This window comes from Ambystoma mexicanum, chromosome 13 (assembly GCF_040938575.1).
Source record: "Ambystoma mexicanum isolate Mex_15411 chromosome 13, UKY_AmexF1_1, whole genome shotgun sequence".
Classification (NCBI taxonomy): domain Eukaryota; kingdom Metazoa; phylum Chordata; class Amphibia; order Caudata; family Ambystomatidae; genus Ambystoma; species Ambystoma mexicanum.
In genome coordinates, this window is record NC_090938.1 from 277,499,927 (window position 1) to 277,572,015 (window position 72,089).

Below are 72,089 nucleotides of genomic sequence, written 5' to 3' on the forward strand. Positions count from 1 at the left end.
ATGGACAGGACATATGCTAGTGACAAAGTTCTATCTATAGATACTTACTAGATATGTTTTTAAACGGAACCGTCAGGATTCTGGTCCATCAAGATTTCTGGTCCTGGTCAGGGATTCTGGTCAGGACAGACTACTGGGCACCTCACATTGGACTGGGTCTGTTCACAGCACGGCAAAGGACTGGATCGGATCTGCAATGGTTCTGGTCACAGCACAGCACCGGACTGGATTGGATCTTTTGGTTCTGATGATAATTATATTCAGCAGGCAAGCAGTACAGCACAGCCCGGCTGTCTTTTGGTTCCCCTCTGGGGTTGGTTCTGGTTCTGGAAATTTAAGGCCTAGCTGAAAATGGTTCAGCTACGCAATGGGCCTTTCTGCTTTGCCAAGTTTCTGGAGTCTGGAGCAAGTGAGATGAATAGTTCTGCAGCAGGGTGCTCCACCAGCATTCCGATAGTGGGTTAATATGTCTGTCCTTTTGAGTGCTGAACTGTCTCTATTTATGCTTATGACAAAGGGGTGTGTGTGCTGGTTTAGCCTAAACTCGCTCCTTGGACAGGGATTGGTCAAGGTCTCCTTTCTTCCTTGATAGGAGAAAAACAGCGTGTCATCTTTATGGTGTGGGTTTATGAGGCCTAGAGTCCACCCCTAGCCTCTTGAACACAAAATCTACTTTTGGTACAATACATATTTCCACATGTGCATCATCTATAAAATCATATGTACAGATTACATATATTGTGTTACATATATTGTGTAGCAGATACTCCTCCAAGCCCCGTCGCTGTAGGATCTTGTGTCTGTTTTTCACAGAATTTTGCCCTTTTCATCCGGAACACAATGTCCAATTTCAGAGCAAATTTTTACATTTGTGCACGCTGAATGTGGGCATACGTGTATAAAGTTTCATACTTCTATCAGAAATACATTTTGTGTAATTACACTTTTTCCGCCGTTTCTTCCCAGAACATGTCACAGAGTTTGGGCGCCTTTTCACCTGTGCATCCTGAAATTACATTAACAATGCTGTTATTTCTATATTTTGCACAATTTTACATAGTAAGTTATCAGTCTTTTTAAAATGTGTCTTTTGTCCTTGTTAAGCAACACATGGTTGTTTATCTCCACCCCTTTGGTCTCTCCCAGGGACCCAGCAACCTCTCCTCCCTGTTTCTCCTTGGCAGAGGCCATTTACAACACTTCACACCTCGCATTTCCTTGAGCTGGAGGATGTCCATTGTCTTCTTCCCCTTGCAGACTAAATTCTTTCCCCACCCCATAGGTGTTTTTTCCTGCTGGAGAGAAGCTTTAGGGAGAGGCCTTGCCTCTGTGAGGAAAGCTGTTATTCCAGTGTCGGTGGCTTTTAGCCAGGCTTAAATTTAAATGTTACTTCTGTTGCATTTTTCCTTGGTTTAAAACAAACTTGTGATTTCAAACTTGCAGCTAGAACACTTATTCCAGATTCTAAACCATGTGCTCAAACAATTACAACATAGATTACTCTCAGTAACAGGCCACTTAGCATTCAAACATTTGTTTTCAGTTTATACATGTTTTAAAGTTTATCATGCAGGCTTCTGACAACTGTCCTTCAGGCGGCAGAGGGTACTGCGCCTAGATTTTGACAAATTCCACAGGCAGACAACTTTTGCTGTGGATGTTTCTTTGATACTTTCAGCTTTTCAAGACATTGTTCACAATGATTTCCTGAACTAAGTGAATTGTAGCACACAGCAAGAATTCTGGATGTTTAAGGATGTAGTTTCCGCAAACAAAGAAAAACATTTAAAGCAAGATTTTTGGATTTCCTTTTGCAGAGCACTGCTTTTCCCTCTGTACTCCATTTTCACATGTTGTGGAGCCCAGTGACATGTTTCAGGAGTGAGATCTCTGTTCCACCACTGACAACATGCGTGGTAGATTGGGCAGCCATCTGTTTGTGCTTTGCAGAGTGCGATTTTCAGAGGTTTTGGCGCCACAAGTGTTTTGCGGCCATTTTGAGGTTTCTGGCACCATCAGAACACAGGGATGCTGCATGGCAGAGTAAAAGTGGGTTGAATCATCCCACAACCTACGGGTGAGACACAGTATTCCCCTTGTGTTAATCCATCTTTCCTCTCTTATTACATAGGACACTCAACCTCTCTACATCCCCCTTTACATGAACACCTTTTCACGCCTCGAAAGACAACAGACTAACATTAGGGCCCGTTACCTGACATGTCCTAACACAAGGGTCAGGCAAAGTCAGGAAATTGACCTGAATCACACACACCTGACCGCACTTTCCCTTCCCCACAGGGATAAAAGGTGGAGCATAAGAGCACAATACAAGCAAGGCAGACCGCACGACAAGACAGCTATCCAGGCACAGCAGTTCAAGAGGAGGAGAAAGACAGCGCAAAACTGAGAGGGTGACAAGGGGAGAAACAACCTTTCCCTTTTCGACCAAGGCCCGTAAGAACTCTGTGGAACAAATTGTAAGACCGCGAACAATAGCCCAAGTGTGTTGCAGCAGATGTCCATGGTACACAGAGCGTGCCTACGCTGATAAGCAGGACAGAAAGAGACACTGGCTACCGTGGTACCAGCCTTGACTCCAGATACGAAAAAAGCCAAGCGGTTCATCACAACCGGTGTGTCGTGGGGAGGACCGATAAAGAAACCAAACTGTGTTGAACAAAAGTAGCAAACGACTTTTTGCAGAAAGTTGATGTAAAAGGGGAAAGCCAGCTTCAGATGAGCAAGACACCACGTGGGTGCTCACTCGAGAAACTCGATTACCCGATGGTTGAAACTATTAATACCAGAAGGCCTTGGGAAAGGCGAGAGAAGGGTCAAAGTGGTCATACAGGGGGGTCTAGTAAAATCCTCTGTACAGTCAAAAGTATTTGATCGGCAGATGATCGTGAATAAGGGCGGTGAATCCCACATCGTAAGAAAGTAAAACAAACTGTGAGATTGGCAAGAGTGAACCCGAAGGAGGGATGCTGATGAAACAGGGACAAGTCTAAAGTCCCAAAGGGAGCAGTGTGTTGACTAGAGTGAACCCTTCAGAGGGTGGTCCACATTGAATTAATACTAGTGAAACACTGAACGATCAGATCTTTGGAAGCAGGAGAGACAGCCTCTGATGATCCTGATAGTGAAAGGAACTATTTGAGGGGTCTGCACCATAAAGAGGGGGACCCAGGAGTGAAAGCATCACCCAACGTGCAGAAAGGAACCTTTGTTGTTATTTTGGAATGCATCAGGCCCTCGAAGTCAAGAGTCTTTTTTATAGAGAGGGAGACTTGGCCATCGAAGATCCTGATAGTTGAGAATGGTACTGTTGTCTTGTGCTGGGAAAGCTTGAGAGTGTGCTGTGCTCCGAGTCCCACCTTATCCCATGCTCAAAAAATGGGATGGGAGACCATGACTACTGCACCCTGACATATTGTTTGTGAACACTTCTTTATTTCTTATGAGCCCTATCCCAAACTCTTTTGTATTTTAGCATAAGGATTGGCGATAGGTTTTTCATAGTATAGGCCTTTTTTATTTGACAAGACGCCACTAGGACTGCCTTATTTTGATTTGATGGTCATAGCTTGCTCTGATCTTAGATTGAGGTTTAGAGTAGTCATTTTTCGACCCTACCTATACAGATTAATAAACACCCGTGAACTGTGATAACTAGTCTCTGTCTATTCTTGATACCATGCCTTCCTTACACAACTCACCTGGCATGGATCACTTGACTCTGCACAAAATTGTTACTACAGGAGAATCCATGGCCTCTCACTCCTGCACGTACAATTTCGGATGCTAATAACTCGGCACAGATCCTTGGTGAAGAATTTCATATGTACTTGACAGAACATACAAAAGCTCCTACATATATATCTCGTCAGGTGTACCCACGCCCATGCCAGTTGGCTACAGAGACATCACCCACAGATACACGAGGAGAAGGTACTTTTTCACCAGCTGCGCCTCTCTAGCCAGGTGACAGGATCTTCGTCAGGAACTTTGTCAGGAAGTGGAAAGTGCCTCGCTCACTACAGTGAAAGTGACTTACAGAACACAATGAATTTATCTTTCCGAAGTCTGCAAAGACAACAGCACCAGCTCCCTTGAGAAGAGCAGAGGAGCACAACTTGATGGGAAATATAGCCCAGCTTTCACTGACTTTTATTTCTGCAATACAGTTTTACAGGAGGCCTGTGGAGGAGGTGCACAATTAATGTTGCAGTAGTAGTGGTAATAATAGAAAGCAGAAAAATAGTGTGCTATTGTTTGTTCTGGCTTTTTTATTTGTTATTTTGTCTCCTTCTTTTCTCTTGTTTCTGTTATATAAAGGTTCAGGAAGCACTATCAAAAATGATGACAACAATATAAGAACCAAAAGCAGTATATTTAGTGCAAATGTGTTTCACAGCGGCATTGGGGGAAGCAGGACACGGCATCTGGCAATGTGTGATATGATGATTTGTGGTATGTGGGATGAGAGAGGGATAATGACACTTGTTACGTGTGCTCTCTCATCCCACACATTACGGGGATGCCCAAACTCTTTCCAACCCAGTAGGTGACATTGGGGGAGCAGGGGTAAATAATGCACTTGTCATTGTGCAAAACGCGAGGTCTTTTTCAGGGACAGATAGTGGCTGTTCACTGGACAAATGAAGGGGAGAATGTGTATGCAAACAAATGTATACAGCTAGGGAGAGTATCCGGAAAAGAGGATACAAAGTACATAATACTAGAATATATAACAGACAGTATTAGGAAAGGAGAGCAGATGCTCACAACTCATAGCAGAGTGCACTGCAGAAATTCATCAGGGAATGATATTCCTTGGTGTCACACAAGCCCATTAATGAGGAAACAGGGATTAGTGTTTCATGATGGCAAATGGGAGGGGGGATTGGTACACTGTTGAGCAGAGGGATTAGTGGGATTTCAAGGGGAGCTAGTAGCAAAAATAAACAATAGTTGTAGGGCAGTATGGAAAAAATATGTCCATGCTTTAACATGGATAGATGAGCGACAGTGACCGGTCCACATAAAGCCTCTTACACGATTTTCCTTATCTTTCAGGTCCACAAGGTCACAATATCTAGGTGCTAATGCTGGCTGCACCAAGGGAGGAATCTATAAAAATGTTTGCACGCAGTAAGCAGCGTCAACATCTCTCTTCATACAGTTTCATTCCACTGTGCTGTTTCAACCATGCTCTCCCAGCTGCATCTGTGCCTGTAATAAACTGCGTTACTGCTTGCTTGGTGTACGGTCCTTTTAGTATTACTTTGGTGTTCCAGTCATTACCTGGCTGTGGAGGACTCCTGATACACAATTTAAACAACAGCCGAAAAATATAATTAAGAACATTTATATGGTTAAACCAAGGCTGCAATAAAATATGGCACATCAGTCTGGGGTTTCCATAATGTCCAGCCCATAAAAAGGGATGAAAATGTCTTCCTAAAATCACTATTAGAATTAACAAAGTCAGCATCTGATTTTACTTTACATAAAGAGCTTGGCCTTATCTTTGCTCAACACGAGCTAGCCCTCAAGCCTATATTACATTAGCCACGAATATGAGCTAATCCTCAAGCAACACTCGCACAATATCTAATTGCGTATCTAGTCTGGAAAAATGCTCAGAAAACATAAACGGGGTAATTCATAGAATTCAGCACACAAGTGGCGCACACGGCTGGCGCACAGTGTGCACGTGCGGCAGTCTGCGCCAGCCACGTGCGCCAAAATCAATTTCCGCGCACAGCGTATTCATGGATTTAAACATCCATAACCAGCCGTGGTGCAGAGTGGCGCAGAGACCCTGCAGTAGTGCCAGTTACGCCCCCAACCGCTCCCTGTGCGCCATGAACAGCACACAAATCCCGTACATGGTGCACAGGCCAGTGGACCAGCATACAGCCCCCCAACCATGAATACGCCTGTAAAACTCCCCACGCGCCCCTCCGAATACATGTACCCCGCTACGTGGGGTGAATCACATGCGATTGGCCCTGTGCGAGTGGGGTACGTGTATTACGGGGGTGCGCGGGGAGAATCACACGCGATTGGCCCTGTGCGAGTGGGTATGTGTATTTCGGGGGTGCGCGGGAAGTTTTACCAGCGATTGGCCCTGTGCAAGCAGGGTACGTGTATTTCGGGGGTGCCCCAACAAATTGCTAGTGTGTGTCCTCCCAGGTGTGCCCTCTCCCCCTTCCCCAGGACCTGCAGGCAGACCACAACACAAGGGAACACACTGCACCCCTGGCCATGCCCCACAGGCAGCCCATCCACCCTGGCGAAGCCCCCCAGCCAGCCCACATGTCACCACGCACAAGTGACCACTGACACATGTCCCCCAGCACCCCCATCCACCCAGCATTGAGGGTCAGGCCCCGACTCATGTCCCCCAGCACCCCCATCCACCCAGCGTTGACGGGCACCTGCCAGCAGGCCTCGAATCATGTTCCCCAGAACCCCCATCCACCCAGCATTGAGGGTCAGGCTCTGACTCATGTCCCCCAGCACCCCATCCACCCAGCATTGACGGGCACCTGCCAGCAGGCCCTGACTCGTGTCCCCCAGCACCCCCATCCACCCAGCATTGACGGGCACCTGTCAGCAGGCCCCAATTCATGTCCCCCAGCACCCCCATCCACCCAGCATTGACGGCACCTGCCAGCAGGCCCTGACTCATGTTCCCCAGCACCCCCATCCACCCAGCATTGAGGGTCAGGCCCTGACTCATGTCCCCCAGCACCCCCATCCACCCAGCATTGAGGGTCAGGCCCCAACTCATGTCCCCCAGCACCCCCACCCCCCCAGCAGTGAGGGGCACCTGCCAGCAGGCCCCGACTCATGTCCCCCTGCACCCCCACCCCCCCCAGCAGTGAGGGGCACCTGCCAGCAGGCCCCTACTCATGTCCCCCTGCACCCCCACACCCACGGCAGTGAGGGGCACCTGCCAGCAGGCCCTGACTCATGTCCCCCTACACCCGCACACCCCCAGTAGTGAGGGGCACCTGCCAGCAGGCCCGACTCACGACCCCCTGCAACACAACATGAAGCTGCACAATCATGGGCCTCATGTGCACCAAAATACCACAGCACGCCACCCCAGTCTTGACATGCAATGATTTTCCCTAATCCACCACACACTGACATGCCTATGTCATGACACAAATCAAAAGTCAACCATGTACATCAACACATGTCCATCACACACACACACACTGGTTGCCATAGATTGTGTAAACCCACATTTTGACATGCATGAACCCATTGAGCGAATCCTACACATGGAAGTAAAATATCAAAATGTATTATGAACAAAATCAATGTAATGAAATGAAAGCATAAAAAAAATTACAAACATGAAATGAAATGCATATCCAAAAATATGAAAAAGGAAATGTAGAACCAATCCAAAGAAATCCTAAAGAAAAATGGTCCAACAAATCGAAAGGAAACGTAAAATTAAAATCCATTGCTCCATGGTGAAATCCAAAGAAAATGCACACATAAATCCAATGTCCAACTATGTACAAGTAATTTTCAAAGGGTCCATGAGCCCAACGAAAGAAATGAAACCTATCAAAGAAACTACCTAAGAAATAACTATATACAAAAGTGTGGGGCATAGTCCAATCACCACAAAATAAAGGAAAACGAAAATGAAACCTAACACTAAAAACTATTTACAATGGTGGTGGGCTTGTCTGACGGCTCACTTTCCGATGTCCTGGGCCAGGGCATCATCGAACTCCTGCTCAATGTCCTGGAGGCGGTCCTCTTCCATGGCCCCGAGGGTTCGCTGGGACAATGCCATGTTGGACTCCAACTCCCTGCGAATAGCCTCAAGGCACTCGGCCCGCCTCAGTGCCCTCCGCATGGAGTTCTCTGCCCTGACCATTGTGAGCCATGCCTCTTCCGCCCGCCGCCGCTCCGCACCTATGGCCTGGCCCAACCGCTGCCACATGGAAGACACTCCCAATCCTGGGTCCTCCTGCCCTCTGGCCGATGCCTGCCCCTCGGATGTTGATGGCCCCGAGCCATCGTCGCTCCCACCTTGATGGTGCTGCCGCTGTGCCTGTACCCTGCCTTCTGCTGCCTGCATGTCCTCCTCCGGCTGGGGTGCAGTTCTTGTGGTGGCCACCCCTGCTGGACGTCCGACTCCCGACTGTGGCAGGGATGTGTCCTCCACCAGCCTGGCCGCTGGGTCAGAGGCAGCTCCACAGGGTAACCAGGTGATACATGGGTGGGATGATGGCATGGAGGATGACTGGCGCATAGGGGTTTCAGGTGAGGAGGGGGTCGGAACAAGGTCCAGCACACGGAGGAATCCAGCACTGGTGACCCGTCCCAGCAGGTCAACGCGGTCAAAGAGGCATCCGAGATGATGTGCACTGTCTTCACGAAAACACTGTAGGTCAGCTCGCATGCCCCGTTGACGCAAGGCTATCCCAGCCAGGGCAGGCTCAACCCAGTCCAGAATTGCCACGTCCACAGGGAGAGGAAGGCCAGTTGTGTGCTCATCCTCTCCCTGAAAACGGGTCTGGACGTAGGCATCCATGCTGGTGCAGGATGATGCAGTCACAGGATCAGGGACAGGATTACACACAGGCACCTCCGTGGCAGCCTGTGCTGCCTCCTGTCCCTGCTCCTGCATTGCACCACTAGCACCAGTGGAATCCCCACCTCCAGACCCCATGTGTGTCCCTTCCACGGCCTCCTCGTCCACCAAACCCCCCACCAACCTGGATGACTCAGTGCCATCTTCCTCCGTTGGACCCTGTGGGGTCTCAGCTGCCCCTTCTGCTGCCGAGGAGTCCACCTCTGACCTCCGCCTCTTGGACCTACCCTCGGCAGCTGCGGCCTGGGACGCGGCACCAGACTCCTCACTCCCCGATGAGATGACAACCTGGGAGGGGAGCCGGGCCTTGCGTCTCTGGCTGGTGGTGCGATCCCTGCCGCTTTCCTCCAGAGCACCCTCTCCGCCCTCTTCATCAGTTGACGCTGCATACAGGGATAGATAGAACACAGGCATCAGCGCACTGTACAATGGACTGATACACACATGACAGTGTACATGAGTGGCAGTGTCAAACTTCAGACACAGCATCGCACTCCCCAACACACATGTCATTTTAACTCTCACACGTGAGCAAATCAATAGGAATGTTGCACCAGGCAGCACCATCCATACACAAACAAAAGCACGAGCAGCCGAAGGTGAGCCTGGCGTCACATGCAACACGGGGAGTGCATAACACATGCACACACTCTACCGGACTAACATGCATCTGTACATCTGCACCACTGCAGTGATAATGTCTCCATCCATGTCACAACTGGCAATCAGCCACCTACATGTCAGTGTCACACACATCCATGTTGCATCACAGTTGCACACTTGTCAAATACACACACATGCACATGTACATAGTGCAGATACATGCAGCAGGAATCAGCATCCATGTGTGACACCACAACCATGCCACAGTACATGCACATCATAATATTCACATGTGTGCACCCACACATTCATTTGCCCAGCATGTTTGCCAACACATACACCATTGATGTGTCTCACACATGAGAGGAATCACATGTGGCAGGTTCACGTCCCTGTACATACGCATCCATACACGGCCCTACATAGACACATGTTCAACCTGCACACTCCTGGCACACCACAACACGCACAGCATCCAATCAGTAGGCATGTACACTTACCGCTCGACTCCAGACGGGTCTGCCTCTCAAGGACCTGGACATGGAGCGCTAGATGGCCAACTTTGAGGAGAAACAAATCCCAGTAGATAGAGTAGAAATCAAAATAGGATGACACAGACTCACCCATGTGGTTATAGACACAGCATCTCAGGGTACGTCTGTTTTACTTGTACATTATTTTCTTCTGAGGCTTTCAGCTCTAATAGAGTGTATAAACCAGTTCAAATTGACCCAAACTTGCAGCCCAACAAACTAAAAGGAGGCAGGAACTATGTTAGTTTGAATGGCACCTGTCATTGACCGAGTGAAGAATATTTTTCAGAACAGTCAAGTTCCAGACATCACTATCATAGCTGTGAAAGAGCAAGATGATTATGAAAAGAACCTTTGAGAATACATCTTCCTAGAAATAACAATTGGTTCTTCGCCTTGTAGTTAAAATCGCTGATATTTTAACTGCAACAGATATCCAGGTCCAACACCCCAAACATGAGAGGAAGTACAGATTGAGCAACTTCCTATAGCATGGAGAATTTGGTAATTTTCTGCGTCGCATCTTTGTCACCAGCAGTGACATTCTTGCTATGTGCTCACTAGGGTTGGTTCAGACACGGGTTGGCGAGAAGTCTATGATGAAATGTAGGGCCTCATTACGGGTCCGGCAGTAACCATGCTGGTGCTACTGGCGGGTTGCCGCTGAACCCATAAAAAATTACAAGCACCTGACTTCCCGGTACCACTGGGCTATTCCAAGTCTGGTCGCCAGGAAGTCAGGTGCCAGCAATTTCGTTACTCCCCATTAGGAGTGATTACACAGAAGCACCGGCACTGTTGTTAACAGTGCTGGTGCTTCCGTGATGGCTTTGCCTGCCGTAACCGCTGTGCCCAGCAGGGTCAGACCTGTGAGACACATCGGCTCCGGCAGGCAAACCTGTCATTTGCCGTTCCGGAAACAACAGTGCCGGTAAGGTTACCGGCACCGTTGTTTCCAGACGGGCAGACTTAGAATGGGGCCCATAGTATTTACCACACGCAGAGTGCAGGCCAATATGATATTGGGCATCTTGTTAGCGAGTAGCAGCAGAGTAGACATGGGGGTATGTTTGTAGGTAGGGAAAGCTGTAAGTTGCACCTTCTGCAGTCAAAAAGCTATTTAGTTAGTTGCCACAAGGTGTAGGTGACGATTGATTAGTGAACGCATTAGGGAATGAATAGGGATATGTTGTAGCAGGCCAGGGGGTGTATCAGTTAGCGGTATGCCAGGTGGCATAGGGTACATTAGGAGTTGCAGTGTTTGGTTATTTAGATGACAAGGCTGCAGATGGTAGCTGGGTTGTTGTCAGTTAATCAGACTTCATTTCTGATCCCCCCCATTTGGTGCACAGATATGGCAAGCATCTGTGGAGGCGGTGTGAAGTGCCATGCAGTGATTGTCTCTGAGAGTATGGTTCAGCAGTTTCCCAGGGTGTGAACAAAGAGCAGTATAAGTTGTGTCCCAGACACTAGCTCAGCATCTCAGAGGTGACAGACATGGTGGAATGAGAACACAATAAGGTGGAGTGGCAGACAAGAGGATGTGATCAGGTTGGGGTTATACTACTTTATGGAAGAGTGATCATTTCACTGGAACTGCAACTGACAGGGTGAATAAAGCTCATAAATTCGAGAAATTGGTCTCCAAAGAGTGGTGTATTAGTGGCGTTTTTTATATGGCCACAGGCTCTCATAGGAGGAAGGATGTGATGTGTCCCGAGATGCAATGTGTTTTCAAACAGGAGTCGCATGCATGAGCTGCCAAGTGTACAGCCAAAAGGATAAGAAACATCAGGGGGTGCCAAACTTTCTGGCTGCATTGGAATGAGATGACATATATGTTTTTGTTGACACAATGTCTACACCTCACAGGGGATTGTCAGGTCCGACGGGCGAAACACACCATCAGATACTCGAGGAAGGTTCTACCAACGAGGAAAGGGCCAAATGCATCAAATGTATCCCAAGTCACCAGCCAATGGGAATGAAGAATTCTAGCTGACCAAGCTATTAGGTTACTGGTAGAGGGATAGTACCTGTTTGGTTATGGGGGCAGAAGTGGACCAATGTATGGTTTTCTTTAGGGGACTAATGATGCTAGCCAATGGGATTGGAGGGATTTAAATGTGTATTGTAACTGTTTCGATTTCATGCTTGGGGTTTTTCCCTTTATATAGTACCAATTTTTATAGGCATATTGAATGAAGGTTGCTTTCTTCCATGTCAAAATTGCATGTAATAAAACTTGTTTTTTTCTTGCAATTCATGCGCTCTTTATTGCTCCTTGGATTGTTTTGTTTGTTTGGGTTTTGGGGTTACCCTTCATGATGGTGACCCCGACGTGATTCCAGGCCACCTGAGGATATGGGAGCTCCCCTGCCACATAGCCTGTGCTGCGTCACCTATCTCCAGAGACCAGTACCTGTGCACACAATGAAGAGGCAGGCAGGTGCCTAGGTTGTGTGTTGTAAAGAGCCATGTGGTGTTTTATTGTTAGGTAGAAGAGAAAAGGAGTGCTCCAGCAGAGGAGAGAAGTGACATTACAGAAGTAAAAATTACAGAGATAAAGTGAAGTGGAGATCCCCTTGAAAAGAGGCATGGCTGCGCTGCAGCGAAAAAGATGAAAGTCCTGTAGTCGAGAGGACTGGGAATGCATCTGACCCGATGTGAGGGGGTGAGAGGAGGAAATATAAACCAAGAAAAAGTACTGATGATGGTGCAGGGGTCCAAGCAACCCAAGAGCCCTGACACTACAGAGCCCTTCAAAGCACTGCCCATTGTCCAGATAATTGAACTGCAGGTAGAAGTACGCCATGAGGAAAAGGATCTATGGATACAGAGAGAGTGCTCTCTCTCCCCCACTGACTTTGTGTAGAGACAGAAGAGCACAGGGAAACCGGCCATGGCCAAGACATTACTTAATGTAGCATTAGAGCAATTGCATAATCTGGCCCATGTTCTAAGGAACACGTAGCCACAGAGATGAATGAAAGGTGGTTTGTGCCAAAGCTTTATGAATTAGAGGCTGAATTCACAGGAAATAGCATGACCTGCCCGGAATTCTTGGCAGGACACACATTGAAATTGATGTGCCTCTTATAGGTACATGCTTGTTGTAGCATGTCCTTTCTCACAGTGGCTTGAGGTAGAACCATGTGCCCACAATGATGCAAAATTGACAGCAACATGTTTGGTATGGGAGGTATTTCCAGGGTTGGGCATATGTGATGAATTGAGGCCAGACAATGGGCAACACTCACTTTACCAATGATCTCTTCAAGAAGGTTACTGCCCGCCTGGGGAAAAAGCACCGCCTATGCTCAGTTTACCACCCTGAAACCAACGGTTTAGTAGAGAGATTAAATAGCTTACTTAAAGAAGACGTGGCCAAGCTAACAGTGACACTTGGAAAGTATTGGCTCCATTGCTTACTGCTTGCTTTATTTGCACTTCGCAACTTTGAGAAACCTGAAGGTGACTCCCGAACTAGACCCCAGGGATCTGTCATCCAGGAGGTCAGGACATGGCCATCACTATTGGAACCAGTTCCTGGGGGTGGACCTGGGGAGTCCTCAGCGGTGGAATGTGAACACCTACGGGTGAGACACGGTATTCCCCTTCTGTTAACCCCTTTTCCCCATCTTATTACATAGGACACTCAAACTCTCTACACCCCCACCCCGTTTATAAACACAAACACCTTTGCACACCTCGAAAGATGACAGACTAATGTTAGAACTTGTTACCTAATGTGACCCAACACAAGGGTCAGGCAAAGTCAGGCAATTGACCTGAATCGCACACACCTGGTGGCCCTTTCCCTTCCCCAAAGGGATAAAATGTGGAGCATAAGAGCACAATACGAGCAAGGCAGACTGCACAACGAGACAGCCATCCAGGCATGGCTATTCAAGAGGAGGAGAAAGACAGCGTCAACTGAGATGCTGATTAGGAGAGAAGCGACCTTGCCCTTTCTGACCAAGGCCCATGAGACCTCAGTGGAACAAATTGTAAGACTGCAAACCATTGCCCAAGTGTGTTGCAGCAGATATTGATGGTACACGGAGTGTGCCTACGCTGATAAGCAGACAGAGGGAGACACCTGCTACCGTGGTACCGACCTTGACTCCCGATACGAAGAAAGCCAAGAAGTTCATCACAGCCGGTGAGTCAAGGGGAGGACCAATAAAGAAACCGAGTTGTGATGAACAAAAGTAGCAAATGGCTGATTTGAGAATGGTCAAAGAACTGTTGATGTAAAAGGGGAAAGCCAGCTGCAGATGAGCCAGGCACCAAGTGGGTGCTCACTCGAGAAACTCTGGGCAATTACCCACTTGTTGAAACTACTATTACCAGAAGGCCTTGAGAATGAACCCGAAGGAGGGATGCCGATGAAATGGGGCAAAGTCTAACGTTTCAAAGGGAACAGTGTTTTGACTAGAGTGAACCCGGCAGAGTTTGGTCCACATTGAATTAATAGTAAACAAACACTGAGGGGAAAATATTCTGCTTAATAAGAACGAAGGAAAGCACTGTGGGGCAAGAGTGACCACAACGGAGGGGTGTCCAACTGTGTGTTGTTTAAAAAGACATTGAGACTTTTGAAGTACAACAGGTGAAGGTATTTTCAAAAGACCAGGGGAAGTGAATTGTTCCCCTTGGCACTCAGGCCCGAGACCGGCAGAGGGAGATCCTGAAAGAAAGGCCTGAGCCTGATCAAGGGAGGCCAGAAAAATCAGGGGAAGTGGTTTGTCCACCTTGGCACTCAGAAAACAGAAGAGTGACGAAAGAAAGCCAGAGTGACCTGACGGGAGGGAGGCTGATATTAGAGAGGGGTCTGCACCCAGAAGAGGGGGACCCAAGGATGAAGAATCATCACGCCAAGTGCATTCTGAAATAACTTTTTTTGTTGTTGATTATTTAAACTATCAGATCTTTGGAAGCAGGAGAGACAACCTGCAAAGATCCTGATATAGATAGGAACCGTTTGAGGGGTCTGCACCGGAAGAGGGGGACCCAGGGGTGAAAGCAGAAAGGAACAGTTGTTGTATTTTTGGAACACATCAGGCCCTCGAATGTAAGAGACTTTAAAGCAAGAGTCTTGGCCATCGAAGATCCTGGTAGCTGAGAACAGAACTGTCATCTCGTTCTCAGAAAGCTCTAGAGTGTGCTGTGCTCCAGAGCCCTGCCTTGTCCCGTGCTCGAAAGACGGGAAGGGAGACCATGACTACTGCATTCTGATATATTGTTTGTGAACACATCTTTATTTCTTATGAGCCCTGTCTCACACTCTTTTGTATTTTAGCGTAAGGATTGGCAATAGGTTTTTCTTAGTATATGCCTTTTCTGTTAGATAAGACGCCATTAGAACTGCCTTATTTTGATTTGACCATCGTAGTTTGCTCCCATCTTAGATTTACGTTTAGATCAGGCGTTTTTCCACCCTGCATATGCAGTTTAATAAACACCCTTGAACTGTGATCACTTGTGTCTGTCTATTCTTGATACCATGCCTTCCTTACATATGGTGTCAGCTGTGGGATGTGATTCAACTGATAAAAATTGAAACCCATGCTAATAATTGTCGTACCACCAACAGGGGAATATAGGATTTTTGGACTCCTAAACTCTGAATGTGTATCCACACTAAAAGAGGTGTTGTTCTCACAATTGCATATCGCGACTGGTCAACAAGATCTATTCTTTAGGACCCAAGTATTTCTAGACAGCATTCCTCATTCACACTTCAGCATACAGCAATGGGATCGATTAATATTGAAGGTTCAACCCATTTTTCTTTTGTCAGACCTAGCACCCTGAACCCTCCTCTCTGTGAACCTTTTCTTTTGGTACATCATCACCATCCATATTGGGCCCATCAGGGTTGGAGATTAACTTATCAAAGTCCATTCCTTTGGCAGGTTCAGAATCAGAATTGTCTGAAGATTTTGAAACTCAATCCAAAAGGATTGAGACTTTTTTTATTTCGGATTCGAACCATCCACTGAAAGGACCATTACACCCACAGGAGAAATGGCAGATCTAATCAATGTCATTGCCTAGTTAGTGCCCCATCAGATGCAAGCAGAGGTTACACTCCAAGAACGATGGGTCGAATGGAAGTGTTTAGCTGCTTCTGAGTGGTTTTGCACAGTTTCAATGGCCGTATCCAGGGTAGGTCGATTTAACTGTTTTAGACGATTGGCATTAAAACAGACTTCCTTTTGCCAAACTACCTGGGTCATTTTGATTATTGATGTATGAATACAATCTGCATCCACATCCATCTCCAGGGTAATTGCTATTCATCAAAGGGGCTGGGATATCCAGTTCACGTGGATATCTCTCATCCCTGTTCTCTTCCAGGTCCAAACAAAATTGGAGCCTGGTCAAAGAAAAGCGGATCGAGTGGAACGGGAACACCTTGTAAGTGATTTCAATCCGGCACACACCTAAGTCAACGCCTAGCGTGTAATGCACAACTGAAATCCTTATATATTTGTGTCTAAAAGTTATTTTATTCTGAACGATGTACCATTCATGTAACACCCCTCTCCTGGAACCCCTCGGTCACACTGAGCCAGGAATCAGGCTGGTTTGCAAAAGTTAAAATATTTATTTATGTATTTACAAATGTATCACAATATGTTTAATAGGTACACAATGATCACCAATGGGGTGATGTAATACTAAATAATCTCTTTAATACACAAGGAGTAATAGTGAGCAAAACAATTCAGCACAGAAATAATACTTTTGTGGGTGTGTTCAGATCAACTAGCAGTGTGGTTACTAGTTCCCCCTGCACACCCCTCAACTGCCAAACAGGCAATGTAAAGAGATAAGAGGAGAGAGAGCAGGTATTCAGGAATGGTGGCAGAATTCAAACAAAATATCAATCCCGATTTCCCCCCAGCACCACAAGAGAAAAACAGAATTGATTGGCAAGCAGTCAGAATGGTTTTAAAGTTATCTTGAGAATGGATCGGGTAAAAACACTAAATATGGTTTAAATTGCAGAAATTGTTTAAATTCTTATGGGAGCTGCTTTGGGTAGTTGCACACAAACACTAGCAATTATTTGATACTAAGGAACAATGTGAAATCTTAAAATTAAGGTCGGAAGCAATCAAAAACTGTTGTACACGTGTCAGAATTTCCCTAAAACGAAATTCACGGCAAACTTTCCAGTGTGCGATAATCACGATTACGGGTGAACCATATGGATTTGAGATGCGGTTTCAGATGCAAATTAAAGCTGTTGATGTTAGCTAAATTCATTTTGTTTCTAGTACAAAAATTCAGGAAGTTATGGATGTTTTAGTGAAGGTTGTTTTTCGAGACAGGTGCAAGAATGGGAAACAGGAATGCACTTTTAAAAGACAAACAGGATTTCTTACACAAGATTATGACTATAGAAAAAGAGAATGCCACACATTAATCTCCACAATTCCTGGCCAGGGAACCCTTCACCTGGTGGATACTCAATTTCTTTCTGGGGTTCACATTAGTTACTCACAACACTAATGACTTATGATTTTAGAATACAAATAAGAGAAACTCAGCGCAAGAAAAGTTTTGACAGTTAAAAAATACTCCTAACAATATCAGATTCGGAAGGCAAGATTGGTTGGGTTTACGATAGGGATTGGCTATGGACAGGACATATGCTAGTGACAAAGTTCTATCTATAGATACTTACTAGATATGTTTTTAAACGGAACCGTCAGGATTCTGGTCCATCAAGATTTCTGGTCCTGGTCAGGGATTCTGGTCAGGACAGACTACTGGGCACCTCACATTGGACTGGGTCTGTTCACAGCACGGCAAAGGACTGGATCGGATCTGCAATGGTTCTGGTCACAGCACAGCACCGGACTGGATTGGATCTTTTGGTTCTGATGATAATTATATTCAGCAGGCAAGCAGTACAGCACAGCCCGGCTGTCTTTTGGTTCCCCTCTGGGGTTGGTTCTGGTTCTGGAAATTTAAGGCCTAGCTGAAAATGGTTCAGCTACGCAATGGGCCTTTCTGCTTTGCCAAGTTTCTGGAGTCTGGAGCAAGTGAGATGAATAGTTCTGCAGCAGGGTGCTCCACCAGCATTCCGATAGTGGGTTAATATGTCTGTCCTTTTGAGTGCTGAACTGTCTCTATTTATGCTTATGACAAAGGGGTGTGTGTGCTGGTTTAGCCTAAACTCGCTCCTTGGACAGGGATTGGTCAAGGTCTCCTTTCTTCCTTGATAGGAGAAAAACAGCGTGTCATCTTTATGGTGTGGGTTTATGAGGCCTAGAGTCCACCCCTAGCCTCTTGAACACAAAATCTACTTTTGGTACAATACATATTTCCACATGTGCATCATCTATAAAATCATATGTACAGATTACATATATTGTGTTACATATATTGTGTAGCAGATACTCCTCCAAGCCCCGTCGCTGTAGGATCTTGTGTCTGTTTTTCACAGAATTTTGCCCTTTTCATCCGGAACACAATGTCCAATTTCAGAGCAAATTTTTACATTTGTGCACGCTGAATGTGGGCATACGTGTATAAAGTTTCATACTTCTATCAGAAATACATTTTGTGTAATTACACTTTTTCCGCCGTTTCTTCCCAGAACATGTCACAGAGTTTGGGCGCCTTTTCACCTGTGCATCCTGAAATTACATTAACAATGCTGTTATTTCTATATTTTGCACAATTTTACATAGTAAGTTATCAGTCTTTTTAAAATGTGTCTTTTGTCCTTGTTAAGCAACACATGGTTGTTTATCTCCACCCCTTTGGTCTCTCCCAGGGACCCAGCAACCTCTCCTCCCTTTTTCTCCTTGGCAGAGGCCATTTACAACACTTCACACCTCGCATTTCCTTGAGCTGGAGGATGTCCATTGTCTTCTTCCCCTTGCAGACTAAATTCTTTCCCCACCCCATAGGTGTTTTTTCCTGCTGGAGAGAAGCTTTAGGGAGAGGCCTTGCCTCTGTGAGGAAAGCTGTTATTCCAGTGTCGGTGGCTTTTAGCCAGGCTTAAATTTAAATGTTACTTCTGTTGCATTTTTCCTTGGTTTAAAACAAACTTGTGATTTCAAACTTGCAGCTAGAACACTTATTCCAGATTCTAAACCATGTGCTCAAACAATTACAACATAGATTACTCTCAGTAACAGGCCACTTAGCATTCAAACATTTGTTTTCAGTTTATACATGTTTTAAAGTTTATCATGCAGGCTTCTGACAACTGTCCTTCAGGCGGCAGAGGGTACTGCGCCTAGATTTTGACAAATTCCACAGGCAGACAACTTTTGCTGTGGATGTTTCTTTGATACTTTCAGCTTTTCAAGACATTGTTCACAATGATTTCCTGAACTAAGTGAATTGTAGCACACAGAAAGAATTCTGGATGTTTAAGGATGTAGTTTCCGCAAACAAAGAAAAACATTTAAAGCAAGATTTTTGGATTTCCTTTTGCAGAGCACTGCTTTTCCCTCTGTACTCCATTTTCACATGTTGTGGAGCCCAGTGACATGTTTCAGGAGTGAGATCTCTGTTCCACCACTGACAACATGCGTGGTAGATTGGGCAGCCATCTGTTTGTGCTTTGCAGAGTGCGATTTTCAGAGGTTTTGGCGCCACAAGTGTTTTGCGGCCATTTTGAGGTTTCTGGCACCATCAGAACACAGGGATGCTGCATGGCAGAGTAAAAGTGGGTTGAATCATCCCACAACCTACGGGTGAGACACAGTATTCCCCTTGTGTTAATCCATCTTTCCTCTCTTATTACATAGGACACTCAACCTCTCTACATCCCCCTTTACATGAACACCTTTTCACGCCTCGAAAGACAACAGACTAACATTAGGGCCCGTTACCTGACATGTCCTAACACAAGGGTCAGGCAAAGTCAGGAAATTGACCTGAATCACACACACCTGACCGCACTTTCCCTTCCCCACAGGGATAAAAGGTGGAGCATAAGAGCACAATACAAGCAAGGCAGACCGCACGACAAGACAGCTATCCAGGCACAGCAGTTCAAGAGGAGGAGAAAGACAGCGCAAAACTGAGAGGGTGACAAGGGGAGAAACAACCTTTCCCTTTTCGACCAAGGCCCGTAAGAACTCTGTGGAACAAATTGTAAGACCGCGAACAATAGCCCAAGTGTGTTGCAGCAGATGTCCATGGTACACAGAGCGTGCCTACGCTGATAAGCAGGACAGAAAGAGACACTGGCTACCGTGGTACCAGCCTTGACTCCAGATACGAAAAAAGCCAAGCGGTTCATCACAACCGGTGTGTCGTGGGGAGGACCGATAAAGAAACCAAACTGTGTTGAACAAAAGTAGCAAACGACTTTTTGCAGAAAGTTGATGTAAAAGGGGAAAGCCAGCTTCAGATGAGCAAGACACCACGTGGGTGCTCACTCGAGAAACTCGATTACCCGATGGTTGAAACTATTAATACCAGAAGGCCTTGGGAAAGGCGAGAGAAGGGTCAAAGTGGTCATACAGGGGGGTCTAGTAAAATCCTCTGTACAGTCAAAAGTATTTGATCGGCAGATGATCGTGAATAAGGGCGGTGAATCCCACATCGTAAGAAAGTAAAACAAACTGTGAGATTGGCAAGAGTGAACCCGAAGGAGGGATGCTGATGAAACAGGGACAAGTCTAAAGTCCCAAAGGGAGCAGTGTGTTGACTAGAGTGAACCCTTCAGAGGGTGGTCCACATTGAATTAATACTAGTGAAACACTGAACGATCAGATCTTTGGAAGCAGGAGAGACAGCCTCTGATGATCCTGATAGTGAAAGGAACTATTTGAGGGGTCTGCACCATAAAGAGGGGGACCCAGGAGTGAAAGCATCACCCAACGTGCAGAAAGGAACCTTTGTTGTTATTTTGGAATGCATCAGGCCCTCGAAGTCAAGAGTCTTTTTTATAGAGAGGGAGACTTGGCCATCGAAGATCCTGATAGTTGAGAATGGTACTGTTGTCTTGTGCTGGGAAAGCTTGAGAGTGTGCTGTGCTCCGAGTCCCACCTTATCCCATGCTCAAAAAATGGGATGGGAGACCATGACTACTGCACCCTGACATATTGTTTGTGAACACTTCTTTATTTCTTATGAGCCCTATCCCAAACTCTTTTGTATTTTAGCATAAGGATTGGCGATAGGTTTTTCATAGTATAGGCCTTTTTTATTTGACAAGACGCCACTAGGACTGCCTTATTTTGATTTGATGGTCATAGCTTGCTCTGATCTTAGATTGAGGTTTAGAGTAGTCATTTTTCGACCCTACCTATACAGATTAATAAACACCCGTGAACTGTGATAACTAGTCTCTGTCTATTCTTGATACCATGCCTTCCTTACACAACTCACCTGGCATGGATCACTTGACTCTGCACAAAATTGTTACTACAGGAGAATCCATGGCCTCTCACTCCTGCACGTACAATTTCGGATGCTAATAACTCGGCACAGATCCTTGGTGAAGAATTTCATATGTACTTGACAGAACATACAAAAGCTCCTACATATATATCTCGTCAGGTGTACCCACGCCCATGCCAGTTGGCTACAGAGACATCACCCACAGATACACGAGGAGAAGGTACTTTTTCACCAGCTGCGCCTCTCTAGCCAGGTGACAGGATCTTCGTCAGGAACTTTGTCAGGAAGTGGAAAGTGCCTCGCTCACTACAGTGAAAGTGACTTACAGAACACAATGAATTTATCTTTCCGAAGTCTGCAAAGACAACAGCACCAGCTCCCTTGAGAAGAGCAGAGGAGCACAACTTGATGGGAAATATAGCCCAGCTTTCACTGACTTTTATTTCTGCAATACAGTTTTACAGGAGGCCTGTGGAGGAGGTGCACAATTAATGTTGCAGTAGTAGTGGTAATAATAGAAAGCAGAAAAATAGTGTGCTATTGTTTGTTCTGGCTTTTTTATTTGTTATTTTGTCTCCTTCTTTTCTCTTGTTTCTGTTATATAAAGGTTCAGGAAGCACTATCAAAAATGATGACAACAATATAAGAACCAAAAGCAGTATATTTAGTGCAAATGTGTTTCACAGCGGCATTGGGGGAAGCAGGACACGGCATCTGGCAATGTGTGATATGATGATTTGTGGTATGTGGGATGAGAGAGGGATAATGACACTTGTTACGTGTGCTCTCTCATCCCACACATTACGGGGATGCCCAAACTCTTTCCAACCCAGTAGGTGACATTGGGGGAGCAGGGGTAAATAATGCACTTGTCATTGTGCAAAACGCGAGGTCTTTTTCAGGGACAGATAGTGGCTGTTCACTGGACAAATGAAGGGGAGAATGTGTATGCAAACAAATGTATACAGCTAGGGAGAGTATCCGGAAAAGAGGATACAAAGTACATAATACTAGAATATATAACAGACAGTATTAGGAAAGGAGAGCAGATGCTCACAACTCATAGCAGAGTGCACTGCAGAAATTCATCAGGGAATGATATTCCTTGGTGTCACACAAGCCCATTAATGAGGAAACAGGGATTAGTGTTTCATGATGGCAAATGGGAGGGGGGATTGGTACACTGTTGAGCAGAGGGATTAGTGGGATTTCAAGGGGAGCTAGTAGCAAAAATAAACAATAGTTGTAGGGCAGTATGGAAAAAATATGTCCATGCTTTAACATGGATAGATGAGCGACAGTGACCGGTCCACATAAAGCCTCTTACACGATTTTCCTTATCTTTCAGGTCCACAAGGTCACAATATCTAGGTGCTAATGCTGGCTGCACCAAGGGAGGAATCTATAAAAATGTTTGCACGCAGTAAGCAGCGTCAACATCTCTCTTCATACAGTTTCATTCCACTGTGCTGTTTCAACCATGCTCTCCCAGCTGCATCTGTGCCTGTAATAAACTGCGTTACTGCTTGCTTGGTGTACGGTCCTTTTAGTATTACTTTGGTGTTCCAGTCATTACCTGGCTGTGGAGGACTCCTGATACACAATGTAAACAACAGCCGAAAAATATAATTAAGAACATTTATATGGTTAAACCAAGGCTGCAATAAAATATGGCACATCAGTCTGGGGTTTCCATAATGTCCAGCCCATAAAAAGGGATGAAAATGTCTTCCTAAAATCACTATTAGAATTAACAAAGTCAGCATCTGATTTTACTTTACATAAAGAGCTTGGCCTTATCTTTGCTCAACACGAGCTAGCCCTCAAGCCTATATTACATTAGCCACGAATATGAGCTAATCCTCAAGCAACACTCGCACAATATCTAATTGCGTATCTAGTCTGGAAAAATGCTCAGAAAACATAAACGGGGTAATTCATAGAATTCAGCACACAAGTGGCGCACACGGCTGGCGCACAGTGTGCACGTGCGGCAGTCTGCGCCAGCCACGTGCGCCAAAATCAATTTCCGCGCACAGCGTATTCATGGATTTAAACATCCATAACCAGCCGTGGTGCAGAGTGGCGCAGAGACCCTGCAGTAGTGCCAGTTACGCCCCCAACCGCTCCCTGTGCGCCATGAACAGCACACAAATCCCGTACATGGTGCACAGGCCAGTGGACCAGCATACAGCCCCCCAACCATGAATACGCCTGTAAAACTCCCCACGCGCCCCTCCGAATACATGTACCCCGCTACGTGGGGTGAATCACATGCGATTGGCCCTGTGCGAGTGGGGTACGTGTATTACGGGGGTGCGCGGGGAGAATCACACGCGATTGGCCCTGTGCGAGTGGGTATGTGTATTTCGGGGGTGCGCGGGAAGTTTTACCAGCGATTGGCCCTGTGCAAGCAGGGTACGTGTATTTCGGGGGTGCCCCAACAAATTGCTAGTGTGTGTCCTCCCAGGTGTGCCCTCTCCCCCTTCCCCAGGACCTGCAGGCAGACCACAACACAAGGGAACACACTGCACCCCTGGCCATGCCCCACAGGCAGCCCATCCACCCTGGCGAAGCCCCCCAGCCAGCCCACATGTCACCACGCACAAGTGACCACTGACACATGTCCCCCAGCACCCCCATCCACCCAGCATTGAGGGTCAGGCCCCGACTCATGTCCCCCAGCACCCCCATCCACCCAGCGTTGACGGGCACCTGCCAGCAGGCCTCGAATCATGTTCCCCAGAACCCCCATCCACCCAGCATTGAGGGTCAGGCTCTGACTCATGTCCCCCAGCACCCCATCCACCCAGCATTGACGGGCACCTGCCAGCAGGCCCTGACTCGTGTCCCCCAGCACCCCCATCCACCCAGCATTGACGGGCACCTGTCAGCAGGCCCCAATTCATGTCCCCCAGCACCCCCATCCACCCAGCATTGACGGCACCTACCAGCAGGCCCTGACTCATGTTCCCCAGCACCCCCATCCACCCAGCATTGAGGGTCAGGCCCTGACTCATGTCCCCCAGCACCCCCATCCACCCAGCATTGAGGGTCAGGCCCCAACTCATGTCCCCCAGCACCCCCATCCCCCCAGCAGTGAGGGGCACCTGCCAGCAGGCCCCGACTCATGTCCCCCTGCACCCCCACCCCCCCCAGCAGTGAGGGGCACCTGCCAGCAGGCCCCTACTCATGTCCCCCTGCACCCCCACACCCACGGCAGTGAGGGGCACCTGCCAGCAGGCCCTGACTCATGTCCCCCTACACCCGCACACCCCCAGTAGTGAGGGGCACCTGCCAGCAGGCCCGACTCACGACCCCCTGCAACACAACATGAAGCTGCACAATCATGGGCCTCATGTGCACCAAAATACCACAGCACGCCACCCCAGTCTTGACATGCAATGATTTTCCCTAATCCACCACACACTGACATGCCTATGTCATGACACAAATCAAAAGTCAACCATGTACATCAACACATGTCCATCACACACACACACACTGGTTGCCATAGATTGTGTAAACCCACATTTTGACATGCATGAACCCATTGAGCGAATCCTACACATGGAAGTAAAATATCAAAATGTATTATGAACAAAATCAATGTAATGAAATGAAAGCATAAAAAAAATTACAAACATGAAATGAAATGCATATCCAAAAATATGAAAAAGGAAATGTAGAACCAATCCAAAGAAATCCTAAAGAAAAATGGTCCAACAAATCGAAAGGAAACGTAAAATTAAAATCCATTGCTCCATGGTGAAATCCAAAGAAAATGCACACATAAATCCAATGTCCAACTATGTACAAGTAATTTTCAAAGGGTCCATGAGCCCAACGAAAGAAATGAAACCTATCAAAGAAACTACCTAAGAAATAACTATATACAAAAGTGTGGGGCATAGTCCAATCACCACAAAATAAAGGAAAACGAAAATGAAACCTAACACTAAAAACTATTTACAATGGTGGTGGGCTTGTCTGACGGCTCACTTTCCGATGTCCTGGGCCAGGGCATCATCGAACTCCTGCTCAATGTCCTGGAGGCGGTCCTCTTCCATGGCCCCGAGGGTTCGCAGGGACAATGCCATGTTGGACTCCAACTCCCTGCGAATAGCCTCGAGGCACTCGGCCCGCCTCAGTGCCCTCCGCATGGAGTTCTCTGCCCTGACCATTGTGAGCCATGCCTCTTCCGCCCGCCGCCGCTCCGCACCTATGGCCTGGCCCAACCGCTGCCACATGGAAGACACTCCCAATCCTGGGTCCTCCTGCCCTCTGGCCGATGCCTGCCCCTCGGATGTTGATGGCCCCGAGCCATCGTCGCTCCCACCTTGATGGTGCTGCCGCTGTGCCTGTACCCTGCCTTCTGCTGCCTGCATGTCCTCCTCCGGCTGGGGTGCAGTTCTTGTGGTGGCCACCCCTGCTGGACGTCCGACTCCCGACTGTGGCAGGGATGTGTCCTCCACCAGCCTGGCCGCTGGGTCAGAGGCAGCTCCACAGGGTAACCAGGTGATACATGGGTGGGATGATGGCATGGAGGACGACTGGCGCATAGGGGTTTCAGGTGAGGAGGGGGTCGGAACAAGGTCCAGCACACGGAGGAATCCAGCACTGGTGACCCGTCCCTGCAGGTCAACGCGGTCAAAGAGGCATCCGAGATGATGTGCACTGTCTTCACGAAAACACTGTAGGTCAGCTCGCATGCCCCGTTGACGCAAGGCTATCCCAGCCAGGGCAGGCTCAACCCAGTCCAGAATTGCCACGTCCACAGGGAGAGGAAGGCCAGTTGTGTGCTCATCCTCTCCCTGAAAACGGGTCTGGACGTAGGCATCCATGCTGGTGCAGGATGATGCAGTCACAGGATCAGGGACAGGATTACACACAGGCACCTCCGTGGCAGCCTGTGCTGCCTCCTGTCCCTGCTCCTGCATTGCACCACTAGCACCAGTGGAATCCCCACCTCCAGACCCCATGTGTGTCCCTTCCACGGCCTCCTCGTCCACCAAACCCCCCACCAACCTGGATGACTCAGTGCCATCTTCCTCTGTTGGACCCTGTGGGGTCTCAGCTGCCCCTTCTGCTGCCGAGGAGTCCACCTCTGACCTCCGCCTCTTGGACCTACCCTCGGCAGCTGCGGCCTGGGACGCGGCACCAGACTCCTCACTCCCCGATGAGATGACAACCTGGGAGGGGAGCCGGGCCTTGCGTCTCTGGCTGGTGGTGCGATCCCTGCCGCTTTCCTCCAGAGCACCCTCTCCGCCCTCTTCATCAGTTGACGCTGCATACAGGGATAGATAGAACACAGGCATCAGCGCACTGTACAATGGACTGATACACACATGACAGTGTACATGAGTGGCAGTGTCAAACTTCAGACACAGCATCGCACTCCCCAACACACATGTCATTTTAACTCTCACACGTGAGCAAATCAATAGGAATGTTGCACCAGGCAGCACCATCCATACACAAACAAAAGCACGAGCAGCCGAAGGTGAGCCTGGCGTCACATGCAACACGGGGAGTGCATAACACATGCACACACTCTACCGGACTAACATGCATCTGTACATCTGCACCACTGCAGTGATAATGTCTCCATCCATGTCACAACTGGCAATCAGCCACCTACATGTCAGTGTCACACACATCCATGTTGCATCACAGTTGCACACTTGTCAAATACACACACATGCACATGTACATAGTGCAGATACATGCAGCAGGAATCAGCATCCATGTGTGACACCACAACCATGCCACAGTACATGCACATCATAATATTCACATGTGTGCACCCACACATGCATTTGCCCAGCATGTTTGCCAACACATACACCATTGATGTGTCTCACACATGAGAGGAATCACATGTGGCAGGTTCACGTCCCTGTACATACGCATCCATACACGGCCCTACATAGACACATGTTCAACCTGCACACTCCTGGCACACCACAACACGCACAGCATCCAATCAGTAGGCATGTACACTTACCGCTCGACTCCAGACGGGTCTGCCTCTCAAGGACCTGGACATGGAGCGCTAGATGTATATGTTCCAGGACCCTCATTTGGATGGTGGATAGGCGGACCCGGCACCCCTTGGCATCCGCTGCCTTCAAGAGGCACCAGGCCTTGTTGAGGGTCCTGGACCTGAAGTCCTCCCAGCGCTTCCAGACGTGTGGACTGTCGCACACTGCCACCCCCTCCTCGTTGATGGCAGTCACGATGTCCATCCAGATCCTCTTCCGTCCTTCATTGTTGGCACTTGAACTTCCAAAGAGGGCATCATACTGCCCCAGGACGTGCTCCACCAGGACACCAACTTCACTGGCCCTTAAGCTGGTGGCCCTCTGCCTCTCTGCCTGGGGGTTGCCAGTGGTGCCAGATGGTGTAGTATCCAACATGGCAACTCCAGAGGCAGGTGTGGGTGGGCAACTGGGTCCTGGGGCTGGGCTGTGGAGCGATGGTATCCCAGTCGGGAGTCTTCAGTTCCAGCAGGGGTGGTCACAGCAACTGCACCCCTGGCTGATGTGCAGGCACCAAATAGCAGGGCAAGTGGGCGGCAGGCAGGCAGCAGCAGATGGCAGGTTGGAGCGTGCTCGGAGCTCTGGGGGCAGGAATATGGCCTTCTGGGCAGGAGCCTGGTCTTCCGTGTGTTGTTGCATGGCCAGCTTGATACGGAGTGATTTGGCACGTAAAAAAAGTGCACGTCAGCGTGAAATTCGAGGAAAAGCCCTCAGCGCGTAAGCGCATCTGTGACGTTACACGTGCGAGCGTTCCCCACAACACGGGTGCATAGTGAATCAGCATGTGAGAAAACTGCACGTCACCGTGCTAGTGGAGGAAAGGGCCTTAGCGCGTAAGCGCGTAAGTGAAGTTGCACGTGTGGGCTGGCTTAAAAGGTATGAATATGACGTTATTTTCTTGTATGTGCTTTTTGAGGAGAGCGAGCAGGTGATTCTGCTACTTCTTATCGGTTGACACGCGATTACTTCACGTTTCCAGTTCATACTCCCTGTTTCCTCAGACTGCGTTTTCTTCTTTTGGCGGGGGTGTTGCCAACGCGCACACATGCGTCTTTTTCATGTTCTTTTTCAAGGCAGACAGTTAGTCGCGCACGTATTTTCCAACTGTGGTTGCCCCCGTGTGTCGCGTTCCCCTTCAGAGGTCATTGTAGGCTGTGTGTAACACGCGTACGCTTATTTTTGTGTTTCTGGCTGCCACAGCGTAGTGCGGGTTCATTTTTCCACGCACGTGGTCTACCAGGGGTTGCGTGCACGTGTACTTTTGTTTTTGGGGTGCCTGTGCGTTGTGTGACCCGTCATCTTCCCCCAGGAGTCACAGACAGCCTTGCTAGAGCACTAGGGTACGAATTCCATCTAGTACCCTACCCCTTTCACCTCAATTGCCCAGGACAATTGTTTACTGCAACTCCCATACGCACAACAATATCAGTGCCATGGTTGGGAGGCGATCAACAGTAAGGGAGGCAAAGGTGGCCAAGCTCAAAGAAATGGGAGTGATGGGCGCGGTAGGGGACGTGGCCAGGATTTACAAGGTTCCCCTAGAGCCCAGTGTGTGGAGGACCAATCGGGGCCACCCATGCCCCCCCCCCCCCAATGGTTGTGGGAAATGTAGCTGGCACCATCCCAGCTCAGCCCTTGTTGAACCGGCCCATTTTGTCAACTGAACCGGCACAGGATGACTCCCAGTCTGACTTCCAGGTCACCAAGTCTAAGCCACGTGTGGCAGTGAAAGTTGCTGTCACCAGGCCACGTGGATCTGGGGCAGCAATATCATCTGCTGCCCCAAGTAGCCAGGGTGAGGAGGCTGCAGGGGCAGCTGCAGCTCAAACCACCCCAGCTCCGAGTCTCCCAGCTGGGACAGTGTCGAACCAGGTCCATCACACCGACGTTGGCCCTGCCAACATCACCCTGCAGCCAATGCCTGCACCAAGACCTTTGGTCATTGTGCCTTTACAGGCTTCAAGTACCCAGTCCACCTGCGCTTCTGCCCCTACTGACCAGAGCGGCGTAAGCCACTCAGGATCCGCACCACCTTCCAAGAAGAAGGGTGCTCTTGCACTACAAGCTGGAACCCCAGACACGGCTACACACTCCGGAACGTCAAGGAAGCCTAGCTTCAATGATGCCGAACTTAATGCACTTGTGGCCTATGTGTTGGCACATAGCTGCGAAATGGTGGTGACTGCAGGCTGCAAGACTATGCCTGCTCAACGTAGGGCCCACTGGCAGACCATCGCGGACCACATTAGTGTCCTTGGATTTGTGAGGCGCACAGCTGATGATTGCTACAAGTGGTGGAATGACCTTAAATGCAGAGCAAAGAACAAGCTAGCTTCCAATCATGCCTCTACTCTGGTGACTGGCGGTGGGTCTCCACCAGAGGACGACCAACTCACTGAACATGAGTCTGTTGCTGGAACCTTCGTCACAGAGGAACAGATCCAAGGCATGGGAGACCTACCAGATTATGAAGCATTGTCCGATGAGTGCCCATGCATGTGTGTGTAATTCATGTGTATGTTGCTTGGGTGATGTGTTCTGATTGAGTGCCAGGTAAGGGTGTGTATTCATGAGTGGCATGGGTCACCCATGTGCTTCCTCCAACCATTCACCGGCCTTGGATTTGGGTATGACAGTATCCCTTCTAACCACAGTAGCCAATTAGCACCACATTACTGCAGTTGCCCTTGAACTGTCATCTTGCAACAACATTGTTAAAAATTTTCAGTGTTCATTCAGCATGATTTTTTCAATCCTCCCATTTTTACAACACATTTTTCTGCCCTAATGCCACATATGTGACATGCTTCTGTCATAGATTACACCCCACAATGGCCCACATTTATTACCTTGTTATGTGAATGATTTCACCATTCAGGCTGATTGAGTAATGGCCTGCTCCCATTAATTTTTGGGCCCTGTATGAATGTGGGACATGACTGTTGTCTCCTGTCATGTTGAAGTGAACAACCATAGATGTATCCATCTGCCTGCCATCACTGGATAATTGAACACTGGGTGTGTTGCAGTGTGTGGCATATGAGTATTTTGTCACACTTTTTTGCATTTTTCATCTCATCATGTCCATCTCACATGGATTTGTGACAGTACTCATTCACTAACATATGGCTGTAGTTGTCAAATGTACCATGGCTATGCTACGTGCCATCTGTGTGCTGGCATGTGTCATGTATGTGTATTGGACAAGCCACTCACAGGCTAATGTGTGATGCCAGTGCTATCCAACATGCAGCAAATGTGTTGCTTTTCCATCTTGGAGTCCTCAGTGTCTGCTTTTTGCCTCCCCTTCCAACTCATTGACAGTGCATGCATGTCAGGGTTATAGTCATGTGGGACATGTGTAATTCATGTACTGGATCTCTGGCTTGTCAGGCCTATGTGTGTGCTATGGTGCTCATGCCTGTTTCCATTTGTTGTCTTTCATGTTTTTGCAGGTGATGAGGCACTTGATGCTGTTGAGATGGAGGAGATGGTGCAGACCCAGGGTGAATCTCAGCCACAACCAGGCACCAGTGGAGGATGTGGGGTTGGTGGTGGGTGAAAACCCAATCCTCCTGCAGACCATACTATCCACAGGTGTCTCTGGGTACACCTCCGCAGACCTCTATGATTCAGGTGCTGAATCGGACAGAGAGACATATGTGCCATTGCAGGTGCGTGTTTCTGGCAGGGATGTTGTTCTGTCCAACCCACCTGCACCGTGGGTAGACCCCTCTATGGGGATGTCAGTGTTGGTAACTCTGCCTTTGGCGGTTACGGATGCAGGGTCACACTCCACAAAATTTGCTCCTGTTCCTGGGCCAGCAGATCAAATGGGGAATGCAGTCCTGCAGCCTCAGGCAGTGCCAGCACAGCAAGGTGCAGATCGCCTTGCCCCAAACAGGTGTGGTGCCCACCGACGCGGTGGCCGTGCGCTACCAGGCAATACCGTATGGGAAAACTCCATGTACGGTATAGCAGCACAACAGGGAGCATTGTGTGAAATGATGGCTCAGGCTTTGGATAGGGTTGCCAGTTCCATTCTCCCCCCTGAAAGGCAGATGGAGATCCAGCAGCAGGCAACAGACTCCATTTGCCACTCACACAGGGAGGACATGTTGGCGTCCAACAGGGACCGACGGGCGGCACTGGAGACTCAGCGCGAAGCCATATCTGTAGAGTCACAGGCCCATAGGGAAGCCCTGAGGTTAGAACACCAGTTCCTCAGGGATACTCTGGGTGAACTTGAGGCTTCCCGAAATTTTAGGTCAGAACAGCAGCTGGAGCAGCTCACACATTCACTCTCAGCAGAGCTCCAGGCAACCCGTGCAGAGATACGGGACTCACGTGAGGCCATACACCTGGTCATCAGGCATCCCAAAAATGCTGGTCCTGGGTGAAAAAATGCGGGCCTGGCTATCCTCCACTTCCTGCGGTGTCCCACGACCACTGCTGCGAGGAACGGTATATTCATCGTAGCGTCTGAGCTTGTTTGTTGTTTGCGCGCACTTTTATGCTGCGCTGGGCCGCGAACGCCTGCTTCCTGCTGGCATACGTGTTTCTGGATTAGTACATCTTTTGTGGCGCACACCTTTCCCCTGTTCGATTCCATGAATACGTGTTGTAGGCGCGCGTGTGGGCGTTGCTTGCATTTACCTCCTGTACTTCCCTGTAATGCCCACATTTTCACACGTTGTTCCCCATTCCGCGTGTTCCGCCCACTTTTGTTGTCTGCGCTGCGCTATGTGTGCTTTTGCTGTGCGCATAGCGCACGCCATTTGATGACGTGGGCGCCCGCGTGCACCACCCACGACTTTAGCACACATCCAAGGATTTACATGCGCACTGACTTCCATGAATCGATGTGCGTGGCTTTGGTATGCTTGCGCTGCAATTTTCACACTTGCGCTGCGATTTTCACACGTGCGCTGCCATTTTTGGCACACATTAATTCCATGAATCGGCCTGAAAATCACTAACACTTATCAAAAGTATGTTTCATCAAATCCATGCAGATTATTGTTACGATTCCACGGTAGGGTTCACCTCCTTAGAATGTCAAAAGAGATATTATATCATGCCTCCTATTGCAATAAATATATGTATGTTGGCCTACGCAAAGCTGCTCGAAAGTCGCTTGCAAGAGAATCCGTGTTGCAAGGTCCTGACCTTAAATCAATGTAAGCCGCCATTTTAGGCCAATCTGCCATTTTAGGATTCGCTTTGTAAAAGTCACCCTGTGAGTTAAAATGGTGGACGATGTCATTCGAAAATACAACATGGCCGTCTTGACCTCTGTACATAGCTAATATGTAACTTGCCTGCAGGCCACTTGTTGAGGTCGTGAACTGAGACCTTGTCCTTCGTTAACCTGTGTGTAAAAGGATTACTCGTGCAACTAAACTAATCCACGAGCATATGTTGAAATAATGTATTCAAATACTGAACCTAGAACACTTGTTTTACTACATTGTATTAATGTTTGAGAAGGCCTGCATGGAAAAATCTTAGAATACACAGTTATTGCATAGGCTTGTTGATACATGTATTAAAGGCAAACCAGTTATATGCGGTTGTTCGAGACTTGGCACAAACCCTAGATCGGTGATGTATTACATGAAATATTAACCCGAAGTGGGGCTGGACATCGTGCCCACCAAGTGTATAAAAAGCGAATGCATTCTAATGCACAACGTCTCTCACTGAACACTCTGAACCACGCTGGAGTTCGTATTGTTGTACTGAGGGCCGATAGCTATCTGATTTTGCTCTATTTTAGTAACTGGATTCAGTATAAAATAAAGTACTTTGTATGTTCCTTTGTAACACGTGTTCGGTGTATTTCCTTTTGGGGTACTCAGCCTCGATATTTTGATTCTGTTTTCACAGTTGGCGCCCGAATAGGGACCCTCAAGATTGATGCCGGATTGTTGAAGGTTGACACACGCTATCGGACCGGGATCGGACGGTGTGACAAAAAAGGGGCCCCACTGAACGAGACGCGACACCTCAGCAGCGCTGCACGACCCGAACCCTGGACGATTAGCTTGTGGCCTGAGACGGCATCTTGACGAGGGTCCACTTATCCAGGCGGGAAGATTTGCCGAAATCACCATACACGAGGTAAGATTAGTTAGGTAAGATTCTTTGAAATCCGATCGGACCTCCTTAGGTTTGTTCAGGTGAGTCGTGACCCGACTCTTAATTCAACCCTCAAAATTTGAATTTGGCACAGACACAATTATTGACCAGGTAACACCAATAATTTGATATGCCTGGGAAATTGTCTACCTTCTTCAGGGCATTGTTCCTCAGCGATAGACAATCTTTGGAATTTAGCCGTCCGGCACCACAGGAGGGGTCGCCTGCATGTACTATGTACTGTAAGCAAGAAATTAGAAGTATAGTATTTAATGACATTTGGCACAGACAATCCAGACATGCCTCCGAACTTCAGTTGCCAATCAATGGTAGTTTCTAAATCCCTCGTATTGAGTATTTAGAGTCAATTCTATTAAAGAAAAAGGCTAGACATGCAGCAGTTGATGTTTTGCAGAATTGGAAAAAAGAAGCGTTGCAACAATTTAAAGGTAGAGAGAAGCATGCGCGCCGTCATAAGACGAACGCCGAAAAAGCATTATTGTATGACCCAAGATAAACATTCTGAATCGACTAGAAATATGGACAGGGCTTTCTCACTTGGAATTCAAAAAATATATCCGTCCAAAGATCTCCATGCTTCTGATGAATTAATAGATACATTATTAAATGAACGAAGGCCTGGTGCTTCTGTGCCACCTCCGTATGTTCCTCTTCCTGCTGCTTTGCCTCTTCCTCCTGTTATTCCTGATCCACCTGCTGTTTTTCCTGTTGTTCTTGCTCCTCCTAATGTTCCCTATCCTCCAGCTCCTCCACCTCTTCTTATCGCACCAGTTACAGTACCTCCATTGAATTTGCCTGCTCCCTCTCTTCCAAGTGGTCCTGAGCCGCTTCTAATCGATCGAGGTGCAGAGTCTAAGGTTGTTACTCTCAATACTGTACCACCAGAGAAGAAACGTGAGTTAATTGCATGGGCTAAGCATTGTATGGAGAAGGATGATCAAGCTAGTGTTTTTACCACACTTTTTTAATATGGATAATTTTCCTGAGAAAATGTTTTTATTGAAGGTTTAGGAATTCAGTTACGTATAATGTGGGGAAAATTAAATAATACGGATCTTCCGCAAGGGTTAAGGGATCTAAATACTCTAGCGTTTTCTAGAGACACTGTGGAGAAGGTAAATGAGCATGTCGAGAGGTATAGAAAGGAGTCAGAAAAATTACAGAATGAGGATGATGAGGAGGAAAATATGTATGTACAGAAACGGTTCCTTCCTTGTCGTAAATCGATATCTGAGGAAACACGAATTTGTACGAAAGATGCACTTAGATGGATTTCGGATATGTCGATAACTCCAGTTGAAGTATATGACACTTATAGTCAGTATACGCCAGAAATGCAGAGGAAAGTGATGCAGGTAATGATAGAGTACCTATAGGATGATTGTGTAAAAAGAAAGATTAGTTGTCCCACAGAGTTATTGAGTATTTACAAGAGAGCTTTTTCACTTGACACTTCTTCGACTGCTTTAGCGCTCGATTTAGCTCTGTTGCTTAGTAAGCGTTCAGAGTCACCTACTTCTTAGTTGCCTATGAGAGAGGTTCCTCCCACATTTGTCCCGAAGGTTGAGATTGCGGCCGATGCTGCGCAGGGTATAGTCGCTGTGGACATTCCTGCACATTATGTATCACAGTTCATTCACGTCCCGTTTTCAAGACAGGAAGTGAATACTATTAGGCAATCCATTCCTGATATTAGGAAAAATCCGACAGGATTCTATAAAGAAATAGAGTCCGTCTTGCAATCCTCAGTGTTCACCTTAGGTGATATCGATTTGTTATTCCCTGTACTCCTGCACGTAGATTTGTGGAAGCAAGTTAGAACTAGAGACGACGTACCAGGGTTGGGAGATACATGGGTGAATATAACTAGACTCGATGGAGAAAGGCCAGCTGGTGAAAGACCGCCTCAGGTGATACTAACTTTGCCTGATAGAATTATTGCAAAATTAAAAACTATAATTCCAGAAAAAAGAATTATATAGGGCAAACTTACGGCCTGTGTCCAAGGAAAGTCTGAGGGTGCTACTGAGTTCTTTAATCGGTTCGAACAGGTATACTCGGATTTCAGTGGACAAGACCTAGGCACAGAGTCTGGGAAAAGGTTGTTCGTGGACAAATTTGTGCATGGATTGCTGCCTGACATCCAGTCATAAATGATGTCTTCTGAGACCGCTTGGCAGGCGAAATCACAATCAGAAGTACTGCACATGGCTCAGTACTACGAGAACCGTGTCAATAATGAAAAAGATAGGGTTGAAAAACGAAAAGGCGATTTGAAAACTAAAGTGCTATTGCAGCAAATTGTTAGAGGCCCCATAGGGGGTAGTTCTCAGGTTAGAGGTCAGTATGGACCACAAGGGAATGTGCCCTTGGGTCCTGTGAACATTAACCAGTGCGCTTATTGTTGTCGAGAGGGTCATTGGCGAGCACAACGCCTCGTCCTTCAACAAAGGGCAAATAATACATTTGGAAATATGGGTAGGTGATCCAGAGGTCGCCCGGGTGTAGGGGGCCCTGGTAGAGGTCAGTTTGCACAGGACCCTCAGCAACCTTTCTCGCAGGACAATCAGACTTCGAGTGTTGACACCAGGAACATATTTGATTATCCTTCCGCTGCATATTTATCTGAAGAGCTTCCTTTTGATGACATTCTGTTTCGTTAGGATTGCCCGAAGCAGGGTTTGGAACCTACACCTATTCCCGTCAATCAGAAAGGTTCCTACGTTGAAATGGTGGTGGGAAATAGGAAACATCAGTTTTTGATAGACACTGGAGCACAGAAGTGTTCCATTGATCATTAACGGGTTCCAAACATTCCACTGTCAGGGCAAACCAATGTTTCTGTAGGGTTTTCTGGTACACCAGTTGTTTGTCTGGTTTCTATGCTGGTACCTATTTCTTTGGGTCCCTTTACAGACCATTGTCCATTTCTGTTGACTTCGGATTGTGGAGAGAACTTGGTGGGGTTGAATCTGTTAAAAGAATTAAATGCAGTGATTTATTGTTCTTCTGATGGAGTATGCTTGACGATTTCACCAGAGCAATTTTCAGTCTCGCAATTCTTGACTAGACCTTTGCCTCCAGAATTCATTAATGTACCAGAGAGCTTGTGGGCTGTCGACGTCAATGATGTCGGTGTTTTACAGATTTAACCTATCAAGATAGTTTTGAAACATGGAATTGAGCTGCCACGCATTCCCCAGTATAAGATTTCAGTTGAGGGTGAGCAAGCTTTGAAATGCATTGTTTCCGATTTTGTGCATCGCAGGGTGATTGAAGAAATTTCAGGAAGTTTGTGTAATAGTCCGATCTTACCTGTGTACAAGAAAGGCGATAATGCAATTCCATTCCGTTTCATAATTGATTTATATGCCATTAATAAAGTCGTGGCTCCACAATATCCAATTGTGCCTGATGTAACGACAATCCTAACCATGATTCCAAATACAGCTACTTACTTTAGTGTGGTGGATCTAAAGAATGCTTTCTTTAGTATTCCTATACACAAGGATAGTAGATACTTGTTCACGTTCAGCTTAGGGGGACGCTCGTTCACATTTACTTGTGCACCTCAGAGAGTCCTAGCATTTATAGTAGGGCTGTGAAAGAACAACTTGATACCCTTGAATTGCCTTCTTCCTATACTTTGCTTCAGTACGTTGATGATTTGCTTTTAGCTGCTGACTCTGAGAGTGCCTGTAAGGAGGGCACTGTGTTATTGCTTATCCATCTAGCCAAGCATGGTCCCAAAGCTTCGCTTATAAAAATGTCAATATTGTTGTCAGGGGGTCGCCTATTTAGGCTATCTCCTGTCAAAGGAGGGAAGAAGATTGACACCTGAAAGAATAAAACACATTTCTGGCATGTCTGTCACAAATACACAGAAGGAAGTTAGAGCCTTGATAGGTATGGCTTCTTACTGTAGGTTGGGTTGTGGATCCCAAATTTTTCACTAGTGATCAAACCGATGTTGGCTTTGACGAAGAAAGGCATTTCTTCGCCATTGCCATGGAACGCGGAACACCAGCAATCGTTTGACTTGCTTAAGACTGCATTATGCTCTGCACCAGTTTTGGGCACACCAAACTATGAAAAGGCCTTTGTGTTGTTTGTGCATGAATGTGATGGATGTGCTTTGACTGTATTTACGCAGGAACATGGAGGGAAGAATAGGCCGTGCGGTTACTTTTCTTCCGCCCTTGATCCTGTAGCATGCGCTTTGCCAAGATGTTTGCGAGCTGTTGCTGTTAGGCAGAAACCTGTGCAGTCCCTCTGGGACCACTGCAAAAGATTTAAGACTACAGGTGTTTGGCAGTAAACCCACTTGGTAGCAGTCTGTACCACACAGATTCACTTGGTAGCTGTGGCTGAGCAGTCAGATTTCCCTCAAGAAGAGTTAGGCAGTATACAGAGTATTCACAATAGGTCAAAAGGAACACAGTCGAACAAGCAAACACTGACCAGAGCTTGGTGTAAAAGAGATATACTTATTTATTTAAAACCACATCTAATAAAACACACAGGCACTAATATTAAGCAGTTCAAAAACACGGTCACTAAAAGATATACACTCCCTTAAAAGAATATTAGACACGTCTTAAGTAAAGCCCCACTTATTTTCAGACAGCAGTGAGCGCTTAACACAGATGGCACTCTAATAATTTGTTTTAAAAGGGAGAGAAAAGCAGAGTATAAATTGAAACAGATCCCAACACTTCCACAAGAACACAACAAGAGAGGAAGGCAGAGTCAAACCGTGAAGTTAAAGTTCAGAAGGCCGGATCCACTTTAAGAGGATCAGAATGAAATGGGTCCAAGATCACACGGTTGAAAAGTGCACAAAAGTCTCGAAACGGTTCAGAAAGAGTTGGACCAAAAGAATGGGACCAGTTAGATGGTCAAGGCGGCCAGCACATTCCAGAAGGTTAAGGGATTATTATTACCTTGTAGCAATCTTTAGAAAGGGAGGCCTGGCGGACACGGTACCTTAGAGTGGTGAGAATACTCCAGCGGGGGCAGTTGTTCCTGGCAGCGTATGCAAGTCAGTGCTTCTTCCAGGGGAAGAGAGGATCTCGTCGGGGAGGAAGACAGGAGTCCGTTGCACTGCCAGGGAAGAAACCAGCCGCGGAGTTCTCAGTTAAAAGGAGCGGTCCTTTAGTTCGTGGTCCAGTGGTAGGTGGATATCCGGTTGCCGGGGTGCTTGGCACGGCAATTCAACCACAAGACATCCTGGGATGCGAGGAAAAAGAAGGTAAACTGGTTGTGCCCACCAGTCAGGGGAAAAAGACTCTCCAGCAGGGAGATCTTCTCTGTCCTCGGGAAGTGGTGAGTCGGTTCCGCAGGGCTCCACCAGTGGTGTCGTTGTAGCAGGTCGGCTCAGCTTCTCCCTCGTCGGATTCTCAGGTCCTGTGGCGACTTCTGAAGTTCCAGTCCCCAAAGCCCTGCTTTTATACAGCACACCCCCATTCACTCAGCCTAGCTGTCAATCAAACATGCTAAGTGGTGAGCCGGCCGGCTCACCATTTGGGCCAATCACACAAGAGTCGACTTGAGTTACCAAGGTAACTCAGTCCAGGGTGCCTAAAACCCCTCCCATACCCCCTGTGGTACCCAGACAGAGTGGCACCACTTTTGGAGGCTTCTGTGGAGAAGCCCGCCAAAAGTGGAACAAAGGGCTCGACTTGGGTTGGAGTCACAGAAGAGAACACAAACGCCATTTTAGAATTGAGTCCTGGCAAAAATTACCAACCGGTGAATTAATATTAAATAAATAAACCGGCGGTATGTGCGAGGCTATGAGAATTAAATAATTAAAGTTGGTAGCCTCGAACAATGGGAAAAGCCCATAGGGAAATATTTGTGGTCGAATATAAAAAGTAGTATCCACTGCCACCAGCCAAAACTCGATCAGGGGGGACGGAGACGTGCCCCCTCGACTAACAGCCCTGGGGCAATCGAATTGCCCCGACCAGTACGTCCACAATATGATGGTTTGTACTGGTTTCTGTTCATAATTTGGGACTAGTAAAGCCAATGGTGACTTTACTTGCCCTGGGAGACAGTAGTCAGTCCCAGGGTATGGAGTCTATGGTGGGGTGTCACTATGACACCCCTGTGTCACTGCACGGAGGGTGCTGTGTAACACACATAGTAAAAACACATGAGACCCTATGGAGTAAAGGACCACATAGCCAATAAAACACATTAACAGTCAAAGGAACACCATAGATCATGTCTAAGAGTGGGAGAAAAAAGAGTCTCACTCTTGGCAGGAGAAAAAAAACAAACTCCAGAAATCCAGCAAAGCTGCTGGGGGACTCACTAGGTTAGGAAATTCAGCCTAAACAGAGAATTCTCCCTAACACTCGCCCCCCCAGACTAAGGGACAGGAGGATTTAATCCACTCCTGGATGAATCTCATACCTCTAGTCGATGACATACATCCTAGAGAGACCATCAGCATTTTGGTGGTGACACCCTGACCTGTGCTCAATGGTGAAATCAAACCCTTGCAGGCAGATTGACCATCTCAATAGTTTTGGGTTTTCCCCTTTCATTTGCATTAACCATCTCAAGGGTTGGTGATCAGTCTGAATGACAAAAGTAGAACCATACAAGTATGGCCTAAACTTCTTCAGAGCCCACACAATAGCAAAACACTCTCGTTCAATGGTTGCCCACCTTGTTTCAGGATCCTTCAGTTTTCTACTGATGAAGCAAATGGGGTGCTCCCTACCTTTCCCATCCAGTTGACTAAGGATTACACCTATTCCTACATTTGAATCATCTGTTTGCACAATGAAAGTTTGGTGATAGTCAGGAGCTCTGAGTACTGGGGCTTGGCAAAGAGCCTTTTTCAGGGTTTCAAAGGCCTGATTGCATTCCTCATTCCACCTAACCTTTTTAGGGAGTTTAGGAGAGGAGATGACATTCAGTGGAGAAGCTATGGACCCATAGTTCTCAATGAAATTCCTGTAATACCCAGTTAGGCCTAAGAAGGCTCTCACCTGGGTCTGAGTAGTAGGTGTTGTCCAATTTTGCACAGCTTCAATCTTACTGGGCAAAGGCCTTATTTCTCCACCTCCTACCTCATGTCCAAGGTAGACCACTTTACTCTGCCCAATCTGGCATTTACTTGCCTTTATGGTCAGATTGGCCTTTCCAAGAGCCTGCAAAACATATCTCAGGTGGTCCACATGTTCTTCCCAGGAATTGCTGAACACTGCTATGCCATCCAAGTATGCCATGCAGAAGTCCTCCATCCCATTCAGAACCTGGTTTACCATCCTTTGAAATGTAGCAGGTGCATTTTTCAATCCAAAAGGCATAACCTTAAACTGGTATAAGCCAACTGGGGTAGAAAATGCAGTTTTCTCCTTGGCATGGTCTGTCAGGGCTATTTGCCAATAGCCTGACATCAAGTCAAATGTGCTGAGGAACTTGGCTGCACCAAGTCTATCCAAAAACTCATCTTTCCTTGGAAAAGGGTGGGCATCAGTCTTAGTGACTGCATTAAGAGCTCTGTAATCCATACAGAATCTAAGTTCCTTAGATCCTGCCTTTGGTACTAACACAACTGGGCTAGACCATGGACTAGTAGAGGGCTCTATTACCCCGAGATCAAGCATCTTGCTGACCTCACCTTTGATGTGGGTTCTTACATTCTATGCCATTCGATATCCTCTGCTTTTGACTGGCAGACAGTCACCAGTGAGTATGTCATGCTGTCCCCAAGGGGTCAAGCCTGGTGAAAGTGAGAACAGGGAGGCAAACTGATTTAACATAGATTTGCACTCTTCCTGTTGCTCAGGTGTCAGGTTTGAAGAGAGATTTACTCCTTCAATCTTTTTGTCTAAAGGTAAGCCTCTGAGGAGATCAGGAAGAGCTTCACTCTCTTCTTCTTCCTCTGATGATGCTAGAAGCAAAGGTTCTACATCAGGTCTGGAGACATACGCTTTTAGTCTGTTGGTGTGGAAGACTGTTGGAGCCTCCTTGGGATTGCCCAAGTCCACCAGATAGTTGACCTCTCCAAGTTTACCCACAAATTTGAAGGGTCCCATCCATTTGTCTTGCAAGGCCCTCTGCCTTGTTGGAATCATAACGAGAACTAGCTGGTCCTGAGTAAACTCAACCATGTTAGCCTTTTGGTCATGCCAGTGCTTGACCAATGCTTGTCCAGCTTTCAAGTTATCACTTGCTTCTGCCATCATTTGCGACATTCTCCTTCGGAGACCTATCACATAGTCAGTCACTCTGACTGGCTTGGGGGAAGGCGCACTCTCCAACCCCTCCTTGATCAGGGCCAATGGACCTCTGACTGGATGACCATAGAGAAGTTCAAAGGGAGAATAACCTACTCCCACCTGAGCGACTTCTCTATAAGCAAAGAGAAGGCATGGCAGTAGAAGGTCCCACTTTCTTTTAAGGGGGTCCTCTAAAGCTCTATCATGCTCTTCATGGTTCTGTTGAACCTTTCAACCAGTCCATTTGTCTGAGGGTGGTATGCGGTTGAGAACTTGTAAGTAACTCTGCAGGTTTTCCACATGGCTTTCATGTAGTGGGACATAAAATGTGACCCCCTGTCAGAGATTACTTCCTTAGGAAACCCAACCCTGGTAAATATACCAAGGAGGGCCTTTGCCACAGCCGGAGCTGTAACAGTCCTCATATGAATTGCCTCAGGGTACCTAGTAGCATGGTCTACTACAACAAGTATAAACCTGTTGCCTGAGGAGGTTGGAAGATCAAGGGGACCAATAATGTTGATCCCTACTCTCTCAAATGGGACTCCCACTACAGGGAGAGGCACTGAAGGTGCCACATTGTTGGAGCCAACCTTACCAGAAGTCTGGCAGGTGTGGCAGCTCCTGCAGTACTTATCTACTTCAGCCCCCATCTTTGGCCAATAAAAGTAGAGTGAGAGCCTTTCCTTAGTCTTCTTGAAACTCAAGTGATCAGCCAAAGGAATCTCATGGGCTAACTGCAAGAACTGTGGTCTGTTCTCTTGGGGTACTACAAGTCGTTTGTTGTCCCCAGGTGTAGACTCTGTTGGTTCACTGTAGAAGAGGCCATCTTCCCAGTGTAACCTATATTTCCCAGGCTCTTGCCCTTCAGCCTGAGCATCTGCCTGGTGGTGAAGACCTTCCAGAGTTGGACATTCTCTCTGTCCCTTACTGAAGTCTGCCCTGTTGGGTCCACCTTCTGCCAGTAAAGACTGCAGCTCAGGATGGTCAACAGGATCCAGATCTCTAATGAGTTCCTGGCCTTCCACTAGCTCTTCTTCAGAGTCTAGTTCAACCACACAGGGTTGTACCTCCCTCTCAGCCTCAGCTGGAGGGGGAGTTACTGGTGTAACTTTGGACCACCTCGGGGAAGACCTTTTTGGCTGCACTGGAGTGCTGTCTGTGAGGTTCTTTTTAGAAGATGTAGGTTTCCCTTTTCCTTCTAGTTTCTTAGAGACAGCAGCTGACATCTCCAGTGGAGCAGGAGTGATCTCTTTCTTCATCATCTCCTTGGGAGTACCTCTCATGGTTCTCTCCCTTGCAGGTCTGGTGAGCTCCTGTTTTTTTTACTAGGAGGTCTGGGGGTATGTGACACTACTCCAAGAGTTTTTAAGTCATTACCCAGCAGAACCCTTCCTGGCACCTCACTTTGTATGTTGACAGGTATCTTCACAGTCATGTCATTACACTGGATGAGAACTGGTAATTGGGGAAGCATCTGCACAGGCCCTCCAGCTAACTTGGTGAGGCGTTTGGGTGCCTTAGCAACATCCTTAGCCTGAAAAAACAATTTGTCCTCCACAGTTATGCTGCCCCAGTGTCCCTAATGGCAGGAGTCTCCTGACCATTCACCTGGACACTGTCCTTATAAAACTCTTTATTATTATCTGGGATATAATTATAGACATCTAAGTTCTGTTGTTCCCACAAACCCAAAGACACTAAAGAAACACTGGCTGAGACTCTAATGGGTTCATCAGCCAGTAATAGAAAGTTTCCACTCGCCATTTGTACTTCCTCCTCTGGAGCGAAGGCTAAGGAGACAAGCTGGACCCCTGAAGGTTTACCCTTACATCTGGGATCTCCTTTCACATGGTCAATAGAGCCACAAACAAAGCATTTACCAAATGCTTTTTGGAATGGTGGCTTGTTCTGACCTCCTTCTGGTTTGGCACCAGACGGTACACTAGCCTGATTTGGTTTCCCTGGTGGCTTACCCTTTTGGTTTTGTTTGGGGCCCTCTTTGGAATTGGAATTATTAGAATTCTCTTTGGAGTCCTTTTTTGTCTGTTTTCCCTCATCCTTTTTCTGAGTAGCCCCAGAATCCTTGTGAGTGGCCCTGTTGGCAACCCACAAGTCAGCAGCCTTAGCTAACTTCCTGGAATCCAATTCCTTTGAATCAGCCAAGTGCTGTCTGAGCTCAGGAGAGCAGGCATCATAAATTGACTCCAACATTACACGATTCTTCATTCCTTCATAAGTGTTAACTCTGTAACCCTTAATCCATCCCTCTTAGTTTTTCAAACTTTCACTCACCCAGGTAGCCTAAGGGGTACCATCATGCTTTTTGAGGGTCCTAAACCTCTTAAGGTACTGGGAGGGGGTCTTCCCAAATCTAGCTATCAAAGCTAGTTTCACACATTCATAATCCTTCTTATCCACCTCCCCCAACTCCATTACCACATCAGTTGCAACAGGGGGAAGCCTAGAGAACAACCAGGGGCGTAACTCATTCCCTGTGTTGTCCTGGAGCCCATGATTATACTCAAACATTTTTAACCAATCCAACACATCCAACTTAGGTTCATACATACCCACTAATTCCTTAGGCATCCAGGGTCTTTTGGGACTGGAACTCCTAGAGGAACCAGAGGAGAGAGAAGCATTTTCCACAGATAACTTCTTCATTTCTAGTTCATGATTAAGCTCTAATTCTCTGAGTCTTAACTCAGCTTGCTTCTGCTCAGCCTGGGCATTCATTCTTCTGAACTCTAGCTCTTGGTTTCTTTCAGATTGAGCAATAAAACGTTTGTACTCTAATACAGGCTTCATTTTTTCAAGTTCAAAATAAGCAGGGTTACATGTAGGACCTGGTATAGGCCCAGTAGGTCCAGTAGGTAAGGCAGACAGAGGCTCAGAGTGGCTAACGTCATTAGGTTCACTTTACACTTCTGACTCATTATCAAGACTTTGATTTAGATCAATACCATCACTAATTTCTACATTTGCTGGGGGGGGTAGATTCCTCTGTACCACCCAGACTTTGGTTTTCTAACAATCTTTCTATAAGTTCCATTTTATTGCCCTTCTCAGAGAGATTCTTATGTCTGCACAATAATTTTAAGCAATCAGCAGTTTTGGCAGACAATGATTCTAGGGTATAACTCTCCATAGCAGACATGGTTAGAAAATCAGCTTTTTAGTGCTAAGCTAAAGAAAAGTGTTCAAAAAGCACTCTAAAGTGTATACTCAATACAATTCCCACCGCTGTACACCAGTTTTAGGCAGAAACCTGTGCAGTTCCCTCTGGGACCACTGCAAAAGATTTAAGACTACAGGTGTTTGGCAGTAAACCCACTTGGTAGCAGTCTGTACCACACAGATTCACTTGGAAGCTGTGGCTGAGCAGTCAGACTTCCCTCAAGAAGAGTTAGGCAGAATACAGAGTATTCACAATAGGTCAAAAGGAACACAGTAGAACAAGCAAACACTGACCAGAGCTTGGTGTAAAAGAGATATAATTATTTATTTAAAACCACATCTAATAAAACACACAGGCACTAATATTAAGCAGTTCAAAAACACGGTCACTAAAAGATATACACTCCCTTAAAAGAATATTAGACAAGTCTTAAGTAAAGCCCCACTTATTTTCAGACAGCGGTGAGCGCTTAACACAGATGGCACTCTAATAATTTGTTTTAAAAGGGAGAGAAAAGCAGAGTATAAATTGAAACAGATCCCAACATTTTCACAGGAACACAACAAGAGAGGAAGGCAGAGTCAAACCGTGAAGTTAGAGTTCAGAAGGCCGGATCCACTTTAAGAGGATCAGAACGAAATGTGTCCAAGATCACACGGTTGAAAAGTGCACAAAAGTCTCAAAAAGGTTCAGAAAGAGTTGGACCAAAAGAAAGGGACCAGTTAGATGGTCAAGGCGGCCAGCCCAGTCCAGAAGGTTAAGGGATTATTATTACCTTGTAGCAATATTTAGAAAGGGAGGCCTGGCGGACACGGTACCTTAAAGTGGTGAGAATACTCTAGCGGGGGCAGTTGTTCCTGGCAGCGGATGCAAGTCAGTGTTTCGTCCGGGGGAAGAGAGGATCCTGTCGGGGAGGAAGACAGGAGTCTGTTGCACTGCCAGGGAAGAAACCAGCCGCGGAGTTCTCAGTTAAAAGGAGCGGTCCTTTAGTTTGCGGTCCAGTGGTAAGGGGCTATCAGGTTGCCGGGGTGCTTGGCACGGGCAATTCGACCACAAGACGTCCTGGGATGCGAGGAAAAAGAAGGTAAACTGGTTGTGCCCACCAGTCAGGGGAAGAAGATTCTCCAGCAGGGAGATCTTCTCTGTCGTCGGAAAGTGGTGAGTCGGTTCCGCAGGGCTCCACCGGTGTCGTCGTCGTAGCAGGTCGGCTCAGCTTCTCCCTCGTCGGATTCTCAGGTCCTGTGGCGACTTCTGAAGTTCCAGTCCCCAAAGCCCTGCTTTTATGCAGCACACCCCATTCACTCAGCCTAGCTGTCAATCAAACATGCTAAGTGGTGAGCCGGCCGGCTCACCACTTGGGCCAATCACACAAGAGTGCGACTTGAGTTACCAAGGTAACTCACTCCAGGGTGCCTAAAACCCTCCCACACCCCCTGTGGTACCCAGACAGAGTGGCACCACTTTTGGAGGCTTCTGTGGAGAAGCCCACCAAAAGTGGAACAAAGGGCTCGACTTGGGTTGGAGTCACAGAAGAGAACACAAACGCCATTTTAGAATCGAGTCCTGCCAAAAAGTACCAACCGGCGAATTAATATTAAATAAATAAACCGGCGGTATGTTCGAGGCTATGAGAATTAAATAATTAAAGTTGGTAGCCTCGAACAATGGGAAAATCCGATAGGGATATATTTGCGGTCGAATATAAAAAGTAGTATCCACTGCCACCAGCCAAAACTCGATCAGGGGGGAGGAGACGTGCCCCCTCGACTAACAGACCCCAGGGCAATCGAATCGCCCCGACCAGTAAGTCCACAATATGATGGTTTGTACTGGTTTCTGTTCATAATTTGGGACTAGTAAAGCCAATGGTGACTTTACATGCCCTGGGAGACAGTAGTCAGTCCCAGGGTATGGAGTCTATGGTGGGGTGTCACTATGACACCCCGTGTCACTGCATGGAGGCTGCTGTGTAACACACATAGTAAAAACACATGAGACCCTATGGAGTAAAGGACCACATAGCCAATAAAACACATTAACAGTCAAAGGAACACCATAGATCATGTCTAAGAGTGGGAGAAAAAAGAGTCTCACTCTTGGCAGGAGAAAAAAAACAAACTCCAGAAATCCAGCAAAGCTGCTGGGGGACTCACTAGGTTAGGAAATTCAGCCTAAACAGAGAATTCTCCCTAACAGTCGCTGCTGCTGCTGCGTCTGTAGAACAGAGTGAGGGAATGGTCCTAGGCCATGATCTAACCCTGATGGTGCCTCACTCTGTAGATGTTCTACTGAACCGAACTCAAATGCAACACCTCACTTCTGCACGGTTGACAAGATATGAATGGTTCTTGTTTGCTCCTCACATTCAAATTAAGAGGTTTTGTGTTCTTAATCCCCTGAACTCCTACCTTTCCCGCAAGATACTACTTGCGGCGATTAAGTGCCACATGATTGTTTATATACGACCGAGTAAGAGACAAACGGTAGAATTGACTTGAAAGATACTCCTTTGGATAATCCGCAAGGAGAGCTGTTTTGTAATGGCTCCTGCTTCAAACTTCTGGATGGGACATCCACAGCTGCTTATGCGATCACTACATTAAGCACGGGTTGGAAACTAAGAGAATCACGGATAATTCTGCGCAGGCCGCAGAGATTATAGCATTGGCCCGAGATTGTGAACTTTCCAAAGGGTTTGCAGTAAATATATATACTGAAAGTCAGTATGCCTTTGGGGTGGTTCACAACTTTTGGAGACTTTGGTCAGAGAGAGGGTTCCTAACTTCACATGGCACCAAAATCCAACATGGCTCCCTAATAGTACAACTACTCTCAGCGTTTGTGCTCCCTACTCAGTTAGCAGTTATGAAATGTGCAGCACATCGAAAGATTACAGATGATATAGGGAAAGAGAATGCTTTCGCTGATCAGATAGCTAGACAAACTGCTACCGATCTCCATACGGAGATGCATGTTTCAAGGGAGACTGTAAATGCTTATGCGATGGATGAGGGTGTTGGGTCTGTATGGGATATCCAAGCTGATGCCACGTTAGAAGAATCCAAAAGGTGGGCTGAAGGCTTGGGGAAACTTGATGATGACGGGTGTTGGGCGGATATAGTGGAAGGGAAATGGCTACTCCCTGTCGCGTATGTAATGATGATGGTCATCATGGCCCATGGTCCTACGCATGTATGTGCCCAGAAGATGACAAACATGTTTGAGAAAGTTTGGGTAAATGACAAGATTTCGAAAATTGCCCAGCGCTAGGTTCAGGATTGCATGATTTACCAACAACACAATGTGGGAAAGGGGACAGTAACTCCAAGGGGAAGTTTTGGGCCACCCTCTATCCCCTTTGAAGTGATCCACTTTGACTTTATTGAAATGGAACGATGTGATAATAAAAAATATGTGCTGGTGGTTATCTGCGCCTTTAGTAAATGGGTTGAGGCTTTCCCTTTTAAAGATGCTACAGCTATGACTACTGCAAAAATCATGTTAAGGGAATACTTCCCGCGGTTCGGGCTACCAAGAGTTATCTGGTCAGACAATGGTCCACATTTTGTCGTTGCTGTAATTCTGCAGATATGTACAGCATTACGAATTGACAAATGATTCCATTCTGGCAGACATGCTCAGAGCGCCTGACTAGTAGAAAGGCACAACAGTATTATTAAGAACAAGCTCGCTAAGACGTGTGCAGGCACCAAACTAAAATGGCCGGACGCCTTATCGATCGTGTTGTTATCCATGCGTACAACCCCTAAAACCAAGACTGGGCTCTCTCCATTTGAGGTGGTAATAGGGAGACCTGCCAATATTTGGAACCTTCCTAAATGCAATTCATTGAGAAATGTTGAACATTTATTACTTTCAGATTATTGTAGTCAGTTGACTAAAAACCTGTATTTGATTTATCACCAGGTACGAGAAGCTTTACCTGTGCGATACGAGGGCCCAGGCCACAGAATACGGCCTGGAAGCTGGGTGCTCGTCAAATCGTTTGAGCGCTCCTCTTGCCTCGCGCCTCGCTGGCATGGGCCATTCCAAGTCCTGTTGGTCACTCAGACAGCGGTGCGGGTCGCTGGGAGAAAGAACTGGATACACGCGTCCCACGTCAAGAAACTTCCTCACCCTGTGCCACACGTTACAGAAGAAACAGAACCCCTCGCTGATATTGCAACCAACGATCCCAAAGCAGTAAGTAGCACTGGGAGTGTGTCGGAGAATCTCTCTGAGCCCGTGAGGCTTGGGAAGTTTCCATTTTGTCTCCACACTCTACAAAAGTCTTGCATCCGGAAACTGCCATTTCAAATTCGGCCTCTTCACTTGCTTTCGACACGTTGCTTCCAGCAGGAAGTGACGACATATTGTTTCCGGATCAATCAGTACCGGGAAAAGTAAGGTAAAATCTACGTCCAAGGAAATAGACTTACGGCACGGTATTGCTGTGCATCTGATCGACTTACGGCACGGTTTTGCTGTGCATCTGATAGATTTAAGGCACTGTTCGGCTGTGCATTTGAAGAAGAAAAGGATCATCGAGGGCTTGTTTTTGCCCAAAATTTGAGAAAGGGGATTCTGTTGGCTAGGGTTGTGGAAGGACTAAGAAGTCGCTCGACCTGGAGGTCGCCAGCAGCGAACTTTGGAGTATCCGTTTGAAGACTACAATGCCTGCTACTGCTACCGCTCGTATGAGACTTGTAAATAAGGGGGTGACCAACCGGGACAATGGACAAAATGCCTGGGCCCCGAGAATGTATTGCTGTATCTTTATAATGATATTTGGTTTTTTAATAGTCACTGCCTTAGGATTGTGGTACCTCGAGGAAACTCATTCTTTAGAACTTTTGTTGTCTACTGAAAGTACACCTATTGTTCCTACTCCCTTTGTAAATTTGCATACTCTATCCCCTTGGAATTCTCAGCACAGACAAAGGTACCACAATAACACTCTACTGCTTATCATGAATGCTACGCATGCCATTTTCAATAAATCTAACTGGTGGGTCTGCTCACATTTACCACAACACGGGGATAAGGGGCTAGGTTGGTATATTCATCCTTTACCTTTGACAACTGCTTGCTATGCCTCTCTTAGAGCACTGTTCTTTGGCCGGTGGAATGATAGCATCTCAGGGAACTTTGATGGCACCAATTTGAATAGTTTTGAGAAACGTGTTTTAACTCCCCTGGGATGCTCTCTTTTCGCAAAAACCAGGAGTAAACCGAATGTTGCTTCTATAAGGCCTTCTGATAAATTGTCTCGTCCTTTCCAATCTTTTATTTCCTTTAAAATGGCTCCAATAGGCAATAAGGATGCCATGCCTCCTTCTTACATTGTTAATCATAGCCCTGATTAAGTTTCTTTTTGCAAACAAAGGAATGGAACTCAGTCAATGGGAAACTTTCTAGGTTGTGCCAACGTTGCAAATTTGACTTGGGAAAACAGACCTTTGTATGTAGGTGACCCTGTCTACTTTGTCTGCGGTAATCTAGCATTCCCATGGTTGCCCAGGGATTGGCAGGGAACCTGTTTTTTAGGGATCTTGTTACCCTGGGTGTTTATAGCTAGTACAAGAAAAGTTTCAAAGGCTCGTCCATGGCAGGACGAGAATGGTGACACCCCAGCACAAATCTTGGGAGATATAGCTAAATCAGTTGTGCCATTTTGGGGGCAGATAGCGAATTCAGAAGATGTCAGAAAACTAGCGCGAGTACTGGAGAGAACCATCAACCGGACCACGGACATACTCTATAATATGACGTTAGAACAAAAGGCGATAAGATTAGTAGCACTTCAAAACTGAATGGCATCAGATGTCATTCTGGCTGAGCGTGGTGGAGTGTGTAAATTAGTGGGGTCCGCTTGCTGTGTTTTCGTTCCAGATTCCTCCGCAACTATCTTCAAGGCAATACAGAATCTGCACGTCCTTAGTTCCGAAGTGCATGTTCCCGAGAGAAACTGGGATCTAAGTGCTTGGTTCTGGGACTTCTTGCGATCTTGGGGTTGGAAGGTACTTTCGGTCTTGCTACTTATTTTGGGAATTCTGTTGTTTTTTTGTTTCTGTATTCAGTGTCTACCTGGTATGTGTTCGATGCTAGGGGGATGTTGCGCACACGCGATAGGTTCGATAGGACATAAAGTGTATGCCCCAGATAAAACTTCCAAAGAATATGTGTTGAAAGATATTTTAGCAAATGACCTAATGGCAATAGATATTTCCGATAGTGATTCAGGGTGCATGGACGATGATGCATGGAGTTATTTGCAAGGAGATCCAAAGTAGTTTTAGCACTTGGCATAGGCCAAAAGGAGGGTTTGTCTAAAGAGAAATTATATCGTGCCTCCTATTGCAATAAATATATGTATATTGGCCTACGCCAAGCTGCTCGAAAGTCGCTTGCGAGAGAATCCGTGTTGCAAGGTCCTGACCTTAAATCAATGTAGGCCGCCATTTTAGGCCAATCCGCCATTTTAGGATTCGCTTTGTAAAAGGCACCCTGTGAGTTAAAATGGTGGACGATGTCATTCCAAAATACAACATGGCCGTCTTGACCTCTGTACATAGCTAATATGTAACTTGCCTGCAGGCCACCTGTTGAGGTCGTGAACGGAGACCTTGTCCTTCGTTGACCTGTGTGTACAAGGATTACTCGTGCAACGAAACTAATCCACGAGCATATGCTGAAACAATGTATTCAAATACTGAACCTAGAACACTTGTTTTACTACATTGTATTAATGTTTGAGAAGGACTGCATGGAAAAATCTTAGAATTCACAGTTATTGCATAGGCTTGTTGATACATGTATTAAAGGCAAACCATTTATATGTGGTTGTTCGAGACTTGGCACGAACCCTAGATCGGTGATGAATTACATGGAATATTAGCCCGAAGTGGGGCTGGACATCGTGCCCACCAAGTGTATAAAAAGCAAATGCATTCTAATGTACAACGTCTCTCACTGAATACTCTGAACCACGTTGGAGTTCGTTATGTTGTACTGAGGGTCGATAGCTATCTGATTTTGCTCTGTTTTTGCAACTGGATTCAGTATAAAAGTACTTTCTATGTTCCTTTGTAACCCATGTTCAGTGTATTTCCTTTTGGTGTACTCAGCCTCGATATTTTCATTCTGTTTTCACAAGAACGCAAAATGGATAATGTATAGGGTGGAAGAGGAGCTTTGAGATTGTTAAACCTTAACTTAGATACATGAATATAGCTACTGATAGCACACAAGAATATTTGCTTTGGAGCAATTACAAAGCTCAAAGAAGTCCTATAATGAGAACCCAATTCAACTTCTTATTACTGATGGATGTAGTGTCAAGTCGTTCAGCCCATGCAAAACAACAATGTTGTCCAAAGTGTCAAGCAGAGGTTGAACAACAAGACCATTTCATATTTGTTTGTCCTGCCTATTCGTATATAAGATCGAGTTTACTTGTGCCAGTATTTAAAAGCCTGAGTCCTAAATAATAGCATGGTCATTATCACTATTTATACATAAAGCATGGAAGATTTGAGGTTGTAATTAAAGAATGACAAGATTCCATGAAATGTAAAGGTAGCTATAAAGACATTTTGATATGATTTGGATGATTGTTGAATTTGACATACACTTGGTGTGATCTTCTGCTTTTTTAGTTTGGGCTATTAGGTGTTGCTTGCAACACCTATAAGCCGAAACTATTGCATTAGAGTACAGATAGGTAGTAAAAGGGGTGGATTGGAAACCAAAGGAGGCCCTGCCTGGAATGACATAGGTGTTGTTTGGTTATGTGCCCACCCATTGCCTGCCCATGGCCAAGCTAATCCCTATGGACAGTCCCACCCATCCCTGCCTTTGCCTGCCCAAAACACCTCCTCATGGGAACTCTTTGAGCTCACTTTAATAAAGCCTTCCCATCAGACTTTACATTCAAAGTGCCTGTCAGTGTGTGTTCAAAGCAGTCTTCTTAGAGTTCTTATTTGGACTTGTAAACACACAGTCTCGATTTATAAGCACTCTGCGTGAACATCACTGAAATCCTGTTAAAAACAAGCATTGGCAAAGGCACTGAAGTCCTGTTTAAAACAAGCATTGTCAAAGCCAACATTGTTGGCTTGTGCACGCGTTTTAAGTTTTTGCGAGGCACTGCGGTATACCTTGCGGGAAAATTTTAGCAAGTCATAAATGTAGTGTAATAAGGCATAATTGTTTTATATTTAAGTAAAGCTATGTAGCACACCTTACAAATCTGCTACTTGGCCCTAGCATCTTGAGGTGACAATAGAGGGTGTTATGTAACTTATGGGGCTTGTACTATTTATTAGCTTTGGGTGCTCTGTAGCAACATTCAGATTAATGTTAAACTGTCACTTCGAACAGTGGTGTGTTATGTTATGTTAGTGGGGTTTGCTATAGCACAGCGTTTGACATTTACATGGTATCTCTGATGGAAAATTCAAGTTATTTTATTTTAAAAAGGAGACAAGTCTCCTTATGACCAAATTCTGGAGTGAGAGGCTGTTAAACTGAGCACCCCAACGCAGACTGGTGCTCGGTTGCACTTTCTTGTTCTTATCTGGTTCCTGTTTGTTTTGCACTGCATTTGTCATGTGCACATATGCATAACAAAGGAAAACCCCACACTGACCACAACTGGCTTCTCAATATTTACCTGAATTCATGAAAACAAAAACTTAATTAAAAAAGTCAACAGTTCAAAGAGGTATATTTCATTTGTATGAGGACTTTTTGCTTGACTGCTCTTGAAATGCAGATTTAATCGCATCAGGATTAACAGCAATGTGCACCCTCAGGATTAAGAATGGTTAAAAACAGGGACTACCTTGCAGGCTTCTTTGGAGTGTCTTTACATTGTTTAGGTAGCTCCTTTTCAGGGATAAGATGTTCGGCTGGCTTTGTTTATAAAGTTTACAACACTTTGCATTCTAGAACTTATACTTCTATAAAAGTAAACTAACACTAAATTAGATTATTACTACATGTCAGAATAGAAGCATGTTCTACTGACAATCAAGTGAATTATTCAATTCAGCTGAGTACCCACCTATGTCCTAAAAGAGACTGGTATTATGTTACTGTGTGTTTGTGTCTTCCCATGACTCTTCTGGATGTTTTGTACAGTCCTTTCGCCCCACTTATTATTTTTGGCTATTAGGTGGTGGTGCATAAGCCAAAAATATGGCATTGGAATATGAGAGGAGCGATATGGGATGTGAGGAGGGACACAAAGCTTGTGGACGTTGTTTGCCTATTTGCTCACCCATTGATTACCCATGGGCATGCTAATCCATATAGCAATTTCCACCCCCAATTAGCTTTTCCCTACCAAAAACTCTGTTTGAGCTAGCTCTTTCATGCAGTAAGATCAAACCGTGAGCTGTACACGGCCTGACAGTGTTATTCAAAGCAGTCTTCTTAGAACAAATGGCTTAATTGGAGATGTAAATATACTACTGGAGTAAGACACACGTATTAAACAAGAGAGCCTCCAGTGACTTGATGTGTAACAAATGTGTATCTTTGCAGATGACCTTTGCATCAAAGTCCTGTTAAAAACAAGAATTGGAAGAAACATCATTTTTGGCTTGTGTGTAGGTATTAGGTAGACACCTGCCAGGCACTGCTATCATATGCCCAGGTGCTCACATGATTTTACAGCTGGTACCTACTTGTGGCTATGTAGAACTATTATGGCATTGCCTGGCAAATGCCTATCCCATGCCTACTCAAACATAAAACTGTTGCCTTTGCCAAAGCTTGTTTTTATGGACTAAAAGTGATTTTTCTCAGAAGCATTATGAGGAATGTTGCAAATCTTGACAAACTTCGAAGGAGGTTGGCACACCAGCTGGCAAGGACGTTTACAGTTCTCCTTGTAGAAGGGAAAGGAACCTGTGATGAGAGGAGTTATTGTCAAACTGGATATTAAATAATGCCCCCTATTGTAAACGATTGTATGTGTATTGGCCTACGCCAAGTTGCATAAAACTGTAAGCGAATAACTCTCTATTGCAAGGTCTTGACCTTAGAAATTGATGTAAGCCGCCATCTTGAATCAAACCGCCATTTTAGGTTCTCTTGCTGTGTAAAAGTCACCCTGTACATCAAAATGGTGGACGATGCCATTCCGAACAGAATCTGGTCGACATGACCTCCGTACAGCTAATGTATAACTTGCCTGCAAGCCACTTGTTAGGGTCGTGAACTGAGACCTTGTCCTTCTGTTGACCTGCATGTAAATGGATTACCTGTATCAACGGAACTGATCTATGCACATACTAATGAATAAATTAGAATTGACCTGGCAGAGACCCTAGACCAGTAATACATTCATGGAATGGTTAACCCGCGAAGGGGTTGGACAACAGGCTGGAGAAATGTATAAAAGCCTGAATGTCCCAATGTACAGTCTCTCACTGAATACATCGAACCCCGTTGAAGTTCATTGTGTTGCACTGAGGGCCAATAGCTATCTGACCTGTCATTTGACTTTGTCATTGCTTGACCTTAAAATAAAGTAATTTGTATGTTCCTTTGTAACCGGTGTTTGGTGTGTTTCCTTTGGGTTTCCCGGCCTCATATTATTTTCCTCTTTTCACAGTTGGCGCCCGAATAGGGACCCTCAAGATTGATGCCGGACCATTGAAGGTTGACGCATGCTATCGGACCAGGATCGGACGGTGTGATACTACGGGCCCGACTGAACGAGACGCGACACCTCTACAGCGCTGCACGATCCGATCCTTGGACGATAGCCGTGCGGTCTGAGATGGCATCTTGACGAGAGTCCACTTTTGAGGTGGGCAAATTTGCCGAAATCACCAAACACAAGGTAAAAGTCGTTAGGTAAGTTCTTTGATAAACCATACGGTCCTCCTTAGGTTTGGTCAGGTGAGTTGTGACCCGAATCTTAATTTAACACTGACAATTTGAATTTGGCGCATTGTATCCGCAGACACAATTATTGACCAGGTAACACCAAGTTTTTGAGAAATGCCTGGGAAATTGTCTAGCTGCTTTAGGGCATTATTCCGCAGCGATCGACAATCTTTGGAATTTAGCCGCCCGGCACCACAGGAGGGGTCGCCGGCGTTTACTATGTATTGTAAACATGGCATTGGAAGTGTAGTATTTAATGATATTTGGCACAGACAAACCAGACATGCCTCCGAACTTCAGTGGCCAATCAATGGTAGTTTTGAGATCCCTCGTATTGAATACTTACAGTCGGTCTTGTTAAAGAAAAAGGCCAGACCCGCAGCATTTGATGTTCTACAGAACTGAAAAAAAGAAGCGTTGCAGCAGCTTAAGAGTAGGGAAAAACATGCGTGCCATCATAAAATTAACGCTGAAAAGGCGTTGTTATATGATCAGGACAAACAGTCTGAGTCAGTTAAGAATATGGATAGGGCTTTCTCACTCGGTATTCAGAAAATCTATCCTTCTAAAGACCTTCATGTTTCTGATGAGTTTCTCGACAAATTGTTAAATGAGCGAAGGCCTGGTGCCTCTGCACCACCTCCGTATGATCCTCTTCCTGTTTCTTTGCCTCTTTCGGCTGTTATTCCTGCTCTCCCTGCTCAACCTGTTGCTCCTATTATTGCGGCTGTTGTTCCTCTGCCTGCTCTACCACCTCTTCCCATTGCACCAGTAATAATAACTCCATTGAATCTGCCTGCACCTCCACTCCCGAGTGGTTCTGTACCGACTATAGTTGATCGGGGTGCAGGGTCGAAGGTTGTTACTCGTAATACTGTCCCTACAGATAAAAAGCGGGATTTGTTTGCATGGGCTAAGCATTATATGGAGAGAGATGATCAAGCTAATGTTTTTGCCACACTGTCTAATATGGATAATTTTCCTGAGAAAAATATTTTTATTGAAGGTTTAGGGATTCATGTATGCGTAATGTGGGGTAAATTAAATAATGTGGATCTCCCATAAGGGCTGAGGGATCTGAATACTTTAGCATTATCAAGAGATACTGTGGAGAAAGTACATGAGCATGTCGAGAGGTTGTTTGAGTAAAGGAGAGATTTGGAGAAGTTACAGAATGAGAATGACGAAGAGGAGAGTATGTATGTACAGAAACGATTTCTTCCGTGTCGTAAATGGGCATCTGAGGAAGCACAAATTTGTACAATTTGAGGTATATAACACAGGCTAGAAATGCAGAGGAAGGTGATTCAGGTAATGGTAGAGTACCTGCAGGATGAATGTGTGAGGAAGAAGGTTAGTTGTCCCACAGAGTTACTGGGTATTTATAAGAGAGCTTTTTCACTTGACACTTCTTCGACTGCTTTAGCGCTCGTCTTAGCTCTGTTGCTTAGTAAGCGTTCGGAGTTGCCTATATCTCAGTTGCCTATGAGAGAGGTACCTCCAACATTTGTCCCAAAAGTTGAGATTGCCGCTAATGCTGCAGCAGGTATAGCTGCTGTGGACATTCCTGCACATTATGTATCACAGTTTATTCACGTCCCGTTTTCACGACAGGAAGTAAACACTATTAGGCAATCTATTCCCGACATTAGGAAAAATCTGACAGGATTCTATAAAGAGATAGAGTCCGTCTTGCAGTCCTCAGTGTTCACCCTAGGCGATATTGACTTGTTATTCCCTGTACTCCTGCCCGTAGATTTGTGGAAGCAGTTTAGAACAATAGATGATGCACCTGGGTTGGGAGATACGTGGGCTAATATAACTAGGCTTGACGGGGAAAGGCCAGCTGGTGAGAGACCGCCTCAGGTGATACTCACTTTGCCTGACAGGATCATTGTGAAATTGAAAACTATAATTCCCGAAAAAAGAATTATTTGGGACACGCTTACGGCCTGTGTCCAAGGACAATCTGAGGGTGCCACTGAGTTCTTTAATCGGTTCGAACAAGTATTCTCGGACTTCAGTGGACAGGATTTAGGCACAGAATCTGGGAAAAGGTTATTTGTGGACAAATTTGTGCGTGGACTGCTGCCTGACATCCATTCACAGATTATGTCTTCCGAGAGCGCTTGGCAGGCGAAATCCCAATCAGAAGTACTGCACATGGCTCAGTACTATGAGAACCGTGTCAATAATGAAAAAGATAGAGTAGAAAAGAGAAAAGGAGACTTAAAGACTAAAGTATTGTAACAACAAATTGTTAGAGGCCCCAGAGGGGGTAGTTCGCAGATTAGAGGCCAGTATGTTCCACAAGGGAATGTGCTCTTGGGTCCTGTGAACATTAACCAGTGTGCCTATTGTTGCCAGGAGGGTCATTGGCGTGCACAATGCCCCGTCCTTCGACAGAGGTCGAATAACACATTTGGGAGTATGGGTAGATGACCCAGAGGTCACCCCGGGGTGGGGGGCCCTGGTAGAGGTCAGTTTTCACAGGATCCTCAGCAACCCTTTTCACAGGACAATCAGACTTCGAGAGTGGATACATATTCGATCACCCTTCTGCTGCTTACCTCTCTGAGGAGCTTCCTTCTGATGATATTCTGTTTCGTTAGGATTGCCCGAAACAGGGTTTGGAACCTACACCTATTCCCGTTAGCCAGAAAGGTCCCTACGTTGAAATGGTAGTGGGAAATAGGAAACATTAGTTCTTGATAGACACTGGAGCACAGAAGTGCTCCATTGATCATTCTCGGGTTCCAAACATTCCACTGTCAGGGCAAACTAATGTCTCCGTAGCGTTTTCTGGCACACCAGTCATTTGTCCGGTTTCTTCGCTGGTACCTATTTCTTTGGGTCCCTTTACGGACCATTGTCCCTTTCTTTTGACTTCGAATTGCGGAGAGAATTTGTTTCGGTTGAATCTGTTGAATGAATTAAATGCGGTAATTCATTGTTCATCTGATGGAGTGCGTTTGACGATTTCACCACAGCAGTTTCTGTTTCACAATTTTTGACTAGACCTTTGCCACCAGAATTCAGTAATGTCCCGGAGAGTTTGTGGGCAGCTGACGACAATGATGTTGGTGTTCTACAGATTGAGCCTGTTAGAATAGTCTTGAAACATGGTATTAAGCTGCCACGTATTCCGCATTATAAGATCTCGGTTGAAGGTGAGCGAGCTTTGAAGAGCATTGTTTCCGATTTTGTGCATCGTGGGGTGATTGAGGTGATTACAGGAAGTTCGTGCAATAGTCCGATCCTACCCGTGTACAAAAAAGGCGATAATGCTATTCCGTTTCGTTTTATAATTGATTTGCGTGCCATTAATAGAGTTGTCGCTCCACAATTTCCAATTGTGCCTGATGTGATGACGATATTAACTATGATTCCAGCTATGGCTACTTACTTTAGTGTTGTGGACCTGAAGAATGCTTTCTTCAGTATTCCTATTCACAAGGACAGTAGATATTTGTTCGCGTTCACCTTAGGGGGACGCTCGTTCACATTTACTCGTGCACCTCAAGGTTACACCGAGAGTTCTAGCATTTACAGTAGGGCCTTGAAAGAACAGCTTGATACTCTTGAATTATCCCCTACTTGTACGCTGCTTCGGTACGTTGACGACTTGCTTTTAGCAGCAGATTCTGAGAGCTCTTGTAAAGAGGGCACTGTATTGTTGCTCATCCATCTACCTAAGCATGGTCACAAAGCTTTGCTTAAAAAGTTTCAATATTGTTGCCAGGAGGTCGCCTATTTAGGATACCTCCTGTCAAAGGAGGGAAGAAGATTGACACCTGAAAGAATATAACACATTTCTGGCATGTCTGTCCCAAATACACAGAAGGAAGTCAGAGCCTTAATAGGTATGGCTTCTTACTGTAGGTTATGGATCCCAAACTTTTCACTAGTGATAAAACCGATTTTGGCTTTGACAAAGAAGGGTATTTCTTCGCCATTGCCATGGAAATCGGAACATCAACAATCATTTGAGCTTCTCAAGACTGCATTATGCTCTGCACCGGTTTTGGGTACACCAAATTACAACAAGGCCTTTGTGTTGTTTGTGCATGAATGTGATGGATGTGCTTTGGCTGTATTAACGCAGGAACATGGAGGGAAGAATAGGCCGTGCGGTTACTACTCTTCCGCCCTTGATCCCGTCGCATGCGCTTTGCCAAGATGTTTGCGAGCTGTCGCTGCCGCTGCCGCGTCTGTAAAACAGAGTGAAGGAATGGTCGTAGGCCATGATTTAACCCTGATGGTGCCTCACTCTGTAGATGTTCTATTGAACAAAACCCAAACGCAACACCTCACTTCCGCACGATTGACAAGATGTGAATTAATTTTGTTTGCTCCCCACATACAAATTAGGAGGTGTTGTGTTCTTAATCCGGCTGAACTCCTACCTTTCCCGCAAAATACTGTTTGCGGTGATGATGAGTCACATGACTGCCTGTATACTACTGAACAAGAAACAAAGGGCAGAATTGACCTTAAGGACACTCCTTTGGATAATGCGCAAGGGGAGCTATTTTGTGATGGCTCCTGTTTCAAACTTCCGGATGGTACATCCACAGCGGCTTATGCAGTCACTACATTGAGCATGGTTGTAGAGACCAAGCGAATTACACATAACTCCGTGCAGGCCGCAGAGATTATAGCATTAACCCGAGCTTCTGAGCTTTCCGAAGGGCTAACAGTGAATATATATACTGACAGTCAGTATGCTTTTGGGGTGGCTCACAACTTTGGGAGACTTTGGTCAGAGAGAGGGTTTCTAACTTCACATGGGACCAAGATTCAGCATGGCCCCTGATAGTACAATTGCTCTCGGCGCTCGCGCTCCCTAGTCAGTTAGCGATCATGAAATGCGCAGCACATCGCAAGATCACAGACAATGTAGGAAAAGAGAATGCTTTCGCTGATCAGATAGCCAGACAAACTGCCACAGATCTTCGCACAGAAATATATGCTCTAAGTGAAACTAGGAATGTCTATGTAATGGACGAGGATATTGGGTCTGTGCGGTATATCCAAGCTGACGCCACAATGGAAGAATCTAAGAAATGGGCTGAAGGCTTGGGGAAATTAGATGATGACGGATGTTGGGTGGACACAGTTGAAGGGAAATGGTTACTTCCTAATGCCAACATAGTCATGATGGTCACTATGGCACACGGTCCCACACATGTGTGTGCTCAACAGATTACGAAAATGTTAGAGAAAGTCTGGGTAAATGATAAGATTTCAAAAATTGCTCAGCATTATGTCCAAAATTGCATGATTTGCCTACAGCAGAATGTGGGGAAAGGGACGGTAACTCCAAAGGGTAGCTTTGGGCCTCCTTCTGTCCCGTTTGAAGTGATTCATTTTGATTTTATTGAGATGGAGCGGTGCAATAGTTTAAAATATGTCCTTGTGGTCATTTGCGCCTTCAGTAAATGGGTTGAGGCTTTCCCTGTCAAAGATGCTACAGCCATGACCACTGCAAAAATTATGATAAAGTAGTACTTCCCGCGGTTTGGGTTGCCAAGAGTCATCTGGTCGGACAATGGTCCACATTTTGTTGCTTCTGTAATTTTACAGATATGTACGGCACTACATATTGATAAGCGATTTCATTCGGCTAGACATCCAAGTGCCGGGTTGGTAGAGAGACATAATGGTATCCTAAAGAACAAACTCGCTAAGACGTGTGCCGGTACCAAACTAAAATGGCTGGACGCCTTACCGATTGTGTTATTAGCCATGCGCACGACCTCTCAAACTAGACTGGGCTCTCTCCATTTGAGGTGGTGATGGGGAGACCTGCCAATATTTGGGGTCTTCCAAAACCTAAAGCACTGAGAAATGTTGAGAATGTATTGCTTTCAGACTACTGTAACCAGTTGACTAAAAATCTGTATTTCATTTATCATCAGGTACGATCAGCTTTACCTGTATGTTACGAGGGCCCAGGACACAACATCCGGCCTGGAAGCTGGGTCCTGGTGAGAGCATACGAGCGGTCTTCTTGCCTCATGCCTCGCTGGCGGGGGTCATTCCAGGTCTTGTTGGTCACCCAAATGGCAGTGCGGGTGGCTGGAAAGAAGAACTGGATACATGCGATCCATGTCAAGAAACTTCCTCACCCGACGCCGCACGTTACAGAAGAAACAGAACCCCTCGCTAACGCTGCAATCGATGATCCTGAAGCAGCAAATAGCACTGTGAGCGAGTCGGAGAATCTCTCTGAGCCGTGGGTCTTGGGCAACCCCTCCATTTTGTCTCCACACTCTTTGGAAAAGTCATTTCCGGAAACCATTGCTTCGAATTCTGCAACTTCCGTTGCCTCTGATACGTTGCTTCCCTCAGGGAGTGATGTTACCTTATTTCCGGATCAAACAGTACCGGGAACCACCAGATATAATCTTCAACGGAGAAAATAGACCTACAGCACGGTTCAACTGTGCATTCAAAAGAAGGAAAGGATCATCAAGGGCTTGCTTTTGCCCAAATTTGAGAAAGGGGTTTCTGACGGCTAGGGTTGGGGAAGGACTAAGAAGCCACGCGACCGGGGGGTCACCAGCAACGAACATTGGGGTTTCCATCCGAAGACTACAATGCCTGCCACCGCTACTGCCCGTATTGGACTTGTAAATAAGGGGGTGACCAACTTGGACAATGAACAATGTGCCTGGGCCCGAAAACGTATTGCTGTGTTTTGATGATAATAATTGGGGGGTTTTATAGTAACTGCTTTAGGATTCTGGTACGTTGAGGAGATTTATCCTCTAGAGCCTCTTTTGCCAACTGAAATTGCGCCTACTGTTTTTACTCCTTTTGTACACCTGCATACTCTGTCACCTAGGGACTCTCAGCATAGACAGAAGTATCACAATAATACTATGATACTGATTATGAATTCGACACATGCCATTTTTAACAAAACCAATTGTTGGGTCTGTTCACATTTACCGCAACACGGGGATAAGGGGCTAGGTTGGTATATTCATCCTTTACCGTTGACAACTGCTTGCTATGCTCCTCTTAGAACACTGTTCTTTGGCCGATGGAATGATAGCATCTCAGGGAACTTTGATGGAACTAATTTGAATAATTTTGAGAAACGTGTTCTGACTCCCCTGGGATGCTCGCTTTTCGCAAATAGGAGCAAACCCAACGTTGCTTCAATTAGGCCTTCTGATAGACTATCCCGTCCTTTCCAATCTTTAGTTTCCTTTAAAATGGCTCCGATAGGCAATAAGGATGCCGTGCCTCCTTCTTACTATGTTAACCATAGCCCCGATTCAGTTTCTTTCTGCATACAGAGGAAGGGTACCCGGTCAATGGGAGATTTTAAAGGCTATCACATGTCAAAATAATATTTAATTTGCTTGTCTGCATAAACATTACAGAACAATGTGCAAAATACGCAGAAAACCACTGGAAATGTGTAAGTGCATCAAAGTGCTTAAAGAAAAACCAACTTGATACATCTGGTTTGAAAATGGGGGACATGGATAAAACATAGCTGCAGTTACAAATACCCTGAGTTTCAATCCATCCCATTGGTACACACTTCAGCATTCAACGTGCTATCCATTGTAATTCTCAACACATTCTTGTACTAACTGTTGAGCCACCATGTTAAAACCCCTAGAATGTGTTTATACCTGACCAGATGACTTTACTTAGACATCAAAACCTATGTCTAACATCTTGTCTAATATCTATGGGTGTTTCAGCCCTATAGACCGGAGTCCGCTCATCAGTGGTGCTTCCTGGATCAATGACAGGGCTTTCCTCAGGACACAGCGATATAATTTATGAAGAAGAGACAAGTTTGTGCACTTCTAAGAATAGGAGACATTCAGACCAAACACAATCTTATTTGGTGTTCCTTAAATGCGCTGGGCTTCTTCTTATTTAATCAGGCGAGGGGCTGGCTGTAATTTCTTTTATAGTTTGCACTCGATTTATAAGCACTGTGTGTGTCCTTCAATTAAGTCCTTTTAAAAAATGCACTGGCAAAGCCATTGAAGTTCTGTTTTAAACAAGCATTGGCAAAGCCAACATTTTAGGCTTATGCATATGGTGTATGCTTTTGCCAGGCACTGCTATTAGATGCCTAGGTACTCGCATCATGTTGCACTTACTACCAACAATGGGTAGTTAATACCACTATGGCTGGGCATGGCAAGTGCCTTTGCCATGCCTGCACAAAAGCCCAAACTATTGGCATTGCCAACGCGTGTTTATGTTGTAAATGTGTATGTATAATGTAATTGTTTAATTAAATACATTTTTTCTGAATAAACATATCTGAACTGAACTATATTGTATATTTAAAAGTCTCTTTTTTTAGAGATCCTTGTTTGGACATTCTTTTAATTTGAAGTCTAGGTTGCATTGCTGTTTGCTTTTCTACTGGTCTCAGGTACCACTCCTCAGGAAGATGTAGCCTGCCTTCGACCTGAGTTGGGAACCAAGGAGAAGGACATGTACCTTTCGGGTTGTGATGACTGCCGGGTAGTAGTAGTGTGGGGTTCTGCAGGCAGTTTACCCACTGCTCATCCTTGGACTCCTGCATAGCAGTAGTCATTACGCCGCACTTTAATTTATCGACTGCTCTTTCTTGCAAATCGTGATACTTTGAGACAGAGGATAAGGATTAATTCAGTCTGTAAAAATAAATCACCCTATTGTCAGCATCCAGTGTCACATTACCCAGGAAAATCTTTTCTCAAAAGCCATTGGTGGGGGTGCGACTTATAAGAATACACGAATAGCCGGACACTTACATAAAGGATAAAAGATGAAGGTAAAACTGAGTGGAGCTGAAGGCACACAGAAGTCTCGATAGCCGGGCAGAAAGCAAAGTTCAGCATCTTTTTTCAGACGCAATCACGCAGGCATGCAAAGCATTAATGGACCATATTCTGTAGATGTTGGAGCCACAGAGCTTTTAGTGCCTAGAACTGCAAGCCCCCTGTACCTTCAGAGCAGGTATGTGGAGAAATCATATTTTTTGTTCAGGCCTATCACACGGTTTCGTGTTACTGCAGAACAAGTCATGCGTGGAGCATAGGAGGGCACACCCTCCATCGAGTCTCTTGCATATCCGCGACATTCAACGTTTCCACTTTGCAGATAAAACAGAGAGGAAGCCACGCTCACAATGTGTTTGCTGCACCTGTACGTTGGACTCTTTCTACTTGGTAAGATGAACTTTTGGGGAGTGGGCATGGAGCTTGAGTGGGGGTAAACAGAGAACAAGGGGAGAGAAAGTGCCTGCTGTGACTGCCCTCATCCGCAGCAGGGGGCAGAGTAGAGCTGAGCTAGTCCTCAAATTGGCAGCATAGGTTGGTACTTGTGGTCAACTTGACCAAGGACTCTTTTTAGACTGCTACACTTACCGCCCTGCTGGGCAAATACCACCATAGAAATGTACACAGGTCTTCAACTGAGGACGTAACTCAAGTTTCCATTCTAAACTGCTAGTCATGGATGTCCACATGTATCTTGTACTCAGCCCCCCACTATGGACTTAGAAACATGCCAAAAGCTAGCACAGAGCTCGCCATATTAGGATGGTGCTCAGGGCTTCACCACCATGAAGTGCTAGGGAGTCACAGGCCAAAGTATACTGATGAGGTGGCTGCATATTTCTTTTCATTGTCACAATTGCTTTTGATGGTTGTTGGTGGTAAAGTATTGACGAGCATGCATTGGACATGCATAATGCAGTATTTCTCAAATAGCCCGGCTGCTTGTTTAAACATATGTAAATATGCTTTGTAATCTGTGTTTGAAGAACATAAATGCACAAAGTACAGCAGAGGTCCACACATTGCTGTCCTTTGGAGAAAACATGCACAGAAGGGTCACCCATGACCCTCTGCCGCTTTATGTATCCCCATTTAAACCGAACGGCGAGGAGCAGTTTCAAACCCTGTGGGGGGCCTTGAATCTTTTTTCTCATAGCTGACGTGGATTCCACAGCCCTTTACTTCACTCACAGATAATGTCTTGAAAGCAGGTGACACACATATCTTTTGATCTAAACCTTAAAATATGGGTTATGCTTGGTGCCACAACCCATAATCATGTGGTCATTAACACATGCAGTTTTTTTTAATAAATAATGTTGTTGATAATGTGGGCATGGAGCAGTATATGACATGGAGCCTGGTTGTATGAATACTGCCTAACTCGTAATGGCCCCTTTTGTATCCGAGATGATGCACATGTACACAGGAGACAGAACAGGGTTTTAGGGGCATGTTAAAAAAAAACAAAAAACGAAGCAGTGGTTAAATAGATTAAGAGGAAATCTCTTTTGGATAAAAGCATGTCCCCTTAAAAAATATATATATATGATAACACACCAGTACAAGTATACATTAAAAAGCGTTTCCCTTGTTTTCATTTCGCAGATGGTGCGTTTGGCAATTCTGTTTCCCAGTTCCCGTCGGTACTACATATTGGAGAAGCACGGAGCGGTACCATAACCTGCAACTTCACAACATCTAGTATTAACCCAGATCTGTTTTGGTATGCACAGCCCCAGAACCAACCACCTCACAAGCTCCTCCGTGTTGATGTCTACCAGCCTGAGGACAAGTTGGCCCAGCAAGGGGTTTCTGCCGTGTTAGACTGGGACCGGAAACTTGTTTCGTTAGAGGTGTCTCGGGCGAGCCTCGACGATGACGGAGTTGTCTATTACTGTGCTCTGAGGCCCACACTAACAGGGCTCCCATATGAACTCAGACAAAAACGCCCACATTTCTATAAAGCTGCGTCTCCTGAAAACAGCTTCCTGTTAACTGAAAAAGAAATGAAACACGTCGACACAATCAACGTGTTCAGCTGTTGTGTCCGCATTCAACAGGCGCAGTAAAAACGAGGAGAATAAATAGCGAATTCTTAATGTGTCTTTTGGCTCAAGCACTAAACCTTAGCAATTGCACAAAGGTTGCCATGATCCGCAAGCACCAATGAAAGTTGTGGATGATAAACATTTCAAAAACAGTGAACACTTATGGTCTTAAGACGCTCTTGTGTCCGTCACGAACACTGGGGATGTGAAAAGCAAAGTCATGCAGTCAGGTGTGAAAATGATTGATTGGTGAAATCATTTTGGCATATAAAAAATAAAACGTTTGCACTGGAATACAATATCCACAGGATTCCACAGCTAGTCATGCACGATAAGGGTTCTCTACGTTGTTTTGCCGAAGTAAAGTACAACGGATGTTTTTATTTATTTTTTTCATTTTTTGAAAACAGGGGTTTCCCCATAACCACCTTCCCAACTGCCAATCCTTAATCCAACCATCCCAACCCCGCATCCGACACAACCCTTAAAAATGCATGTCCCAATACGTCGGGTATTATGCTATTTGAAGTCCACAATGCTCTGATTACTTTTTATAGCACAAGTTTCAAGTACAACCTTATTTACTTCCTGCTGTTTATTAAATACAGCTTTAGGGAAAGATTTTAGGGGAGTAAATAGATGGTCCTTAACTTCATAGGTCAAACCTAAGTGAGATCATCTATTACTTTTTGCTGAAGTAAATTACCACGGAATAATTTACTTCGGCAAAACAGCCATGTACAATGATAAGTACTATGGCATTAAACAGTAGGAAGCTATGGGTCCCATTAAATGAACTTTAGTGATTTAAAAAAAAAAATGTAACTAGTTATAGGAACACATTGCTTATAAATCAAGTTGCCAAAAACGTACTTGTACAGGACATTTCAATACATCATGAGCTCATGTACAGCTGCAGTTATGCCATTACCTTTCAGGTGACTTCTTACATTTACAATAACAATGGCAGCCCATAAGAGCACATGCTTGATGGTCATGTAAGATAGCTATCTCAATGAGATGCAAGTGGGGTGTGTTTTGGGGGGAGGGGATGGCCAAAGTTATTAATTAGCGCAGCCACAGATGCGTAATTTAATGTTTTCAATCTCTGGAATATATAAATATTACTGGAGAAAAACATGCATTATTTAGCACCCACGCCCGAACATGACATCCCACACCAAATTCTGAGACTAGAAGTAGGCTGTTTGTAACCTGAATATTCTGTGTTATGTACAATTATATAATCAGCAAAATTAAACATGGTTCAATAACTTACAAAGATGGGGCACATACAGACAGCTTGTCCACAGAAGAGAAACACAGCCTGTTAGCTATTATCTTGCTTATATTTACGTTCACAGTTCAAACATCCATACGTATAAAAGCAAATCTGAATAATTATTCGAGAGAAAATAAAAAAATCCTCCCCTATATAAACATATCAAATTGGCATCTGTTATCAGATTCAATGAGGCAAAATCATTTTCAGAATGGATTTTACAACCAATTTGCTTCGCTTTCTCTGAAAACACTGACAAGTGTTGCTATCAGAGAACACACATAGTTTAACATATGAATTATCTACTTTCAAATGTCGGGAACAATTGTTTTATAGATTGCACATAGAGAAAACAGGTTCACACATCAATTTCAGGGGATGACAAACAGGCACAGCTGTAGTGTTGTCTTTCAAGACAGCAACACACGATCCTATGTCTGTCAGGAACTGGCTGCTCTAATCCCCCACCGACCGCCCCCTCTCCTTTATAGGTCACTCGTCAACTGACAGGTTTTAAACTAAGAACATCATGAAAACTGATTAGTCCTTCTTGCTGGAGGGTGTACCGCCTCCAGTAAACACAATACTAACTTTCATTCACATTTAGCCTTTCTATTAATCTCAACTTCTGGTCTTCTGGTTATCGTATCATGTGAGAAGTTCTTTCTGCACACTTCCCATTGAGGAGCATGGGCCCCTCCTCCATCATGTCAGTCACCCATTCTCCCTGAGAAATCCTCTGTCCTTACGCGGTAAAACCAGTTTATTTTGTACCATGGGATCAATGCTCCTTGGCTCAGTTTTCTGCAAGACACCACTTTTCAGTCCAACTCTCTATGCATGCTTTAGAGTCCGCTAGAAAACATGCATTGGTCTAAGCCTGCTTTTAACCGAACGTCAAAAAATCTGCTTAAAAAGGAAATCCTAAAAAGTGTTTGAAATATGGTGCAGCAGAAGTTGAATTTAAAATACCCCCCTCCCCCACACACACACACATTTTGCACTAAAGTGCAATATTTTCAATTATAGGAGGTATTGTTATTTATTTCAGGTCAACCCAGTCCCTCCTCCTGTTCCAGTAGTGTAGGTTTTATGGGAACGGTTTTAGGTAGAAGACTAACACTCCCATAAGTTACAAATTAGATGTAAATATTCATGAGGGCATCAATTGCTTTCTCCTCTTCATCTTGATCATTAGACACAACGTCTTCAATCCTTATACTTGAATAAAACATTTCACTTGCTGATGTTTGAGGGGGTCAGGAGGTAATTCCTGTTACAGGCTATGTCCGAACTTGCAACAATATAAGAGAACAGAGAACAGCATCAAGCTCAAGGCGGTTGTGAGTAAAGGTTTATTTTTGGAAATTCCAGCACTAGGGTGTTGAAGAGGAATATTGTGGAGCAGCCATTATGAACCATATACTGTCAGCTTAAACCGGTGTGAACATACAGTTGGCTCTTGAGAAGAGGCCCATTTATAGCTAAATGAAGGCCACCACCCTGAGGAACTTTAGCAACACCCCAGAGCAATGTCTCAGTAGCTTTAGAATACTCGCCAACATGGGGAATCAAACCTTTGAGGAGTTCACACATCTGTCCCTGAAGTATCTGAATGTGTGGGTCATTTTGAACAAAGTGGATACTTTTGAATCTATGTTTAATGTGATTGCATGCAAGCATGTTCTTAAATATTGTGAGGCAGTGTTACATCAGCAGCTGGTGGGCAAGAATATCACAGAGCTTGGAAGAGCTGCCGATAAGTATGTGAGTACTCATGTCCAGAAGAGGGTTCAGGCGAACACACAGACAGCAGCAGCAGAAGCATCTGATAAAAAAGTGACTATAAAAAATGGTAAAGACAGAGGTTCTGGCCCTTTTTCCCAGAAGGCCCCCAAAACATGAAATGAAAACCCATAGACATGGCTCATCTGTCACCACAGAAAAGAAGAGTGAGGGTCATTCGAGCACAAATGGCACCAAAACCCTCCACTCCCAAAGGATGTTTTCTGTGAGGACTTAACACATAGGAAGCGGGATCCGGCCTGCACAGTTAAACCCAAACTGGCCATCACAACTACTTGTCTCATGGAAGAGGCCATAATCAGTGTGGGCATCTTAACAGATGTAGTCCCAGTAGACCAGTGAGTGGCCAGAGGTTTCCCAGTCAATCAGAGTTGAAACAGTACCAGATCTCCAGGGGAGGCCCGTTTCCAGCCAATACTCAGATATGTTTGGGGCAGTCTACATAAATGGGCAAAACATTCCCCTTTGTGTGACACTGCTGGCAATGTTACTTCTATAATGTCACTATAAGTCTAGGATGGGCAGTATATCCCAGGCCTAAATCAACCAGTAAAGAAGTTTGATAGTTTTAGCTTCTTTGCCTCAGGAATGGTGAAGCTTAGCTGGAGGGCTAGAACCTTCATTCTTGGTGTTGCAGTCAAAGACTTGATACCAGTAGGGTATCTGTTAGTTACTGATCACGAAGATCCAGACATAGTTGCAGCCGTCACTAGGGCAAGAGCTCTACAAGCATCAAGGGGAGAAGCACTTGAGTACCTAGGCCCTGAGGTACTTCGAGTTGGAGAGTGTAAGGGACTGGTTTCACCAGAATCTCCCAGTTTAGTCTTGAAGCCTCTGCTGTGGCTGTTCCTATGGGAGAGCCCCCAGCGGCCACTGAGATATCTACAGATTTAAAACAAAATTATGTGATCTTAGGTTTTCTGCTGGCTTAGAACCAGAACCTGAGATGGAGGATTGAGTAGTTTCAAATCTGAGGGACCTGCCTTAGGTCATCAGTCTGAGGTTCAGGTCAGGTTGACGTTTGCCAGGAACAAAGGTTGTGGGATCAGGGTGAGAGCCATGGTCTATTCTAAGACAGGGAACAGGTGTAATGCTGGAGCCCTGGTCTCTTCAAAAACAGTGAGTCCAAGGATTCTGAACCAGGGTGGAGCCATGGGTTGGTTGTTTTATCGGGTCTCAGGGGTTTATTAAGTGCCTTAGCTCTTGAAAATCGAACATTTACATTGTTACCCATCATGCACTTGAACACCCCCTGCTTAGCTTCCGACAGTCCCCTTTCCAAAATGTCTATAGTCTCTGTGTTGTTTTACATGGTTTGGTTTTCTAAGTGGCTTCTATTAGTTGTTTGCCTTGTATTGTTTATTTAAAAGTCTGTATTTTAGAGAATGTTGATTAGTTAAGCTTTTATTTTGGAATATGTGTAGTATTGCTGTCTGGATTGCTAATATTATCAGGTCACACTGCTCCTGAAGATATAGCTAAGCCTAGTAATGTTGGGCTGAATAGGCAGTTTAGCCATAACTCATCCATGGACCTCTCCAGACCAGTAATCATGTTGTCAGACTTTAAGGTATTTACAATTTTTTGTCACAAACTGTTATCCTTTTACATTATGATTATTAATTCAGTATGTGCACAATAAAGAACACATATCAACCCATTGTGAAAATCAAAAGTAAACAATCATGTTTCTGGTTACTCAGACATTTTTTACTTCTCACTAGCCACCATTGGTAGCAGGGACTTACAAGGATTCTCGAGTTGGCGGGCACTAAATTAAGGCAACAAAAGACAAAGATAAGACAGAGTGCAGCCGAATACAAGCCAGAGTCTATTGTGTTGCAAGCGAAGCTAAATTCGGACTTACTGTCTTCTTTGGGGGGCAGTCACGGAGACATGCAAAGTATTCAAGGACCAACTTCTTTAGGTTTTGGTGCCGTAGAACTTTGGTAGCCGGCTGTGATGAATTATCACCTGGCAAGGGTGTGAAAGACCCTGCCTTTTTTTATTTTTATTAATTAAAATGATGCAGGTAATTCCATCTCTGAAAGGGTATCCTGCTTCTGAGCTTCGCCTTCCATTAGCTCCATCCCAAAAGCATAGTGTAACCTGTGCACTGCTGCATCAGTAGCCTGATTTTAACACCTGTCATACAGTCACACAGAGCAGGGTCACGACACAGAGGTTGTGTTGGGTAGTGCCTTTAAAAACATTAATTGGCAATGCCAATAGTTTCGACACTTGTGTTCTTTGCATTATACATTTATAGGCACCATGGTGCAAGGAGGCGAGTCAAAAGTTTTAAAGGAGGATGCCATAAGGGGTGTGCAGGTCTGCAAGAGAATAAGAAGGGGAATACAGCAAGGGAGGAATACATTGATAGATTGTGCCATTGATGATGAGCAAGAGGAAATATAAGCGAGAAATGGTGAGAGGGAGAGGGTAAGAA